At 37.7% G+C, this 72,089-nt stretch overlaps 4 protein-coding genes across 4 annotated transcripts; 1 reads left to right on the top strand and 3 right to left on the bottom strand.

The window, feature by feature from the left end:
- Positions 1-14,079: 14,079 nt before the first annotated feature.
- LOC106921616 (protein phosphatase 1 regulatory subunit 3B-like) lies at positions 14,080-17,148 on the top strand. Its single transcript, XM_014993406.2, has 3 exons — positions 14,080-14,343; positions 14,451-14,540; positions 15,431-17,148. Exons 2-3 carry the CDS (start codon positions 14,527-14,529, stop codon positions 16,416-16,418), a joined length of 1,002 nt encoding a protein of 333 aa, XP_014848892.2. The 5' UTR covers positions 14,080-14,343; positions 14,451-14,526; the 3' UTR covers positions 16,419-17,148.
- Positions 17,149-21,266: 4,118 nt separating this feature from the next.
- On the bottom strand, positions 21,267-23,349 carry LOC106921618 (phospholipase A2-like). Its single transcript, XM_014993409.2, has 4 exons — positions 23,079-23,349; positions 22,355-22,502; positions 22,125-22,258; positions 21,267-21,803 (listed from the first exon to the last, which is right to left on the bottom strand). Exons 1-4 carry the CDS (start codon positions 23,125-23,127, stop codon positions 21,685-21,687), a joined length of 450 nt encoding a protein of 149 aa, XP_014848895.2. The 5' UTR covers positions 23,128-23,349; the 3' UTR covers positions 21,267-21,684.
- An 894-nt stretch (positions 23,350-24,243) lies between these two features.
- On the bottom strand, positions 24,244-31,739 carry prkab1a (protein kinase, AMP-activated, beta 1 non-catalytic subunit, a). Its single transcript, XM_014993407.2, has 8 exons — positions 31,624-31,739; positions 29,656-29,838; positions 29,402-29,571; positions 29,181-29,274; positions 28,374-28,488; positions 27,610-27,743; positions 27,320-27,388; positions 24,244-26,174 (listed from the first exon to the last, which is right to left on the bottom strand). The coding sequence occupies exons 2-8, from the start codon at positions 29,803-29,805 to the stop codon at positions 26,097-26,099; spliced, it is 810 nt and encodes a 269-aa protein (XP_014848893.2). The 5' UTR covers positions 29,806-29,838; positions 31,624-31,739; the 3' UTR covers positions 24,244-26,096.
- Positions 31,740-38,206: 6,467 nt separating this feature from the next.
- phf24 (PHD finger protein 24) lies at positions 38,207-71,668 on the bottom strand. Its single transcript, XM_014993411.2, has 8 exons — positions 71,340-71,668; positions 54,528-54,949; positions 51,383-51,568; positions 47,347-47,425; positions 46,392-46,594; positions 45,564-45,727; positions 40,746-40,823; positions 38,207-39,514 (listed from the first exon to the last, which is right to left on the bottom strand). Exons 2-8 carry the CDS (start codon positions 54,945-54,947, stop codon positions 39,418-39,420), a joined length of 1,227 nt encoding a protein of 408 aa, XP_014848897.2. The 5' UTR covers positions 54,948-54,949; positions 71,340-71,668; the 3' UTR covers positions 38,207-39,417.
- Positions 71,669-72,089: the final 421 nt, after the last annotated feature.

Genomic DNA, 72,089 nt, shown 5'->3' with positions numbered 1-72,089 from the left:
TTTGATTATTAAATCTTTTCATGTCTTAACTGTCAAACTGTCACCAATTTGCTACCGTCTTATTACGAAACTGCAAAACTCTGTAAAATGCTCACTTCACTTTTGTGCAAATTTTACAAATGAAAATTAATTGGGAGAACAAAGACAAGAACAATAAACAGGTGAGATCAAAAAGCTTTGCCTGGGATGAGGAAGTAAGGAATGATTTAGCTCTGTGCAGCTGAAACTCGATTGGCTGCGTCCCTTTTGAGCCGAAAGATGACTTACTCAATGTGATATGCAGAGCGGTAACATCAAACACATTAGCTCAACAGATTGCATTATCTCTCAAAACATTCCTGTGCACAGCTGCTTCCATCATTCTGGAGCATGTTTAGAGGCGTTACAGTTCATGATTCACATCCTGGAGAGAAATGGCTGAGTTTTTACTTTAAGGATAAAAAACAGTGCAGAGAAAATTGGGTTAATGATTATCTGATGGGCCATCTGCAATTTTCTGGTTCTTCCGGGCTTAAATCATTCATCAGTTGCCGTATGTACAGTGTAATAAATGATTTAATAATAGTGCAAAACGGAGCAGAAAGACGCGAGGAAGATCAACACTGGAACCAGGACAAGTGCAACAGTGGAATCCAGCAGCCAAAGAAAGAAACAAAAGGAGCTCGCAAACTGCAGAGATGTGATTGTGACACGCAAACCAGGTGAGTGCCGTTAACAGAATCCAGATCAGCTGCAGAAAATACCTGAGGGAAGGTAGAATGAGAGGCACAGAAGAAACGGCATAAAAACACAGAAGATCCAGCGAACCAAAAGCTAAGGACTAGTGCCAACACGAGAGTCTGAGATTCACAGAACAAGACAGGTGATGGGAAAATCAACACAAAGGACTGTACTGATGTGAAGAAACCCTAAAGACACTCCAATGATCTAAATACAAACACAAGTTAGAACCAAAACATAGACAGCTGTGGATTATCTCACTGTCTGGTTGCAAAAACAATATCAATTTATTTAATTGGGATGGCAAGACAAATAAAAAAGGCATGGATGTGGAGGGGAAAGTTTATATTTTTATTTATTTATTTCTTGGATGAAAACCATCTGTAAGCAGTAATTTTTCACAGATTTGCCATAAATTATTAATATGATTTCAGTCTAGACTTGGAGTGAGCCTTTCCAACACATGAATATATTAAATCTAAACCTTTCCATTGTAGCTCAGGCTGCAGGTTTAAGGTCTTTTCGTCTCAGTTTTCGTCTTTTGCCGCTTCTGAACTGATTTCTTCCCAGAAATCTGTATATATCTCCAGTCATCCATCTCCATATCAACTTGACCAACTTTTCTGAACTTGCTGAAGATAAGCTCCACCAGAGCATGATGCAGCCACCACCTTGTTTCACCTTAATTATCTTATTTTTAAGGAGCTCTGCAATGTTAGATTTCACAATATACTGTGTTATGCATGAATGGGTAAAGATGTGAAGGAAGGTGACCAAGAGCACCTTCTTCTTCTTCTTCTTCTTCTTTGTCTTCATCCTTACATAATTGTTGCAAATGTCAAATTTGACGTCTTATAGCTTTCTCTGAATGATAATTATCTTCTTTCCACTCTTTAGTAATGGCCAGAATTGGGAAGTGAGCAGCTGATAGCTGTTATGTCAACTGTTTTTCCCTCAAGCTGTGCATCTCTGTAGCTGGTATTGTTGAGTTTGAATTACTAATTAGATGACTTCTGAAGGCAACAGATTGTTCTGGATTTTGTCTAAGGGCATTTGGGTAAAAAGGGCTAAATTCAAATGCATAACACACCTATTTGTTAGTCATTTATTCGTGAAAAATAATATTACTTTCTCTTCACAATTATGCAGTGCTTTGTGTTGCTGTATCACATAGAATCCCTATAAAATGTGAAAAAGTTCTAGTTTATAAATAGTGGGCACAGTCAATGCTGTAAGAACAGCAAGATTTCCTCCGTGCAATCAGGCCTCGGGTTTAGTGCAAATAGCTCTGATGGACAGATTACCTAAGATATACTTTTGTTCCAATTTAACAGATGCAGAGACTCCTAGAACTCACACAACTGTAAGCCCATAAACACACCAGAGAAGTGATTTGAGAGCTGTTTTTTACTTTATTAATAAAAATCAGATAAATGTTCAGAACATGTGTTGGTGTAATTTTAAAATTTCAAACTGCTGCACCTGTCAATGAAAATCCAATACATTTGTACTTGTCTATGATTAGTAAATCTTCAGCAAAAAAATAAATAAATAAAAAATAAAATGGAATCACTAGAACAGACCTCAAAGAAAACTGGAAATTGTTAACCACCATCTGTCATAAAGAAATAACAAATGAATAACATTTGACAAATATATTAAAATCTGCAGTAGGCTGTATAATGAAGGCCTTCATAATCCCAAAAACGTATATGAACAGCATATGAAAAACTGGAAAAAAGAAAAAAAAGAGCTGAACAGAAAAAAAAAAATCTAACATGCAAAAGTTGTACCCAGAATTTGACCCAAAACTTTGCATTAGGTGTAACTAAAGTTATTTTTTGCATGCAGACAAACACACACACAGACAAACACACCTACACACACACACACACACGCACACAAAAATTGAGATTATTAAGGTTAATACCACTGGAGCTGTGGTGGACTTATTGGATAGCTTGAGGCTTCAATCAGACAATGCCTATGGGATTATAACATGCATTGTAGGAAATAAGCCATCCCAATTCGTCCTCTGAAGGTCAGTGTATGTGCGGAGAGGTTCTAAAATGGGTCAGAATGAGAAATAACGCCTGTGAATTTTCATTCGTCCTGCTGCTCCACTGAACATTGCAGCCATTATTTACCTGCAGTTGTTTGAACCACATGGGACCTTCCTTTCCGACAATAAACACTGTAAACAGCAGTTGCTTACTGAGTATACTTTGTGGCGTGTGACTACAGATTTCACTTAAGCACCTTTTGATATCCACATATTTTGTTTTACTGCTCTGAAGCCTCATAATATGTCTATATGGCATGTTATCCTTTTAGTTCTAAATCAATAAGCTACAATAAAGATTATTTTCAAATACGGACAATTCCACTGCCTGTTAATACATATACATAAGTCTCCTGTCCAAGCATATAGTCCAGATGTTTTATTTCTCACCGGCATGCACTGCCTTCCTATATCTGGCCAAGGTTATAGGCAGCACTTGCATTTATGGAAATTATTTCAGAGACTCTATCCGGCTGCCCAAACTGATGCCAAACCCATAAACACACCTGTGGGCTCCTGGCCAGGCTGGTTGTGCTGCGCAGGATTAACAGGCTGCTGCACAGTTTTTTTTTATTTTTTTTTATTGTGCTGTATTTTGTGTGGGAACTAAACCTCGCTGAATTACCGGGACTGGCAGCGGCTAATTTGCACTGAGGCTCTATCGCCATCCAGTGGAGCTGCAAAAGACTGCACCTGCATGTGAAAGAGGAAAATAGTTTTACATGAAAGGTCAAAATGTAGTTGCAGATTCAACAACCTTCATTTACTGGTATACTTGGTGAAGATGTGTGGAAATCATTCAAATAAACATCTTTATTATTATTATTATTATTATTATTATTATTATTATTATTATTATTATTATTATTATTATTATTATTATTATTATTTGTTTACTTTGAAAATTCTGACAATTAACCCAAGGACATTTATTTAGTGTGGGGGCTAAAAATCAAGTCAACTAGAAATTAGGGGGAAAAAAAACAACAAAACAAACATATCACATAAGTTAATCTTAAAAATTACTCAGTTAATGGCACCCTTATGCTTTTATTAGTCATGAAATGGTTGCATGATTATACTTTACTGGCCTAAACTTGCCCATATATCCAGTCAGACAAATTATTAAAATATGTCAAAATGAGAGAAACAAGACAGAACAAGTTCATTTTGCCACCATAGTGCATCTGATGCCATTGAAGGTAAAAATATATCTCCATGGCTCACTTTTAAAAATCCACTTGATCATTTTGTGTGAGACTATTGTTACACAAGAGGTTAATTTGTTTTAAAGGCCAATGTGACAATAATCATAAATGGCTCTATACACTCATACTGACTATGTCATTCTTAAAAATGCACCTTTTAATTGACTGGAACATATTTGTATTGATTCACCTGACTGCTGTTCCCACCTCCAATCTTCTCTGGGAATTACGCATGGAAACCACTAAAGGTAAGTCACCTTGAACATTATACGCCTTCTAAAAGTGGGACTCAAATGCATCATAGCTGGAAAAGCTGTTGTTTTATTTCTCACTGTTACATGAGAAGAAAAACAAATTCATCTCAGCACCTCTCATAAATCCTTGAATTGGGAGGCCGGAAATAGGAGATCAGGCTGGATATCAGTGCAATCATATAACAACAAGGCAATTCAAGTATAGCAAGAAAACACGTCAATGAAAAAAAAACGGTACATCCGTAAAACTGTAAGAAAAATTATATGTATAGTGAATAATACTAATGGCAGTTGTCTTGGAATGTGGACAGTTGTGACATTCAAATAAACTGACAGTTTGAGTGAGGCTAGTATCAAAGCTCAACACTAATCTTTAATTTTCCTTTTCATCGTATAGACATGTGGAAACCAGATGTGTTTGGATGTTCCAGTCACAGTGTACAATGTGTGTTTCAGGAAATGAAAAGTCATATTTTGTTCTTAAACAGTGGGACCTTAATACTGGAAATTCTAGAGTTAATTGAAAATATTATTTGTAAACACAATCTACATCCAGACGAATTCTCTTTTGACCTGGAGGTTTTTTACAAAAGGCCTGTTATTCCAAATATTCCAAAGGTTTACGGTATAATCTCTAGCGTTTCGAAATAATTTGTGGATTATTTCTTACATACTACAAGTCCTGATTTGTGCTTAACCACTTGGTTCAAATTATTATGAGGGTAATAGGGAAAACACACCCACATACTTCACCTCAGTGTAGTTCTTTACCTTTGTAAGGGATCTTGTTAAAGTGTCTACGCTGCTTGATCTTCACATATTAGTGCGTAATTGTAAACTAGAAGGACAATAGCACATAGATTTTATTTCTTTTTTACAACTAAGTATCTGAATAGGTTGTCATGCACTGGTAATCAGCCCCCATAAATTACTTTGTGAAGCACCATTCAGTGTGTGTGTGTGTGTGTGTGTGTGTGTTTTTTTAGTTTTGCATATCTAAAGATTGACTTTGTTTTTTTAGGGTTTTTTTTTCAATTTTTCTTTAAAAATAGCCCAAATTATGTCAGATTGGATAGAAAGGGATTGTGAAATATTTCTCTAACAAACATCCAACATGTTTACAGAATAATGAGTAGTTTATACTGATATTTAATTATACACAGCTGGTGTATAATTAAATTCAATTGGTACTGGAAGTTTATTATTGTTATTTTTTATTATTATTAATTCATTTTTAGAAATTACAAAAAAAAAAGAACTGACAAAGAAATCCCTCCAGACTTTTTCACAATATTTTTTTCTTCCATTTTAGAATTATGTGCTTCTTTGTGTCATAATTTGAGGTTTACGGTCTGTAATCTAACAAGATTCCAAAGAGCTTGAGGAGTGTTGGTACTTTTGCAAGGCATACTAGACAGCCAACAGGAGTGGCACAAACAGCAGCGTGCCCAAATTCTCGGTTTTATTACCCTAATAAACTAAACTGTCAAAAAGATTTATGTCTTCTTGAACTTTTACTAGCAGTAAAAAGCAAACAGAAACACTAGCAAGGTTATTATGTAAAGCTTTTACACACAAACATGCAAAAAGACGAAGATAAGCGTAATTCTCCATTTACCCCAAAAATCAGTCATTGAGGACTAATCCTGTTGGTACTTACTCTTTCAAATGTGCAATTTATCATTCTGATGATTACGACGTGAGCATCAAACAGAGAGATTATAGCGAGCATTTGTAGATATTTCAGAATTAAAGTCGTAAACCGAGGGAGGAAATAAAATATGTCCCTTTTCGCTCTCGGTTAATAAAAATAAAAGCATCACAAGAAAAGTTGTAAAAGGTTTTCAGGCATTCTTAAAGATATTTCAGACAATTATAACACAGTTGTAATTACTCCTCTTGAACCTTTGCACATTCTGTCATGAAACCACACATTTTAATATATTTTAATACTCCTTTATCGCCACCTGTGTGTAATCCAACCTCAGTATGAGTACTAGTGTTTCTATCAGGACTTCGGAGGATTGCAAGAGAATGTAAGTGAAGCGACAACATCGTGAATACCAAGGAACAAACCAGACAGCCCAAGGAGAATGTTATGAAACAGAAAACAAAATTTAAAACTTAGTTAAATTTAGTTAGAGAGAAGAAACTAAGAGGCCCATGATAACTATGGAGGAGCTGTGGAGGTTCGAAGCCCAGGAAGGAGAATCTGTTGACAGGATAAACCAATGTCGAAAGAAATCCTGTTTCCAGTTTACCATAAACCATGCAAAAAAAAAAAAAAAAAAAGATTACTTGGTCAAATTGGAGGAAAAAAGATCACTTTTCAAGTAAGCAAATAAAGTTAGCAAAATATATTGTGACTTATAAAGTTAATCCTGCGTATAAAAATGAGCACAACATCCCGTAGCATCATGCTGTGGGGATGATTTTCTACAGCACGGACAGAGTTCATGGGAAGAGGGATGGAACTAAATACAAGGTGATCCAGGAGGAAATGTGTTAATGCAGAGAGGAAAATCCAGACTTCGATCAAAATAAAAATTTGCAGTAGGGGTTTTCATAGAAGTTGTCTGTACAATCTGACTGAGCATGAGCTACTTTGGAAAAAAAGAACGGGCAAATATAAGACTCTCTAGGTGTAGAAAGTCTGCAAAGATATTGATTCACTTCTGCAATTCATTTGATTTTTTTTTCAGCACAATGAATGAAACGGAGTAAACAGAAGTCAGCTAAACGCTTTCCTAATTTTTAGTCATTAAAAAAAGTGGAAACCTTGTATTCTTATCTTTCCACTTCATAACTAAGCTTCATGTTGTTTTGGTCCATCACATGAAATGCCAACAACGAACGAAGAACAATGTTGTTATTACAACATTAGCTGCAGCAGATGGCCACTCACACTGAGCCAGCTTCTGCTACGGGATACTTTTTTTTTTTTTTTTTTGCAGTCGCTCCATCTCAATCAGTACAAGGGATTGCTACAAAGTTAACAAATCAATGCAATCGACTTTGCAATGTCACTATTTGCTTGTTCAGGAGGAGCGATTGCTGTAAGTCAAGTGAACTGATGCATTTGGCTGGATTTTCTTGATAAAAAAAAAAAAAAAAAGCTTTTTAACAAATTTAAATAATAAACTGAACTTGAGTACATTGTTCAGTAAGTCTGATCAAATTCAAATGTATTTAATTAATGCTGAATCTGTCTATCTGAAATAAACTATGTATTTCTGTGGATACATTTTATAGTTTCGTGTAAAGTGCCTCGAGATGCCATTTGCTACAAAGTAAACTGAATTAATTGAATTAATAACGTGAAAGACTCAGTGGATGCAAATGCAAGGTGCTGTTCAAAAAGGCTGCCTATTCACAGCAACTGAATAAACCTTAACACAAACACCGTATGGGGCTGAACGCTACCATCAGGTCTCTCTACAGCAAACACCAACTGCCGTATATTTGCAAAGTAATTTCAGTATGGTGAGTCACTTCCTATTGATCCAACTGCTGAAGCTAGGCCAACTTTAATTTCCATAATGCTGAAAGCCATTGTCTTTTTGAGAAAAAACATGATACATGAAAAAGGGTTTGAGCTGAGCATTAGCAAAGGTTAAATGGTTCAAACAATCTGCTGACAACTGGATGACTCACACTGAGTTTGGGGTGGGGGGGGATAGCTCATGAACCATCTACCTACGCAGAACACCTCCTGCTAAAATGAAATGATACCATAATGTGCCAACAAGCCGGTTAAGGTTAGCTTTTCATAAAGAAAAAACAAAAATTTCAACACTGGTTCTCCTCTCTCATCAATAAGGCACTTTGATGATGTGTGCAGTATTTGAATTGAAATATTATGAAGCCAAATTTCTAGTCACATTTGTTATGTACAGCATTTTTACAACAACTGAAAGTTTTGATACAAAATAAGTCTACTTTATTTAAAAGTTAAAAACCTTTAAATTAACTTTCATAATGTTCGTGAGAAATATACGGGTTGTTTTGCTTATGTCCAGTCCAATTGTGTGTGTGTGTGTGTGTGTGTGTGTGTGTGTGTGTGTATCATAAGGACCATTCTCAGTTTTTACAGTTCCTCTGAAATTTCTTAACCATTGTTTCTGTAACCTTTAACTGTTGTGGAAGGAGCAGCCTAAGCATAAAACCTGGCCTCTTCCCAGCCACTCGGGCCAGTTCCTCTGAGACAAACCCAACGAGCAAAGAATAGTTCCTCCAGCGTGATCTGGGTTTCCCTTTGGGAATGCTGGAAAGTGGTGGGAAATTGTGATGATAGAAAATGAAGGAAATAGAGGAAGAAATGTGGGTTAATTACACTTCTGACATCAAAATTTAAACACCTATATTGCTCAGAGAAAAAAGTCTTTAAGTGTTAGATGTATTAATTTAAGAGTCAAAACTTAATGGAAGTATGAGTTTCCCTGTTTGTACCAAAATATGAAGAAGCTGACATCCTAGTTGGAAAACCTGGAGGAATTGCCTCAAATTTTTAATGAAAATATTCATGAGAGCAAATAATGGAAAAGAAATTATAAATTAGGCAAAATTTGATGGTTTTTCACAGACGTCAGTTAATAGAAAACTGTAATTTTGCTCCAGCGCTATCCAAGACTAGTTAATTAGACGAAGCACCTCAAGCCTTGCTGCTTAAATTCCACCAAGCCCGTTGTCAGAGTAGAGAGACATGCTCCCTTCTCCACCCGCAGGAGGGTGCTCATCGCTCACTCCTCCCCTGCTGTACTGGAGGACTGATAGAAAGAAGCCTTGAGTTGGGGTTACAGTTTACAACGTACAGCAGCTGCTCTCTTTATTTCTATTTAAAAGAGAATCCTAATTGTTCTGCAAGCGGGAAAAACTTGGCTTTGAAGTGTTTTTTCGAAATACATTTCGCGTTCTGAAGTAGTAATTGGTGTTGATTTTTTTTTAGCTCAAAGTAAAAATATCAGAGCTTTTTTAAGCAGCCTGATTTGGAACAGGCAGCCTATGATTTCAGATCAATAGGTGTGAATACACTTTTTTCAAGGTATGTTTTGATGCTTACCTCTGTCAGACTCAGTCTTGTACTGTCATAGCATCTTTATTTCAAATGTTGATTTTCTTCTGTTTTTTTGTTGTTTTTTTTAATCCAAACGTAGAGATTGAACCTAATTTTTCAGTCTCAATCTTCAGTCTTCCTCCAGGTTATTAAATTTACATATATATCCCCCATAGGGTCACAAAATACCACCAAGATCTCTGTGATGACAGGTACCAAAATATTATTAAAAATTAAAACTTGTGTAATTTTTGTGCAATAATTTTACAGATTTCAACATGATTTTATATTATAGTCATTAATTTTTTTTTATAAGACTTTACAAAAACCAAGAAAATCTCTGGAGTACTTATACAAAACTATATAGAAGGGTTAAATGTTTTTTCATGTTTTTCTATATCGCAGGGTTAGAAAAAAGAAAAAAAAACATCGTGCTATTATAAACAATTCCAATTTATATTTGAATGCAATGTGAAAATATTCTGCAATAATTCCAATAAATAAACAATAAAAGTGCAATTAATCCACACATTCTACAGCTTACTGAATTTATTTACTGCTGCAACAACAGAAATAATAAAAAAACACACATTTTTGGCAGATAATGCCACATTCTCCTCAGAGTACTCTCATTGGTGCCTGTACGACATGTTGAAAACCGTGAAGCTACAGGAAATGTAATTCTTTCCAACAATCTGGAGAGATGGCAGTTTTAGACCCACTGCCGACGGCAGGGGAGATATGAAGAAGTGATAGCAAGCAAACTGGGTTGATGGAAAAAACCCTGAGGTCACACAGCCACAAAACTTCAACGACTCATCAGCAAGTGTGAACAGCACCTGTTCAAACACCTTTTACTTTCATAGTTTCCTGGATTAGAATAATTACATCACCAGTTATATAATAAAAGCATTTTTTTTAAAAAACCACAAATCTGGAAATTGTAATGTTATCATGTATAAATCTTGAAGGATAAAAAGTGCCTGTTTGATATGACAATGCAATCATTGACCAACAGACGAAAGAACAACAAATGACCATAAACGAACATGTTTGTCAAAATACTGCTACTTGCATAACAGTTTAGTCAGAGTTCACATGAGGACACGTATTAATGTGGATCATTTGAAACTAATCCATTAATTGCTGTTGTTGCATAGACAAACTTTTGCATTCATGTCAAAGCTTGAAAGGCACATCAAACCTGATCTATTGTCCAAGCATTGGCCTAGTTAGTCATTCTCTGTTTAAGAGGGAAAGAGCAAGAGAGAACAAGTGAGAATGGGAAAAGGACACTTATGAGTAAAAGTCAAAGTACCAAACAAAAGAAATATCAAATGTTAAAGATCGATTATCAGTGTAAAAGAAGAAAAAAAAGTCTGAAAGACAGATTGGAAGCTGAGAAAGCTTTTTTTCTTTTACAGCATCTTGTTAAATTTGGAAATTTTTCATGCCCAAATTTTTAAATGAAAAAATAGCAATGCTTCTTAGTTGAAGGTTCCTGATGACTGCTTTATTTTTTTTTAATGTACATGTCCTGAAAAAAAAAACCCAGACATCCCTCTCATCAGCAACACCCATTAGTTCATTGTTGGCGATTCCAAGACTTCCTCATGATTCCTCTAACATGTTCTGTGTTTGCCTTAGGGTCTCCTCCAAATGGGGAGACACTCCATGTGTTACAGAGATTTCAGTAGCGAACAGCAATTACATCACCAAAGAAGAACTAGACAGACAGAGAGGGGATGTGCGCTGACAAATGCAGTAAAAGCCGGCGCATGTGGTTTGCTGTCTGACTGAACTGATTCAGCATGCGGCAGACACCACTCTATTGGTATGTGCATTATGTTTCCCCGTATCAGTGAGTGATGGGCGCTGTCGATGACTTAAGAAGCAAAACATTTGAACAGTATTTTAAAAAGAAGTGTGATGTGTTATGACAAACTTTGTATCTCTTACATCATTTCAGACATCATCTCAAATGTCTGAAATTGGGGTTGTGTCCACTGTTCAGTTGATCTTGTCAAAACTGAAAGAGTCAGTTATAGACATGATGCCAGCTGCACAATCCAAAAATCATGCTTTCGTGGAAAGGGCGCCAGAAATAACTTATTACTGCAGAAAAATGATAGGTTCAGTTCATAGTTTGTCACCAGTACTGCTAAGAATATGTGCTTGAAAATGTCCATAAGGGGACATTTCACAGCTACCATTAAGACAAACTTGAATTTTCACTTGGTAATTTTTTGGAAGCTTCCTCACCTTTTAACCGTAAGGAAGTATACATTTTAATGTGTAAAAACTTGTTAAGACCTGTGTAGTCGTACAAACCGCAGCTTCAGGTATAACTATGAACATGAGAGACAAGGAAACTGCTGCATCAGTCACGTTTTACACGTAACTTGGTTTCCCGCCAAGAGGAAAGAGGATATTACTGGGAAAAGTGAGCGCCACAGATGTAAGCCTCCAAAGCGCCTCCTGCAAACTGACCCCGGGTGAGTTACACTTAATGGATAAATTGGCCGAACGCAAAGTGACAAAAAAAAAAAAAAAAAAAAAAAAATCAAAATCAAAATGCTGGTTGACACAGGTTGGTTGACTGCACCTTCACACAAATCTAGTTCTTTCAGCTAAAGGTTTGGCAGTGTTAGTGAGTGTACACCCTGTTCTTGGTTCACCTGAAAATATGCAGCAGTAATTGTCACCGCATAATATCTGTTTGAATAGCAACAGATCAGGAAGAGCACGCAATTATCGTTTGCAGTTAAAATGCTGCAGGCAGGCGATGTTCAGAGTACACTTGATCAAAGCATTATTATAACACATTGCACCCAATCAAGCATCACTAAAGGAGAAGTACCGTCATGGAACAAGAATACTTTCACTAACTTTGATCACCTGTTGGATCAGTAGCTTCACTGAGCTTTTTAAGTGTCATTGAGTCACTTTTAATCCATTCCATAATTGGACTGGATTAAAATGTGAGAAAACTTTAGGTGGGGTCATTGGCTTGATAAGTCAAAACTGGTTTCCTCAACAAGAACCTGTTCAGGACAAGTTTGTCTTGATGTCCACAAAATGACAACAGCAAACCTTGCAGAAGGACTATGGTTGGTGTGTCCAAGGTAACCAACTCTGGCTCTGTTATTATCCTGCTGAAAGGTAAACTCAGGGTGGCTAAAGATTTAGGTCTTGTTTCGGTCGAAGGGAACTCTGATGTGAATACATATGTAGATGGAAGCGGATTGGAGGCCGCTCCAAATCTCAATCAGACAGCAGAAGCTGATCCAAAACTGCTGCTTGTGTTCTCATTAAAACCAGGAAGATGGAGCACATCAATCACCCCAGACCTAAAATTAACTGGCTCCCTGAAGCTAAGAGAATAGACCAAAAAAACTTTTGTTAATCACTAAACAGCTTAGCACCAGAATATATGAAACAGCTAGTCATCGTATCAACTCAAGTCTTCTGGTTTTAGTTTACTCTGCATTCTCAGAACCAGAATCAAACATGCAGAAGCAGTGTTCAGTTTTTATGCTGGACAAATCTGGAACAAACTTCCTGAAGACTGCAAAACAGTGAAAAAAAACAAAACACACAGAGTTCCTTTAAATCAAGCCTTAAAACCAATGTTTATACAGTTGTCTTTGATTAATTATAACTGGAACATTGAGATGACATATATTTGATAAGTATTTGACAAAACGTAATGTTTGTTGCTTGTATCATAATTAGTTATTGTGACATACTTTTATCTCCCAGTTTTTTTTTGTTTTTTTTTTGCCACATATGGTCTGTCTTTGTGTTTAGCTGTGATACTTTCCTGGATGGGGGGGTGAGGTTGCCTAACATACTGTTGCCAACAGCATAACAGTAAGGATCACATGAAACTAAATGTCTGGAGTTTAAACAGGGCTAACTTCTTTTAAAATGCTGTGCAATGATTTTCTTTTCATGTGTAATCATCAGATGTGTAGCTATTTCAAGCAACCTGGAGGTGTCACAATTATTCCTCAACAGAAATTACATTTTAGACATTTTTTAAAAAATGTATTTTCTTCAGATTTGTAATGTTCATCAACATTATCGGTTTTCTGGTATGTACTCCTACATCAGCTCTGCTTCTTTTCAAGTATCTGCTTTGTCTTCTGAAATTCCTATTCAACTGTGGCAGATGTTCACTTGAACGGCACCAGGTTCTTCTGGAGCCCTATTTCTATTTTCCTCTCTACTGTTGCTACATAAATGCTCAGTGTAAGGAATTTGTCTAAAGCACAAAACCCAGACAACGCTCGCAATTGTTCGTTGACGTTACATGCTTGTCCAGAAGCGGTGCGGCAAGTCAATGACTTGATGCAATCTTCTGGGTTTTCTTTAGAAACATTTTTGACCTATTTGTCTTTGTTTTTTTGTTTTGTTTTTTTTAAGTTACAACATAGTTGTAGATTTACAAGTGGAGTTCTACTGCAGACAGCGAAACAAGTTGGAATGAAGCAAGATAAAAAAAATAATAATAATAATTCCAAAGTCATGACTAACAAGTTCAAGACCACGCTGTGTTTTGCTTTGAACACATTCTTGCATGTGTACCTTTAGACCTACACTAATTCAAACTTGACATCTGATTCAATTTATTTCAAATCAGGTTAACACATGCTCTCTCTGGGTTATTTACACAAAAAGAACCCCCATTTGTCTTGAAAACTGAGTTGAAAATATTTTGAGCTTGGTTTTAGTTTTTTTTTTTTTTTCTCTTTTATTCCCAAAACTATGTTGTCATCGGAGAAGGATTCCATAAAAGGAAAGCTCTCAGTATGTGCAGCCCATTAGACGGCCTTGTGAAGGCGGGACACAAAAAACAAAAGTAGCTGCAGTCGATTGGTTGATCTATAGCTTCAGGCGGGTGTGATGTCACAGAGCACGCTCCTTTTTAATCCCAAAACCCAAAACACAGACCTCAGACACAACACAGACAGCCTGACTGCGCACTCACCTTTATTTTCACTGTTTCACTCACCTGAGAAACTACATGTTATCGTATGATATGTGAGTATATCATTATACGCTTAAAATTGCAATCACATTGTTGGTTAGACGCTTGTCTTTCCTTGCATGGACGGCTTATGTTCTTACTTTGCTATTTGCTTTTTCAGTTGCAGATCAAGCCGACTCAGCTCAAAGCCCTTCTTCCTAAAGAACAGAAAAACAGTGTAAATCTGCAGCGGGACAATGAGTAGCTTAAGGTAAGTTACTATTTTCACTTTCAGATATCAGGCATAATATTAAGACCACGAGAAGTGAGAATAATTTTGTCATAGTGGTATACAGATGCACATAAAAACAAGTGACTATTTTGACTGACAGTTAATGAAGACAAATGTAGGAATTTGAGCTAGGTTAACTAAAAACTAATAGCGATTGCGAGGTAAATAGGTCAGGGCGTTTGCAAACTGTAGCTGTTGTGTTGCAGTGTCTGTCAGAAGGGGCCCAGGGAAGGAACTGCAGTGAACCTGCGACAGGGTCACAGCCAAGACACGTTGATGGATGTGAAGTGAAAAATGTGATGAATCACATTTTCGCCTACATTATGTAGATTATCTGGGTGTGTATGTGTGTGCTTGTGTCTTGCCTGGGGATAAATGGCACAAGAATTCACTTTGGCAAGAAGACGAGTGTGCAGAGGTTGTAAGGTTGCGTTGAGTAAAGTTTTGCTGGGAAAATGCAGCTCCTGATATAACTGGATGCTACTTTGTTGCCTACCTAAATACCTATATGTTAATACCTGTGTTTTCTTAAAGCAAAATATTGCACCTTGCAACACAGCTAAATAGCTTAAACAGCATAATAATTAGCTTGAGGTCTTAATTTGGGCCCCAAATTTTAATCCACTTACAAGTTCACTCCATTAATGCCCCACATTGCAAATTTGTGTTAGCGTGATGGTGCAACAGCACAACATTGGGGCTCTAGTGCTGCCCATGCCTTCTTGGGCAGGGCGATCAGCACATTATTAGACATGTGGTCGTTTTCTTATGCCTGATCATGATTCTCTTTGCTGGCATTCACACAAATATGATTATGCTGAAAATCATGCTGCCATATTTATAATCATGGTTGTTTTGAACCTTCTCAGAGTTCTTCACCCCCATCCCGTCGCCAAACCAGACAAACTGTCAGTGAACCCTGGTCAGCACCAGCCTCTTCATCAGCCACCGATCATGGCACCTCTGAAAGTAACGCAGCGATTTTATCCACCAAAAGACTACCAACGAAGAGCCAGCCTTCGCTTTGCACATCTGTCCTCCTCTCCACCCTCGTCATACGTGCCTACATCGCCCCGGAGCTGCTTCCGCAAGTACAGCTTCAGCGCGCACAAGAAACGTGTCATATTTGCAGATGAGGTGGGACGGGCGCTGACCGTTGAGCATGTATTCACCACCGAGCCCCCGTCCCCGCCCCCTGCTCCAGCAACAAACCCCTGTCCACGCCCCTTGGAAGGCCCACAAAATCCTACAAACAGAAATGGATCGCTTACGCCCAAGTTTCGCCTGGGCTTCCCTCAGCCTGCAAAGGACTCTGACGCACTTATTGCTTGCCTGCAAGAGAAATGTGTACAAATGAAGAGCTGCAGCATTTCAGACAACACCTTGATTGGTGAAGTGTGCGTTTTCCATAGCTGCCCAAAAAGCACTGTCAATATGAAAATGACTTTTGATTCATGGATCACCCTCAAAGACATTCCCTGTAAATTCCTGGAGCAGAGGCGAGTCAATGGCCTTGACGTAGACGTGTTTTTCTTTGAAGCATGCTTGCCCCAAATTACAGACAAAATAGAGCGGATTGAGTTCTGCTTCACATCCAGCCCAGGGCTCAGCTCTGTGGTGCACCGGGATGACAACATGGGGCAGAATTACAAAGTCCTGAGGGAAAAAGCCGGGTCAAGTCCAAGCAAAGACTATACAAAGCAGTTTTACCCCACGCTTTCAAAGTACCAGCCACCTGTTTATCCACAGTTTTCTTCTTATCTCCGAAACTGTGAGAATCTGACATACCTCCACAGTCATCTGCTAAGCAGTGGATTTAGGTCTGCAATCCGTGCACCACTGTGTTGGATGGCGTAAAACATCCAATATGGTGGCATGTCAGCACAAATATGATTCTGGATAAAGAATACCCTGTTGTAATGTGAATGATGTATTATTAAATTATTAAATTATTTTTATTTTTTCAACTTCTGCTGAAGTGAGTTTTTTTTTTTCAACTAAAAATAAATGTGTTTGTGTAAAATCTTATTAGCAAATACATTCAAGAAAGCAGTGTGTCTTATCTACATTGGATCAGATTCCTGCTGTGTATCCATTTGTTGAGTCAGGCATACCAGACAGAGATGGGTCAACAAAGCAAAAAGGATCTTCTGGGAAACACTTTGGATTGAAGAGTATGTCCCAGACACTCCCTTGGCTTCAACATTCTTGGAATCGTTACATATTGTACCATAGACAACTGGTTTGACAAATTTGAGACAGTACGTACTTTGCTTTTGCACGGACTTGTTTTATGGGGAAGGGTGGAGTCAGTACAAAACATCTTAACAACTACAGTGAGAAAGTTCTCGCTACTCTAGTTTCATTTCCACCCAGGTCACACTTTTTTTTTCTTGACTCTTAGTTCCTTGTGGCTGCTGCTGTCCTATTTCAACCTAAGTGAAAGTTTACAGGCTTGTGGTATCAGTTGAAATGTTGTATTAGATCTGTTTACAGTTACCTGATCCTTTTCGCATTTTGTCATTTGTTTTAAGAGAAATGATGCATGGTATTCATTTTTTTTTCCTAATAAAAATCTGAAAAGTGAGGCATATATTTTTGTTCAGCACAACGGAGATAATACTTCAAATGCAGCTGCAAGGCTGTTGGTATGTTTCTCTCAGCTTTGCACATCTAAATAAATTGCCTATTCTTATGCAAAATCCTATCCAAACTAGCTTCAGCTCAGATGTGACAAAGAGAGCGTGAACATCTTTTCCATAATCTTTTGTAACATCTCACAGTTTTTCTTCTGTAATTGCTCTATGTTTAAGCTTACTCCATCTTCCCATCATCTCTGACCAGCTTCACTGTTACTGCAGAAAAAAAAAAAAAAAAAAAAAAACCTGCATTCCCACTGCATCATTCCATCACCTCCAGATGCAGTGTCACTTTTCTACCGTAGACCGGTATTCCTTTCCATCCATCTATTCTCAAACACACTTATCCTTTCAGGGTCAATGGTGTCACAGGACAACACAGAGACAAACAGGACAAACATGCACAAAGACATTCACACCTAAGGAGAATTTAGAGAGACCAATTAACCTGACAGTCCCGTTTTTGGACTGTGGGAGGAAGCCGGAGTAGTCAGTTCTAAATTCCCTCCACTGGCTCCCCGTAGCAAGTGGAAAGGGAGCCAGTGGAAAATAGACTTTTAGTATTTTATTTACTGAACTGCTTAGCACCACAATACATAAAAAATCTGCTGTTGTTGCATCAACCTTCCAGACCTCTCAGAACATAAAAGCAAGTAAAGAATTTAAAAAATCACATTATTTTCATTAACATTCCACAATGAGGTACTTTTTTGAGTTATTTTTAACATATGACTCTAATAAAACACAGAATTTTGTGGATGCAAATGTGACAAAAGGAGAAAAAGATCAAGGTTTATTGTAAGGCATTCCACCTGCACCCTACTTAACCCAACCCTAATACCTTATTGCTAAAGGAGAATGTGTGAAATGCATTCATGTAGCCATTCCCATGCAGTTGGTTTCATTCAACATTAGGGTTTCATGAAATGTTTTCCAAAACAGATACAAATAGGACAGGCTGGATTTAGGTTGCTGGGTGTTATGAAAGGGAGGGTTCTCAAAAGTTATATAATTTTTCTTTTTAAAACAAATTAATTCAAGCAGAAAGTTAAAGCCCATTTAAGAATCAGAAAGCATTGCTATTACATACACCTACATGCAAACTGAAAACAAAACAGATAAGGAAGAGAAACCTTGTGGACTGTCCCAGGGGAACCCCAGAGCAACAAATCCAGGAACATTAGACAGCATCAGTAAACACAAGCACTCTGGAGTGTTCACTGTATTGCTGTCAAGCAATTTAAACTGGTGATTAATCACCACAATTTTTTGTAGTTAACCATGATTAATTGGAGATTTTGGTGCAAGCTGATTTATTTGGTAGACTCATTACATTTTACTCACATCAGTGATTTTTTCAATTATGCTCCCTACAACTGCATATCCAAAATAATTCAAAAATATCAGAAAACAGTGCTCTGAATTCTTGAATTCTCGTATTTGAGAGTAAAACATTAGTTAGCATCCAGCTCAGGCGTCTGGCTACGAAAACACATTTCCTACAACCAGTTGTGAAGCGTCGGAAGATACATTCACTCTCACGTTTTATTTGTATCTGCCAAATTATATATGAGCTAAATTAGCACCGTTTATTAGCATGTGGTATTGCTAATCGAATTGATGTGCTCAAACGTCACAGTAGGGTAAAATTAAAATACCTAATCTGACATTGGCACGTCCGTAAGCTCAGAGGTGTGTGTTGTGCATGATCTGAGAATTTATATGGAAGCTTGTTTAGGTATAAGCAAAAGGTGTCAGCATACCTGTGGAGGAGCGCTGACAGGTTCTAACCAAGTCCTCTGGGTCTTATATAACAATAATTAAGAGTGATGTGGAACAAAGATAAAGATCAATTACCAACCTAACCAAAATGAAACCTACACCAGTCATAACACCTGTGTCTAAATGAAGCCTATTGATTCTTTTTTTTTTTTTTTTTTGTGGTTGTGTGGTGTTGTGCAAACACTGATCTGCTGAAACTCTAACCTCTAGGGAGTGTGGATCACTAAATCCTTTCATAACAGAAACCCAACTACATATCTCATGGACTGAGGAAATGTAGAGTCAGAGGAAAGGCTAATTAGAGGAAAGTAAGGAGTGATTCGATGTGAATTGTAAGGGAGTAGTCAAATATGACAAGCATGTGCTTCTCATTCAGCATGACATAATTTAAATATGTGCTCTAAACTGCAGTTTGGGGAATATTGTTATCCGCCAATAACATCCTGGAAATAAAAGGTAGAATTTGACTTTTAAGACTTGAACCTGAAATAGTAATACACAAGTAGATTGGATGAAATAATAGTGGAAAGCAAGATGCTACCTTGATCAAACCACCTACTCAGAGAATCATTCCTTAGCAGGCCTCTGGAGAGTTAGATAACATGCTGAGGAATCAACTATATTGGAGCAAGAAAATGATCTTACTGCCTCTTCAATACCTGTGCTGGATATTCTTGTTAAAAAATCTACCAAAAGGACATCGTCTGAAGTTAAAGATGCTGAGGAATTTAACTCAAAATCTGAGTTACTAAATTTGTTAGAATTGTTGTCCTGTGATATTGATTTCAACTGCAGTCTCAAGTGCTTTACTGCCTCTGATTGCTTTTCTTACTGGATTGCAGTTTTCCTCTCCCTGCTGAAGAAGTCCATAGCATAACACTGCTACTAGGACCCACTATGAGGATGGTGTGTAAAGGAGCTTTTCTTTTATTTTTCTGCCACACTATGATACTTTGCATGCAGTCCAGAATTATGTACACAAAAGTAGACTCTAGTTTATACTTGACTGTGTAGGGAAACATGTCAATGTATTTTATTTAGGGTATCAGAGTAAATGGAGCTAAACAAATGCATCAAAATCTACTTGGATTTTTATTTGTAAATTGTCTAAAACCTCTGTATCCTTTCCCTTCCGCTTCACCGTTGGGTAAAACCCTGTGTCGGTCTGCCGCTCGAACATTTGTGGTTTAAATGTGGAAAATAAAAAAAAATAAAAAAAAACAAATACATAAAATCAATAAATTGCAAGAATTATGAAGACAGCTTGGTTACGAAGATATCCCAGCAGCATATTTGTATGCAGTATCATCCATCTTTGCCAGCATACACCCATACAATGAATTGGGATACAATCTGCAGAAAATTTTGTAAACACATGGAGTCTTTATAACTTAAAATATGTACATGCAATACGGTTCATATTTGTTAAAGAAGAAAATTTGTTTGAATTTTTCATAAATCAGTTTGGGTGTTGTACAGGAAAACTGATACCTATCAGCACTACTGGCACTTTTAGTTACCATAACAGCAAAATATGTACAAAGGGCGTAACTTGAGGAACTTTCAATAGTCTAGTATCACTTTTTTGTCAGTGTGTGTCACTCCTCTCATTTTATCTTTCTGCCAGCAGCAGCCTCAGCTGGACCACTGCCTGAAGTCGGCTACCAGCTGCCGAGCTTACGCATTGTCTGAAAAATGGGCTAAAGAGTGATTCAGTGGGCTGCAGGCTCAGCAACGAATCACAACGACCGAGCGGTGGGTTGCTAAAGTAGGTGACGCACTGCCAGGCTGAGAACATAACCAGGAATGAGGTCATCTTTGCCTGTTTGCCAAACAGGTTGGATGGTGACCAAAGTCTATGTGAATCTTCATTTCAGTTGCAGTTGCATAACCATCTTGTTTATGATTCAGATACTGGCACCATAATTAAAATTAATGAAACTTCTAAAGTTTGATGTCATTTTCACAGATAAAGGCTAAGCTGTTTTCAGTTATGCAGTAGGAATTTAATATCATTGCAAACGTTTTGTAACCAAGTCATGCTGCCAGGATGATGCAATCAATTGAAAAGCACCAGGACAGTTACATAAAGATTGGTTTAACATTTTGTCACTTTCCTAAAATAATGGCTAAAGCCATTTTTTGCCAAAAGTGTTTTTTTTTGTTGTTGTTGTTGCCAAAATCAGTTTTGGCAAAAAAAATAAAAAATACTAAGGTCATTGTAACAATTTATAGACCACTTTAAAGCAGAAAATGGAGGATTTGGGTAATGAAAAAGAAAACATTTATTTCCCTCTGGGAAAAAAAGTCATTTATTATTTCTGATTATGTTACATAAAGTGAAAAGAACTGTTGTGGAGCAAGTCGATGCTTTTCTCTGTCTTCCGACACACTAATGGGATAAATGAGGAACAGCGCCCTCTGCTGACTGCAAACTGCACTAAAAATTGCAATTACCATCACACTCAAGTGGATGGTAAACATGATGATGACATTTAGGGTGAGATATAGCAGCAAGTCCAACCAGAAACATCCAGATGGAGAAAGGATGGACGCTTAAGAGACCACGCATGAATCACATCATTAGTAAATGGTCCTGTAAGGTCACTGTGACTCAGAATGACGCCAGATGAAGTAATATAGCAGTTTGTAAATGCAGGTGGCACAGATTCCTTGCTTGACGCAGCTGTTTGTGCAGGACTCTACTGACACCGGTCACTTGGCAGGTGCTCATGCTCGGGGTTCCACTCTGACCTGCTGAAACACTCTGCGGCTTTGCGGTCGCACTCACAGATGAACATCTCACATTCATCGTTCTGGTCTAGAAAAGAGAAAGCAAGAGTTTCAGTCAGTTTTCAATCTCTGACAGCCAGGTAGTACTGGTGAGAATAGTGCAATGACAGGGTTGTCAACTTCTGAGCAGAGCTCAGAAGTCAGAAGTGAGGAGTGTGTATGGATGGAGTCAGTAAAAAGTAGAATGAGTAAATCCACTATGTACAAGTCAATGACAGATTTGTAGCACTGCCTTCTCTGTTTCGAGTGAGAGTTATCACTTTGAAATGACGGAAAAAAGCTTCAATCTCACTATCGAGGAGTGACAGTTAGCAACTCTAGAAAAATAATTTTTAAAAAGTCAACTCACTTGTACAAGAGAGCTTTCTGTTAGCCTCATCACAGGTGTAGGAGTAAACCTCAGTATAAGGGTTATCCAAGATGGGCCAGCACTCCGGATGCTGCATGGCATCACTGTAACACTGGTCATGAATCTGGCAGCACCTGTATGGAAAAAAAACAATGTCAAGCACTGCAATCTTTAAAACAAACCTATAATATTTTTAAGTAGTGTTAGTGTGAGGCGGCTTAAATAATGACCTATCCAGATCATCAACGGGTGTGCCAGAGCCTCCGTATCCACAGTAACATCCATAGTCTGCATAGTCAAGAGCAGGCCAGCTATCAGGTAACATACACAGGATCATGGCCCTGAACTGATGGAGAGCCTTGTAGTCCAGTGAGTGGGCTGTAGAAAAATAAGATCACATGATAGTGACTTAAGTGTGAATATGTATGGTAAAAAGCATTTAGAATTTTTAAATTGTTTTATATTTTGCCATATCATCACTGGACATTTGGTGACACAGGTCACAGGTGACAGATCAACACAAAATTACTCATAACTGTCATGTGGAAGGAAAATTATTGATGTTTCTACACGTTTTTGAATCAAGCATTCAGTTTCTATGCACTACTAATCTGGACATACTTCCAGAAAACTGTAAAGGAGCCGAAACAGAGAGTTCAAAATTGATGACAGTATGTTTTTGTGATGTAAAACACTCTAAACTGCCTTGTTGCTGAAATAAACTTGATTTGAAAAACAAAAAACAAACTTGCAGATGTAATTGAAGAAAAAGGAACAGCAACAATGAAATGCAGCATTTACACTTTAACTAAATCCAAGTGCATTATGTTTAGCTATCGCATAGCAAGACAGTAAAATACATTGGAGTTTAATTTTGTATTTTGAGAAAACTGAATATTTTAGGGGGTATAAATACTTTTTACAGTCTAACAATTTCTGTGAAGTTGTACTCACCTACAGAGAGACCAACAGCCAAGAGGAAGACCGTCTGAAAGGCATTCATTCTGTGAGTGAGAGGCTTCAGTCACAAAGTGACTTTCACTCAAAGTCCCTTTATATACATCATGTGTGGCTCCTTGCTTGTCAGCTGTCCATACAGCACCAGTTCACACGCATTCACACTCACAAAGCAAGCTAGCATCTGCAAAGGTTAAATATTTCTCACACCTTGTAAGCTCCAATCTCCTATGGACAAGCTCCCTGCCATGAAGTCATAGAATCTCATTGCTGATTCATCAGTATGGCAAAATGACACTTGCTTACACATTCTGAACGAAATTAAACAAGAAAAATCTTCATGTTTTTCTGTAGTAATTAAAAGGTTCAGACTGATTTTGTGTGTACATGCACTCCCTTCTTATCCTATCCATGCGTTTAGCTGTCCAGTTATTCAACATTTAAGGGGAAACACATTTAGAGGACGTTTTTTTCTTTTTCCCCCCACAAGATGTCAAACTCTTGTTGAAGCATGTTGTTGCAATGACTCATAAAATCTACCAACGTACCAAGAGTACCACAACTGAAACTGATGCACACATTTTCACAATCGTTTTTCAACAAAATCTTCAATGGTACACAGATGAGACAGAAATTATTCAAGCATCTGGCAAATTTAAAGTTATTTTTAATTAACCAACAACGGAGCTATAGAGGAATCAATTCTTACTTCAATTTAAAAAGTGGACTTTCCACTTAAAAAGTGGAAAGTCGAAACTTACCTGCAACTTCCAGCCAGAAGAAATGGGATGAACTTAAAGCAGCATTTTCTGAGTCAATAAAAGTTTAATTTAAAAAATATAATTAATTATTTCATTTTTATTTTTGAAGCTCAGATTCACAAAAGGTGCAGGCAGCAGAAACTGGTACTTTCCAGTTTGCAGATCCTCCACCAGAGGGCAGATTTCATGCATGATTTCTCTTGTAATCATGTCCTGGTCCACTTGGTTTGTGAGGCTTACAGCTACATAGTTTACCTGTTTTTGCCCACATTAGTCAAGTAATTAATCAATTGCCTAGCACAGTTTAGAAAGAAATATAGAACTCATCACAATACTATTTTTAAATTGAACTTTGAATATTCAACATTCCACACTCTGATGAACAAAACAGAGGTCAACAGTTGGATGTGATCTCAATTTAATCTTCATCATGCAGACAAATAAAGAAAATATGACAGCGGTATCAGTTCTACTCTCCCGATACATTGTCATGTTAGTGCACGAATTCAACATCAAATCAAGAGTTAAACTTTTGATTGAGTGAAATGGATTTTACCATACAAGGCAATCAACACAATAAAAACAATATGGATCAACAGAATGAACAACAGCATCTAAAATATAAATAATATAATCTCTAAATGCTCTAAAAAATGTATTATCTCTGTCCTGTGTGCTCGGCACTCCGTACATTATGTCCCCATCAACACAAACAGCAGAAGACAACACACAGACAAGTGCCTCAGTGCATATGTTCAGTCTGTAACCTGAAGGTTCACATTCTTGATTGGTGACGTTTTGTTTTGTCTTCTCGACCGTGGGAAAGTAAACAGGAACCTTATTTACACATATTTCTATCAGCGTGATTAATGAGTGTAACTACTTATATGTTTCGATTTAAAACGTTTCAGTGTCCCACCAAATCATTATTTGCTTTCATATTCTACAAAGCAAAAAAATATCCCTGCAAATTAATGTACAAGGAAAGGCATGTTAAATAGGAATGTAATAATTGACACATTTACAACCTTAGGTGGATGTTTACAATAACTACATATGCAGAGTATAAATCACTATAAGAGTGCTCATCTGTTTTTAGTAGTGCTTGAAAATCTAACAACTTTTCACTGTTTTTATTTTAATTTATGAAGTAATTATTCTGAAGATCTACAATCTTTTCTTTGTTGCCTCAAAGTAAATGTTATTCTTACTCTACATCATCTCTTTTTTGTTGTATTTTTTTTCTTTCTGTCAGTCTGCCGACTTTTTAATGCAAATTCTAACAAACTAAAAAAAAAAAAAAAAACAAAGTAAAAAATATTCTCTTTTCACGACACTGACTTTTCTTCTTGCAGACTTCTCCGTATTGCTCACTGTGTTGCTTCGGGCGTTCGACCCACACACTGCATCGTCTCCGAAGGCACTGGATTGTAACTTTTGAGGGGGCTGTGGATGCAAGTCTGTTAGCAACGGCTGATTACCCACAATTCTTCACTCGGCGGAGGATGAAACTGATGCAGACAGCGACCATGTCTGAGGCTTCAGCCTGATAAGATTCAACAACTCTCAGTTTGAGGTTCTAAGTAATCTCCTTTGGCGACCAGATAAGACTCTGATATTCCCTCACTCTGCCAATCTGGACCCGTCTGTCTTCCCATAGTCACATTTTGATTAAATCCAAGCCTGACGTTTTCTCTTTAAAAAGTTATTTAAAAAAAACAACAAAAAAAACAGGTCATTCTGGTCATTAATGTTAAAAAAAATATTACAACTAAATTTTCAAGCGTTACTGGTAACAGTTTTGCCTGTAACAAAAAAAAGGGTAAAACATTTAACTGTAATGCATTTCAGTGCCGATGTCAAAAGTTTATAAAGCTAAATGTCACGTCATCAATATTTTTATGAATATCCTCTCAGAGGACATTAATAAGAATATTTGAAATGTTTTGTATGTTTGAAGATGTCTCTGAAATGCCTTTCAACTTGTATAATTCAATACAACCAACCATCTCTAACGAACTGTAAAGAATTGCAATTTTGTGATTATGTTTATATTTCATAAAAATCATATCATTAAGTCCTTCATTCATCCCACTTCATTCGCTGTTCAACTTGGATTGACATGAACAGGTGAGGGATTTTTTAACAGGTTTGGTCTAATTTTTCTATTTCATGGAAGAAACTCAGAAACGATCGGAGGAAATATTCTGCACACTTGGTGGATAGTTCATGTGGCTGGAATGAGACGTGGCCATTAGATGGGCTTATACAATAAAGTGGTGACGTACTTCTTCTTATACCGATGTGTTGCGCTGAGCACCATCACGCCATCCTGTGACGAAATAAACACAAGACAGAGGAAAGATTAATCTAAAAGCATTTCACTTCCGTAACTTGAGGTCATCGGGTGTAAAAAAGGATTTATATCCTTTAACTTTTTAACATTTTCTCATGTTACACCCACTAATTACAATGCATTTTGTATGACTTTTATGTGGGAAATGCTCAACTAGTACTGCATCATTGAAAAGTAGAGAATAAAACGATTCCAATAGTTTTTACCAATAAAAATCTAAAAACTGTGATGTCCATTTGTGTTTGGCCGCCCTGATTGGACTCCTGAGTGAAATCCTTATGATTCCAGTAAATGTAGACGACAACACCGGACCTGTCACAGTAAAAGAATTTGCTGTACAATAAATTGCATCCCTAATTACTGCAATAAACGTCAATATTGCTGTTTCGAGACCAATTTCAAATCATATACTTACAACGATATAACAATGTACGTCAGCCCTCTCATAGACCAATAAACTTAATGTTTTTAAAGAAGTTGAAGGTATTTTAAATATCCAAATAAAACACAACCAAAAACAATTAACTGGATGGATGGTGTCTCTGTAAACAAAATGTCCATTCAAGAAAAGTCATCAGAATGGAAATTGTCTAGCTCATTTTAATTTATGGTGCCTTTAATTCCCTTAAATCAAGTAAAAAAAGTAAAAAGGTACAAAACAAATACCTTAACTCAACATTTTGTTGGAAAGAGTCGAAAGCACCCTACCTTAAAAGGAAAATCACATTTAGCTTCTCCCATGTGAACTCGGCTCGTTTGTTTTCTTCCCCCATTAAGTCTCAAACTATCGTCTCTATTTATACGTTGGCATGCACTTTCTGGTTGTTTTTCCACTTAAGAGCGGTGCAGCAAGGGAAATGATCTGCCCTTCAGTCTGTCCTGCAATCCTTGTGCCAGCATCTTATCACTGCTGGCATTCCACAGATACGATCCGCTCTGCAGGCTCAGTATGTTCACTGCTATCTGTGGTAGCAGTGAACATTTTCTGGGAAAATACCCATAAAAGCTGGTCATTTCTCACAATGATTTCCCACACCAGCGGTCACACAGTGAGCATACATTGACAACAGAGGATATATATTTGTTTGTAGTTCGGTAGTTCAGACAGGTATGAACCGTACCTTAATTGAAAGCGCGTAAAGGTGATTGAGCATGACGTGGTTCGGCTCTGGAAGTAATGCAGGGTCACACTGAAGATAAGAAAGTGGGAAAAAAAGACAGTAAGTAACAAATGAAAGAAAAATACCAGAGCAGATTTATGTTGTACATTAGATGCACTGCGTCTAAATAGGCCATGTAGTTTAAAACTTATAGAGAGATAAAGAAAAGCAATCACACCTTGTTTCTTTGGTAAAATCTGTAAAAGAAATGACAACCAGAGCAATCCTGAATTAAAATCTGATCTACTCACAGATATTCCAGTGTCTTTGTTGAGGATGACTTGGAGAAGGTGTGGAGGGAGGATAGGTGGGGACTTAAACCTTTCGTCCTGTTTGGGGACATAAGCGTCCTGGTGATATGGGCCGGGAGGAGAGCTGGACAGGTCTAAGAAAAGAAAAAAAAAAAAAAGAATGGCTGGACTAATACAATAAATCTGAATAATATTAGGCAATCAAAAGAGTTTTGCAAAAGTATTCACATCCGTTAAACTTTTAACATTATGTCATGGTGCAACAAATGCAACAGCTTGGCCTGTAGAATCCAGTAATCACACTGTCTGATATAATGAAGAAAAAAATATATTAAAAAAATCAAACTTTTCAAGTGGTCTAGTCAAAGTTCAGGGTTAAATGTATAGACATTGAGTGGCGTGACGTTAAAAAAGCCATTTGTGCTCGAAAACACTTCAATTTAGCTTAATTAAAACACTTCTGCTCCAATCAGCACAGTACTCTGAAAAGATCATACCAGCAATAAAACCTGCTGGATTATGTGAGGATATTTGGATTCTCCCATGCCATTCATGTGACATTGTGCTGCTGCAAAAACATAAGTTTACGGCATTTAAAAAAAAAAAAAAAATTCTTATAGTGCATGATCAATCAATTTATGTAGCAAACATACAAAAATAAAGACTTGTCTGCATGGTATTAAATTTATGCTTTTAGAAACTAGAATCTGCTTCAGTAATTTTCTTTTTTTTTTGTGTGTGTGTGATCAGTTGTTAGCTCTCACCTGACACGTCAGAGGATTTTTGCGAGTCCACCATGAGAGCATCAAACACCTCGAAGTCAGTTTTCTTCACCTGGATGATATTATTAACGGTGCCCAGCTGGCTGGTCACAACAGGCTGTGAAAAGCCATGACATGGTCAAATAAACAAACTTCACAGAGGACACAAAAAGAAATCCTCTAGTTAAAGCAATGCCACATTCCTTGTAATCCGAAACCCAAGTTAATTATTTGATCCAATAATGACCTCTCCCATTGTACATCTAAAAGTGCTTTGAATTATAGGAGCTACCAGAAATAACTGGAGAATTTGCACTTTGTGCAAATGTAGAGTGAAAACTATAACCTGAGGGGGATCAGCACTAATTAGCCAAGAAGTGTGTTAGAAGTGAAGCAGAAATCCTTACAAGGTGTAAAAAATGTGGAAGCAGCAGAGAGTTAAAAGCAAAGATTCATTATAAACGTCTTTGAAAACCCGATTTGACTTTTTCATTAGGATCAGTTGAGAAGTGGGACACATTTTCTGAGACACACTCTGATATTTGTGGAAGTTATGGGCCACAAACGCCCAGATTGATTTTTTTTTTTAATGGTGTAAATGAAAGTAACTAGCCTTCAAGGAGCACACACTGTTTTAATGGATTAAAAGACTAAATATTTTTACCAGAAGAAATGACTAAATATTCAAGAAAGTTTAGAAATCATAAACAGCAGAAGTCAAAAACCATCATGTGCCAAAAGAGTTAAGTGCTCAAATTTAAATCCTTAAAATATGTAGTAGAAAAAGTCTGAACAGATGTAACAGCTTACCTCCGTTGGGTCGTGGGTCCACTGGCCATCCACATAAAACTTGTACTGATGCTCTCCCTCGGGTAGATCTACAATTGCCACAAATGTGTTCTGACTTGAAGGAAGATAATAAAAAAAGAAGACATTTAAAAACAACTGCAAGTATAGTTATTAATAATAATAATTAAACATTACTAAATTATGGAGGATGTAGCAGCAGAGTTCAGGACATTGCCCCCTACCTTCTTATTAGGGGAATCTTATTGGCCCAATTGTTGAAAGACCCAGAGAGGTAGACCTCTTTTCCATCCCCTGTCCAGCGAAAAACAGTTGGTCGGTCGACAGCCAGGCCTTTATCGTCTGCTTCCAGGTCCTGCTGCCAGGCAAGGAACTCCTCCTTCCCTAGAGGGGCCTGAAACACACGTCAGAGAGATACGATAGATCCTCTTTTTACCTTTAATAGGAAATGTGCCTCTGAGTAAACATCAGTGGATACCTTCATGTCTTCTCCGTGAAAAATGTCAGCATCCTCTGGGCTGTCCATGAGGATTTTGGGTCTCTCTCCCTCTTTGATCCCCCGGCTGTCTCGCCGCTGAGCCTTCTCGCCGTGGCCCATCGCAGCCCGCTCGCTGCTCGTGTTCCCCATGGTTTCGTTTTCTCGTAGGCCGTCACGAGGTCACTGCGAGTGGAGTCAAGAAGTTGTGTAAAGCCATCGGAAACTCTGATAAAGCTCTCTTTTAAACAATTTAATTAATCATTGACAGCTGCTGTGGGAATAAGGTCTACAGGAGTTATTTAATTCAGTTCCTAGGTGCAGTGGGCTTAATTTTCATGTTACCAGTATGATAACATACTGGTAACATCATCACACAGATTTATTGACTTTTAGACAATAAAAACCATGAAGGATGAAGGAACTGAACAGGTGAAGTATTTTATCAGAGCTGCTTGTGTTTGTTGTTTTAGATTCAACATGATCCTCACATTACATTTCTCCCAGCGTGGATTCTTATCTCTGTGAAGGGCCTCGGGGTTTGTGTGGAGAACCCGTTAGTTTCCTTGTAGCCAACCACAACCTCTTGTAAGTATTCGTTATCACCTAAAATAAGCATACAAATGAAATTCCCTGAGATCCAGCTGTCGGAGGATCTCACAATCGACTCACTGACTGAATGGTGATCAGGTTCTAAGGCTGCAAAAAAAAACAAAAAACTAAATCCTTAGGGCTCTATCTCAACAGTTGATATAGGTGTTTGTGCTGATATGCTGTGTTTAGTTTTCCAGAAACATGGGGCGATGCATTATAAGCGGTGCCTAGTATTGATCAATTCATCCATGTAACTACATAAGCAGCAAGGGGATGCTTTTTCTACTCTTAAATATGAATAAAATATTGGGTTAAATTAATTGACCAGGTTTGTGGGGTCAGTGAGGAGAACAGGAACCTCGCGATTCTTCACAGACCACCATTTTGAACTTTACTGAAACTCGTACACAACAGGATTATTTGGTAAATGTTAAGGTCATTTCTGTATAATACAGCTAATGTTCCAGTGTTGTGTTCAGCAATTTTGTTCACATAAAAGAACATGTGTGTGCAATAAAGATAATCCTTTTTTTAATCTACTACTTCTCTTCATATTTGACCAAAGAACTGGTTTTAAAGTAAGCGTAAACAGACTCTACAAGATATTTTTATAACGTGCACTTGAGTTTTAAGATTATATTTTTTTAAGCTTTGTTGTCTTAACATCTTATAAATAAATATAGAAGAATGGTTATGATTAGTCGTGCTTTCCATAAATATATATCAATTTGTTATCCTATTTTAGTGCAATAAAAACGTCTCATTAAGCCTTATAAGACTGCAGTATTTATTGTTTTCATCTATAAATTCATTATAATTCAAATATTATGCTACGTTGTATAGAAATCCAAGTTAGAAGTGTTTCCGTTCAACTCTAAGGCAGGTTTAGCACTAGACTTAATGATGAATGTCATTTTTTGAGGTTAAAGATGATAACTTACTAGTCCGTTTTACTGGATAAAAAGCAAACAAACAGTATTGTGTTAACTCAGAGCTACATCAGTTCATATTTGAGTTAAGAGTGGTTTAGCAAAAATAATCCAAACGTAGTTGTTTTCTAAGAGAATAAGCAATATTGCGCAGCTTCTGTGCATATTTTAGGAACGGCAGGGTCAAAGCTAAATATAAACCCCGACGTTAATAATCTCCATCACTGCTCCTTCCCAAGCTTGTTGTTTATTGGGAGAGAGCAAACCTGCAGAGGGTCCAAGCTAACATGTTGGACTGAAGCTAACAGGGCTCCATCAGTACGTCGACATTCGCTTGGTAAGAGGCTGTCTAAATACTACAGCTTATGAACACACAGGTATTGTTACAAAAACAGCTATTACAGATGCACATGGACGTGCAAAGTTTTTTTTTTCTTGTTTTCTTTACCTCAGAAACGTTTATCGTCGAAGATGCCGGTGTCTCATAAACCCCATTTCGATGGATTCTAATGCAAAACACTACAGGGTCCAGCAAAACAAATCCGCCCCCCATCTGCGCAAGCGCACACGATCTAAATGAAATACACAGCAACTGAGAAAAACCGGTGCACGTCCAATATTTAGTCAACTCTTGTTAAAATTATGATATAAAAAGTATTCCCTAACTCTGACCAAATGCGTTTATTTTTGGGTTGTTTGAAGGAATTCGCGTCTTTGAGGTAATAGATGTAATTCTGTTTAGCCAACACTAGATGGCAGCGTGGTTCAAGTGCAGTACATTTACAAACGTTTTCTCAACCTCTGGACTTGATATTTTATTACATTTTAACAACATAAGTGCATTTTATTTGGATTTTATTTGACAGGCCAACCAAAATTTGTACAGTTTTGTGAAGCAGAAAAAAAGTCAAATGGTTTTCTAATGTGTTTAACAACTAAATTCCTTAGGATGTTGTTGTCATTTGCATTGGTCAGCCTAAATCTATGCATTTGTAGGTTTAAATTTGATCTTATTCTGCTCTGCAAAACTTCTGAAGCTCAGTCAAATTCCTCAGACATCAGTTGAGAATGTCAATTTTTAAGTCTTGCCACTGATTTTCAGTTGAATTTTGCTGAATATCCTTTGATTAAAATCCTTCTATTGAAGAGTCATCGTCCAGCTGACTTTCCATCTGCTTCCATATTGGATTTTTGTTTCATTGTTTCCTAGTTATACTGACAATTTTTTGTTGAGTTCATTAATTACTTTTTTTTAAGCTTGTTTGTTTTCTAGAACATTTTTTATACAAATATTGATTGTTGAAAATGCAGAGTTTATCTTGGACGGTCTTAAGAGCCAAGAGCAAAGAGTATTAGCCCAGGATCTGAGGTCAGATACAGACTTTTTTTGTATTATTTTTGTCTTAATATTAGATAATGGTAGACTATATGGCCATAATAATTGAACACTCACATATTTGTTAAAGTTGATCAAAACACTTCTGAGTGAGGTTACTATAACCTGCAAATTGTTATTATTAAAAATCAATTTCTCATAAAACAGCTCAAAGGCAGGTGGAGCTCTTGTGTTAGAGCATCTATTTTCTCTCATAACAGGGTAAAAAAAAAAGTAGATGATTTAACTACTTTCAACAGGCAGTAAGAGCAGGATCTGCAAGTTAAGCTACACACCTATTGTCAACAATGTCAATACCTTTGAGAGTACACTCTTGCTTGTTTGGAGCTTTCGGTCTTTTAAATCCACTGGAATTGTTCTGTCAGTCCGTCCTTCTACTTTTAGCAGAGTTAAGCTTGCAGGCAACGCTGGAAAAAAAAAAATCCAACTCTGTTTTTTATCTCCTACACAATTTTATAACGGCATCACTTTTGTTTTCCACCAAATGTTCACCCATAAACAACACCCTAGCACAGCGAGATTCTGGACACAAGCGGCTGTAGATACTGGAGGATTTGGCACATAATGAGGAGCTGTTTTTTGTTTTTGTTTTTTTGTTAGAGGAAGCCTTCTAGCAGAAATGTTTGATAGAAGTTTCATTGGACTGGCTTTATTTTTAACTGGGAAAATAATGTCTCCCACCAAGACTTTCAGAGTGGACACAGGCCTAATTATTGGCATGGACATAGTTTACTGTGGTGCACAGATGTCTATTCACAGCGGGTGTTCATTTCTAGAAATCTAATTCTTTTCTGTGCTGCCTTTCTGTCTAATTTTACAAGCTGAGAGTGTTTGCTTTTTGTATACATGCATGTGTATCCCTCTGTCTATTTGCATATCGTGTAGACAGAGCAGCAGGAAGATGCATGACCCTTCTTAATGACATCTCCAGCTTTCATCAAACGTCATTAAATTAACTTGGTCTGAAAATACCCAGAATGGATCTGAGGAAGCATGCTGCTGTAATTGTCTTGTGTCAGCTGCAGAGGCCAAGGGGGTTCCAAAAAAAAACTCAGTAGAGAAGGGTTGTATGCTTTCTTTATTTGTGCTATAGTATTAGGGGGGTGGAGGGATTTGCTGCTTAAAACATGACTATAGAGGTGTGGTAGGTGGGTGTTGTTTGCTGCTAGTTTTGATGAGTGCAAAAACAGTTAGCAATGGTGAGACGCAAGCTAATTTGGAGAGTTATTATACAATGCCTTCCAAAAGTATTAACAACCGTTAAGGTTTTGCACATTTTCTCATGTTAAAAATACTCATATGTTTTTTGTATTTTATGTGTGTTTTTTGTGGTGTACATGAAGTAGTGTCACAATTCTAAAGGTAACTGGAAAATGAGGACATGTTTTCAAAATGTTAGACAAATAAAGATCTGAAATGTTGGTGTGCATTTGTATTCATTCCCCTTTACACTGATTCCCTTCAATAAAACACTTGCTTTCAGAAGACTAAATGTAACGTATGTATGTAAGTGGCTCACTATTAATAGGTTGCAGTTTTCTATCACACAATGCTTTTTTTCCAGCTCATCGTATAGCTCACAGAGCCCTGTTCAATCCATCATCTGTTGACAGCCTCTGATGTCCAAGCTGAGTGTTAACAGTAAAATTCCTCCACTCAGCAAATTTCCTACTTAAAGTGAGCTTCCGTGTTCCTTTAGGGATTTATTTTGGCCTCATCCATCTGTTCTGTCAACACTCACTGCTCTTTTGTTTGGTTTAAAAGGCAGACATTCATCCTCAGCTTGTGCCCAGACATATCTCAAGTCCTAAACTCTGGAGTCAAACAACGGTTGTTCAACTGATTATTTCCCTGAAGTCAACTTTTAGATTTATAACATTCATTGGTCAATATTTCTTTTGTCCTGTCTTATAAAATAATTAGAACTAATCCATGAAGAAAAGGTTATTTTGGTTCATCACCTGTCACTTCATTACATAAAGCTGTACTTCGCTCGAAAATATACAAATTCAGAACTGTCACGCAAATCTCCTGTGTACTTGTCTTCTTGAAATTGCAACAGGGATGACTAGTTTTTGCTTTTTTCTCACTCCTGTAACAAGCTAGAGGTGCCTCGGCTTTACGCCACGCTGCAGTGAATACACTGCCGCTATTTTGGAAAGAAAGAAAAAAATAAAAGAATAGAGCATATGATGGGTAATTGGTATGACGCTGCTAATTTGTTAGGGTCCAAAACTTTTACTGAGTATTGTAGAATGAATTCTTTTATAATAAGTTGGTTGCGGTAGACTACAGAGATGACTAAATCTGCAGGTTTCTCTACTTCTTCACCCAGAGTTGCTTGGCAGACATTTCGACAATAGAAGCATAGCTCAGGAAAAAAGAATATCAAGAAAAGTTCTGCAGTTTTTGTCACTCATTTCAGAAAGTGAATCACATAGAGTGAAATATTTTAAGCAAGATTTCAAAGCATAGCACGGGGGTGGCAGTGGCTCGGCAGAGCTCGAACCCTGCTCGCTTCGTTCCCACTGGTAATCCGAGGTGAGGAGATTCACAAGGAGTTAACTGGACTGAGACTGGAGTCAATACATCCAGAGTTACAACACACATGAATCCTTGGCATGAGGTATAAATGGAGTATTTATACCCACGACTGACTCAGAAAAAAAAAGCCAGTAGTATCTTATTCTGGCATTGTTGCTCAGTGCGCCAAAGTGCTCTACTCATTTTAGAGTAAAATTTGCATTTCATTTGGAATTTAAGCTCCCAAAGCTGTGATGAAGGCTGCAAAATATATAACCATCATGTAAGATGCTTAACTGGAACAATTAGTAAGCTGCTCTAATCTTTCAATTTCAGTGAATACTTATTTTGTGTAAAGACTTTGCAGGAAGAAAATGCACAATCAAAAGCTAAAATATACTTTTTACTTGTCAGTTACTTTTCTGGATGGGGTAAACTTTTTTTTTTTTTTAAATCATTTGGAAAGAAAAAAGACCAGAACCAAAACAAATATTCAAATACAAAATCATATACTGCTGGCTTTGCAGTCTTTTCAGGGAAATGTTTTCATCAGGAATATGTTTTCAGTTTATTTGGGTTAAATAACCAAACTCATTCACATTTGACCAAGTATTTTGTGCATCAATTAGCATGGTCAAGAGGATAGCAATTGAATCCGTTATGAAACAATTACATAATGTGCCCATCAAAACCATTTTTCTCCCACACGTTTTGCATGCTTAGTTCACTATTTCAACCGCCTGACTTTCAAGTTAATATTTGGAGTAATGTAACTGCAAGATTGAACTCCAGTCATTTTATACACACAATGAAAATGTAGCAAGTGTTTAAAACCTATCTTACTGCAAATTAAAGTTTTTATAATCCTTTTTGTGGGAAGTCCTCTTATCAAGAAGAAGGTGGCCTCATGGCAGACACGTTCTTCCCCAGGACGTTGGGCCAATTTAAGGCTGAGAGTTTTTAACACTCAAACCTCATTCTACAGTTTTAAGACTGAATCAGTTTAAGGAGAATTCAGACAGAAGCCAGTTCATGTTATGTTTTTGCAGTTTGATTATTCTGTGTTCCTTCGTTTCTTCATTTGATCAGTCTTGTTTCTGTTTTATTTTAGTTCAGTCCTTCTTAGTGTTTCTAGTCATGTTTATTTCTTGTCTTTACTTATTCCTTGTTACTCTGGTTTAATAATGTTTCTTGAGTGGAGTTATTATTTAGTGTTAGATTCATTTCCTAGTCCCTTAGGTAATCTCTCTTGCCCCTGTGCCATTTTTTCCTCTCTCTCCCCCCTCACACCTGCAGCCTGTTAGCTCATCAGCCCAGGTCTTTTGTTCCAGCGTTCACCCTCACAGTATTTAAACAGTATATAGACCCTCTTACTTCCCTTTCTACTCTGTGTTCTCCTTGCTGTTTTTTCCTTTGGGGTTATGGTTTCTGTTTCAGCTCTGGCTCTGTTATTGCTGTAAGTTTTTTTTTTTTTTTTTTTTTTGTAATTTCTTTCATTCAAACCTTCTTCACCTACAAGCTGTCTCTGCCTTTCTGCAATTGGATCCACATACAAACACCTCCGCATGACAGACAAAGGTTGAACATTTTTACAGTAACACTTTTTGTTTCTGCTTGGACTTGCAAGTTGTATATCATTGCTCAATGTCAAATATGTTTTTAAAAAAGAAGTGTGAGAATAAAGCAGCTAAGTGTGCAGCCAATAATGTAATTTCCTTATCTGAGGTATCATTGGCATACATTACAAAATACAGCAATAGTGAAGTCTTGAGCTTGAATGTGATGTCGTATGATGAAGAGGAGAAAGCCAGGTCATATGTGGCTAATAATGAGGTATAGGACTGGCAGCCTACCAGTTTGATTCTGCCTGAGGGTAGGGCTCTGCCATGGATGACAAGGTTAAAGCTGTAATCAAAGCTGGCGGAGGTGACAGACTGCTGAACCAATTGGGAAATATTGACTGATATTTTATCTTTTTGGATTCTTTGATTGGGGTTACAAGACAGTGGTATTTATTGTTAAAAAAAAAACAAAAAAAAACGCATTTGCTCACCTGGGGAAAAAAAATAAATAAATCTTTACGCACAACCCTGGTCATCTGGATGTTCTGTGGGGTTCGACTCTCTGCCTTGCATTGTTTCCTCACTTGAATCTGAAACTCTAATAAAACGTCAAATATTTTCAAGTTGGAGAAGCTGAGCTTTGTGAGCAAATGTAAATTCAAGTTTACGATCCAATTCTGTGAACTAAGAAAATGTATGTTTTGTTTACTAATTTCCAAACACTACATCATATGTCAGTATTACTGAAACAATGAATAGTTGCAACATTAACATGACATTGAGACTACGGTACACACAGAAAGCTTTGAGACAGAAACAGCCGTTTCGGTTTTTATGGTGGCACTTTGCATCGCTTGCAGTCCAGTTTGCTGTGAGGAGTGATGAGATGGAATTCCATAATTAAATTAAGGGAAGTTAATAAATCATGAAAACCTCATTTACCCCCACCACAAACTGACATGCTTGCATAACGTCCATGATCCTACAGATAGGTGAGGGCAGAGTGTTGATGAGCACAAGGCATCTGTCATTCTGATTGAATTAGAAGAGCAGAGTAGTTGCTACAAAAGGGATTGGTGTTTGATGGCATTCTTGTTTTGATCAGTCATGGTTGCCACACTCAGTGAAAAGACTTTCCCTCTCTCACAACCTGCATTACTGTCTAACAAGTATCAAATAAAGGCCACTAAAGCTGTCACAACCTTTAACTTAAAACAGTGAAGTATAACTTAAAGTAGGCTTCAGTTGCTGTTATTTTATTTGATTTTCCAGAAGTACAAATGAGTGTACCAGTGATTTTGTGATAATTCAAGTACTAGCACTCTTACCTTATAGCCATAAGTCCCACCCAGAGGTCTTTCTTGTTGGAGATTGCATGTTCTCCTCATACGGGCGTGGGTTCTCACCGGGTACCCTGGCGTCCTCCCACAGTCCAACATCACTGACTATTAGGTTAGTTGGTCCCTCTAACTTAGCACCAGACAACACTTCGCACCCCACAATGCATTGCTGCATTACAGCACATTATGAAAGCAACACAGGACACAAACTAAAGTGTAAATTCCAAGTGTTTATTACAACACTGTGACATATCTCTTCAACCGACAAGTTTTAATCTTATTTCTACACTTTATTCATTAAAAGAACAAGGCATACATCGTTCATATACACTACACAATGTCCAATGTCCCAGTGGTTTAAAGGGAAATCTCATTTACACTCTTTCAGTCCATCTTTTTCCTGGCAACCTTTTGTTTTTTGTTTTTTTTTTCCTCAATAGCTGCGCCTGTTTGGAAAGAAACGCCATTTCTCTGTCGTATCACTTTCTTTCAGTAATTCGTTACAGTGTTTATGTCAGACAATGATTCAATTTTATATCATTCTCACGGTGCAAATATTGTGATTAGAACGAAACAAGCGATTGTTTTTACGTTGTCGTAGTGCAGCTCGGCGAGCACAACAAAAGCAATAGGACTATATGGCAGTATATATACATATACGTACATGTCACTTTGAAGGTTAGCTTTCATTAATGTTCACATCCTTTTCACAGTTAGTATTTCAGAAGAACACAGATTCTTGGATGAAACTGGGATAAACAGAGGATACGTCTAAAGATACAGGAATAAATACAGCTTTAATGAATAATAATTTATATTGGTATGTGTAGCAGTTGGTTTTTACTGTATGTAGATAGCACTGATTCGCCAGGGGCTCTGATGGTGAACTGAAAACCCAATACAATGTCATGTGTTTATCATTAGCACATGGTGAAGCTTGAAGAAACAAATACTTGGAACAGAGCAACAGCTTGTCATACTAATGAACCCACTCGAAATGTGTGTTATTTACCTTAAATGGCATCATGTCACTTTTAGCATCCTGGCTTCCTGTGTGTTAATAGAGACACCCAAAGTTTCAGAAATTTCACACAAACCGGCTAATCATGAAGAGGGGTGGCTGTCCTTCCCATCGTATCTCTTACGCGTTTTGGAAACTGTTTGGAGCTGTGACAGCTGCTTCCACTTGGGGTGTCTGTGTATCAAACACATTCATGTTGCCTGTGTTGTTGTGCTGAAGTGACGCTGGAGAGGAGAGTTTCTGTTGATTGCTTCATTCGCTACTACCTCTTGGTGCTTCAATCGGTTTCCTCAGTCTCACTCGTCATGACATCATGTCGGCATGTTTATCTCTTCCCCCTGTTCATCTGTGGACTACGTCACTCTTCCTCTCTCTGCAGGCTGCACTGGAGGAACCTGGACTATAGAGGCATCCGGATGTGCATGGCAGAGCTATTAGGCCGAGCTGCCAAAATGTAGATGGCACTCTCCCTTAAAAAGTCTGCCCAGGTCAATGGCCTATTGCATGTAAGAAAACAAGTAGTTACTTAGACAGCTATTACTCATGCTATAAAATAAGATTATGGATTCATTTATTATTATGTCAGGAAACTTGTTTTTTTGTTGTTGTTTGTCTTTAACATAAAACATTGAATAGAGAGAGAACTAAACTCTTGTTAATACATGTTAGTAGTAAGGAAGGTAAAATACAGGAGGAAATAGTTTGCTAAGATAATACCAGAATAAAACAATAGTTTTCAATAAGCAAGGTATGTTCAAAGGAGAAAACCAAAATGCACAACCCCCAGAAATCACCAGATCAGCTTTATTGTAGGAGGATTTGGAGATGTGGAGGTGGGAGCATCATGTGGTGGAGGTGCATTTGCATCAGAGGCGATCACTTTAATGGCGATAAGATTTTTGCACACAGCAGCCATATAGGATTTTGAGGTCCGGGATTTGCTGACCACATTTTCTTTGTGTCTAAATTGTAAACTAGAGTAGTTTCTGTTGATTTTTCCAGGTGTAGACTCTGAAATTCCAGCTTCCGAACTCAACTGCAATGCAGTATGAGCAGTGACTTGTCTTGGGAAGTTTAAAAACACACAGCATTTTTTTTAATGTTTCTACATAAAAAAAACATACTATTAGTATTAATCATTTAAAAAATATATAATTTTCTAGTTCATGAATAGGATATAAAACATGTCAGTGTATAAAGAGGGATCTTCTTACAAAGCATTAAACTACCATCAACCCCAAGCAACATAGTTAAGAAGACCATCAGGTCTCTGTCTTATGGTAATATGCCGCTTGATGCTTTGAAAATTAGGTTATAAAAAAATGAAACACACTTTGTTAGTTAGTGCTCTGCCTAATACAACTCCCAATGTGCAATTAGGAATCCCCGGAGTAAGACGCAGCAGCAGATGTAATTATTGCTGAATCATGTATAGCATAGAAAAAATCCCAAACATCCTGTGATTCCAACGAGGCCGTGCCTTCATGCGCTGTTGACAAGTCAAAAGCAAGTTTGATGCCATTTATGAGGGCAGTTTAGCTTAAAGCGGGCCGTCGCTGTCCTGGCAAACACTTCTGGGATTGTTTTGCTACAAATAACGATGGTGCCCAGGAACAGCCTACAGTCAAGGTCACATCAGCCAATTAAGCATAGATTGAAGGAGAAGTTTCAGAGCATATTGTTTCCTGTCAAATATTTAGTTTTCACAAAAAAAAAAAAAGTACAAACCTGTTTTCATCGGTCTTGCTCCTTTCGCTTCCAGAGCTGGCTGGACTGCTCTCACAGATGGGCCCAACATGACTTATGCTAAATAATGAAACAGTGAAGGAAAGTGTGACAATGCGTTAGGAGATGGCAGCCTCATGAAAATAAAACTAAAATTCACTGGCATAAATGGAACATGAAACATACATATTCTCAAAACTGGCAATGTTTTCAAAATATTCTGATTTCTTTTCAATTACTTTTAATAGCAGTGCCTTGCAAAAACATTCTTTTCACAATTTGTTAGAAGTGTGTGTTTTTTGGGACTTTAAGTGACTGAGGAGAGACTGGAAGGATTTTCTAGGAAGAGTCACAACCTAAATGCAATGAGCAGTTTGCATTGGATGAAACTGGAGCTCAGAACAATGCATAAAAAAACATTCAGTCTGTAGATTTGTAAAGCTGGTAGAGAAATAACCCCACAGACCTGCAGACATCCTTGGAGCTAAATTGGGTTTCACAAAGATTTACATTTGCAATTGTTCTTAAACCAATGTATCGGCTCCTTCCTTATTTACGCATTACTTTGTGTTGGTCCCCTGAATCCCAATAAGAGAACAGTTTTGCAAGGTCTTGTACATTTCAAACAAGCAGAATGTCAGTCCACTTGTTAATTAGTAGGAAACATTTTGTCGTAGCTTGTTGTGTCATCACGGTCAACAAAATTTCAAAACTATTCAGAATTTTTTCCTGCACAACTATGGATCAGTCAAAGTTAGCTGAAGTAAAACTGTGTCTTGGTGTGGTCCAAGAACTAAAATGCAGCTCCTTAGTCTTAATATTTATTAAAAGCATTTTTATTGGAGGAATAGTGGATTAGCAGTCATTTGTGTCATCCTGGATTATACTGCGAAATGCCATCTCTGAGTAAAGCTGGACAATATAAAAGTTTAAGTCATGGTGCTATACTTGTGAATGTAATCAAACAACAAAAAGATATTTAACATGCATTGAGCAAGACTAAGACTGTGTTAGTGTTAGATTTAATTTTTCCTGTTGTCTGTTAAGCACTTTTTTTAAGAAGAGCTCAGCTGAAGAGAACAAAAGGCTTTTCTTTCCTAATCCTTGTAATTATTGTTGAGCCATGCCTTGTGTAGCATGACCCAAGGGCATAAAGAGCCTGCACTCTGCTCATCAAACTTCATTGACCCCTAAATACGCCTCAATGAATGATTTATGTTCAGAAAGAGTATCGGTCCAGAGCTAAGAGGAATCTCCCGCTCTCTCCTCTCTAAATCTAAATCAAGAGTTTGTCTGAGAATACTTGAAGGACTACAGAGAGCTGAGGGCTGTTAAAGTGAGAAAAAAAGAGACAGGCCATGCAGTGCTGAGTCACACTCACCCACAAGTCATAGGAGAGCAGAATCCCATGAGTCTGTGGGGAATAGGTGAGAGGAGGTATATGGAATGGTACAGCACAGGAGATGTGACAGCACCGGCACAAGAGGTTAAACAGAACACAAAGCACATGCACACACAGTTAGATGCTGGTGAAGGTGGAAGTTATTTGAGATTTTATCTACAAATGGAGAAAACAATGGACAGCGGTGAAGCTTGTCCAGGAGGGACTAGCCTCCTAAAAGTGTTTCAGTCTAACCGGGAGGTCACAAAAGAACCGTGAACAGGATGTAAAATACTGCATTTGCCTTAGTTAAGGTCAGCATTCAGAACTGAACAGTGTGATAGCGGCAGAGCAAAATTTCCTTCGTTGTTGTTTTGTTGTTGCCTCTGACTGTGTTGTAAAATGAATTTCACATTTTTGGCTCTCCTTTGATCCAGTTTGAACACAGAGCTCCACAGAGGTGGGATGTGTTGTGGGATTGTTGCATGCTGTTGCTCTTCAGAAGATGTACTGATTATTTATTGGATTAATTTCTATGTCTGTTTCAATGACAAAACACAGCAGGCACATACGCATACACACACACGCACAGAGGAACATATTTGTACTGGTTTCACAAGAGAAATTATTAAATTCACTGACAGTTTCATTTCTAACTTTTAAAGTGATTATTATTTTGTTTTGTATTTTAATTGAACTGAACTGACTTGATTAAATTCAAGATAGTTGATAGACTTACCCATATGTTTTGACAAAACCCCTTATTGACTGTTGCTAGTAAGATATCTGTTTTTAAATAACGTAAATGTGAAATGCTGCAAAGTCAAATATGAATGAAAATAATAATGTCCACGTGGTGATTATTGCTAGTGATTAACGTTTTTAGGATTGAGTTTTTTGTTGTGCCAATTTTACTAGAAAAACTATTAAAAAAATAAAAGAACTGCTTGTCGAAAGTAAATGACATCTTTAAAGTAATCCAGGCTGTTATAAAGATCCAAAAACCAATGAAGTAATTTTAAAAATCATAAATTGTGAAAAGACCAAACAATAAAAAAAAAATAAATAAAAAAAAAAATTGTTAACATAGTGAAAAAATTTTAAGAATGAAATGAAATAATGAAATGAAGTGTTAAGGATGAAGTGACAACTTAGTGCCAAACTTTACTGAAACACACTGCTGGCTAAACATTCTGTATGCCAATTTTATTTGTATGGCTAAACAAAATACTGTATTTTCCGCACTATAAAGCGGACCGGATTATAAGGCGCACCTTCAATGAATGGCCTATTTTAAAACTTTTTTTCATATATAAGGCGCATAGAATAGACACTACAGTTAGGAACACGATTTGTTACATACTCTACAAATGTGGACATGTAACAATAAACCAGTGGTCCCCGAGTACTTTATATCGTAGGCTGCCCCAGTCATTGTTTCGTTCACGGTGTTGGTGTTGTGATATTGTGCCAAACTGCTTTCTGGGTAACACAGACCAACCGACACGCTGCCGCCGCAGTCTCTGTCTCTCTTCCCCTGCCCCCGCCCGGCTTTAAATGTATAGGGGCTGGTCTCTTGGTAGTCCTAGTTGAAGCAACCCGGATGAATGTCTAAAGCCACGTTGTTGACATAAAGAATGTCAACAAAACAGTCCGACTCCGGTCGGCGAGGAGAGCTTTCCGCGACTGGGCCGGGGCGTGGCCGGACGATGGTCACCCTTCTCCGTTCGCGCACAGAATGTTGGTGGAGAATGTGGTGCTAAATGACCTGGAGACGACCTGATTCTAGACGGTCGGTAGGTAGATAGGTCAGTCCATAGACATCATATACGTAGACGCCTCATGGAGCGCTGAGTCGTACGTAACAGCGTCCGCCATCTTCTATGTGGCAGCAGAGCGATCGGAGCTCCTTATGTCCTGTGCTATGTGGACTTATTTCAACCGTTTTACGAAAAAAACTGGATTCATTGGCATTACCTTTCACAGGTAAGGATGAAAGATCACAATTACTTGACTTTGCAGCTAGAAATTCGCTTCTAAACAACCGAGAAATATTTCCTATGTAGCTTATTTGCGCCGAAGTAACCACTGGTTGTTAGCGTAGCAGCTAATGTTTTCATACTGTTTTCTAATAAGAAAGAGCTGATGAAAAACCGCTGTTAGAGGAGAAGTTCATTAAAAACCAGGGGACTTTGTGAGGAAAGATCAGTCAGGATCAGAGCTGGAGCTGCTGCTCTTCAGTCTGTTTCCAGCTCAGCTTCACCATGTCGGTATTTAGCTATAAAGATGCTAAAGTCAGAGCCCAACATGCTGAAAATGTCTTTTTTCTGAATGTGAAGGAAAAATATGTATTTTCTATTACACTTTTGGATAATTTATTTTATCCTTGGCTTTAGCCTGTGAACCAGGACGTCTCAGAAGTCATTGGGGTTCTCCCAGTGTGACCAGCAGACTGAAGCCCTGCCTGTGACCAGTGTTCCCAGTATAATAAATAAATGTTTTATTCTTTCACTTTTTGTGTATTTTTAAATATCTCAATCTGAAGGATTAGTGTATTAATACAACTTATGTAATGAAATAAAAATAATTTATTCTGTTAGAATTATTTTCACTCTTTGCTGTCAATAGCAGAGTTGACATACTGTAATAAATATTTTTCTCTGGAAAAAATAAAAAATATGTCGTTTAATGTTTGGCAATGACTGATTTATAAATCAAAAGTCATTTCTCAATAATGTATAAAAATAAATGCAAGAAAATTATTTGTTGTCTTGAAATGTTAAATGTACATTAAATTATGGAATTATGTAAATATGTTCTTTAAACACTGTAAAAGTGTGTCTGTTCATCAATGTCAATATAAAAATGATCAGAATCATTTCTATCAAATAAAAACATTGTGCTCTTTATTCAGAAATGCCCCAAAACGATTATATAATCACATCAAAAGTTAGAAACTCTGTCTTTAGTCATTTCTTTGATTGCCTAATATATTATTAATGTGTTTGAGAAAATGTGTCAATGACGGGTATTAACTTAAAATACTTTGTAGAACGGCACTTTGTGAAGTTCGGTCCATTTACTTGTATTAGCTTACTGGCACATATTCCACATTCAATATGGCGGACGCTGTTGCGTATCGCAGCAACGGGTCGACCCGCCCCGTGAGGCGGTAATTCTCAAATCGATAAGCTAAGTTTCATTTTGCATTTTAGGCAGCCCTCTGCTTTGTGCTGAGCAGAAAGATTGTGTCTGTGATTTATGACTGATTTATGACACAGGAATGAAGCAGATTTAACGACTGCTTCTTTCTCTCCATCTCTGTTCCAGTTTTTTTTTTTTTTTTTTTTTTTTCTGGCTGCACCAGCTGCTGTCTGCATGCAGATGAGAGCCTAACTCCCCAGACTGCTGCCTTTAGTAGCGAGGTGTTGAGCTCTCACCTCACATTGCAGGATTGAGGATCTTTGAGCTTGTGGAACCAGGACTGCTGGGCCTGGCGGCATTCTGCTCTGGTGATCACGCCGTCTTTATCCATGACCAGTCCTTGAAAAACCGCTCTTGCCTTGTCTCTCTCCTTAGCGCTCAACAGACGCACCAGTGAGTTCTAAAAGAAGAAATAAATGAAGAAAAGAAATTCACAATAGTGCAAGCAAACTGAACAGGGACTATATGTACTTGCTTATATTAATTAAAATTATTCCGACCACGCATACCGTATATACATATTTTTTCTGCAGTTGCCTGCCAAATGCATTATTTAGAGTTTTTGCCAAAATCATTTGCAATCACATTATGATGGACTGATATAATCTGCAAGCACCGTTTTACCTTCCAGTACCAAAGAAAAACAGCACATAAAACGCAACAGCAATTTGACTGGTGTTAAATCTGAACTTTGATTGCCAATGATGATAAAACTACCAAATAATGCAGATGCATTAAAGCCACAATTTGATTAAATAATATCAATTCCTTTTTAAATCACATAATTTCTAATAGATGTTATTTTGTGTATTTGGTCACATGATCAATGTTTTCTACCATTTCCTAGCAACAAGGCGTGGCTGATTTATACTTTGGCTCAACTTATCCCAACTTAGCTACTACACCGATATTCTAAATGTCTTCATTATTGTTGGTATGATATTGTGCACTCTGTTTTACATTGTGGCTTAATAGAAATCTCCCCATAATGGAATAATAGCGGATATTTATATTTTCTTCTATTCAATTCCAATATACGTTTTTCCACCATCCAAATACTGTACCTCAGTCCTGAACTTCCTTAGAACAGCCAGCGACTCAAAGTAGAGGAAGTCTGACCATTCGATGTGACCCTTCTTCTCAGGATCCAGAGAAGCAAACTGGGCTAAGACCTCCTCCTCTTGCTCATCACTCAGGTCCTTATCAAACTGCTGCTTGGATACAAAGTGGCGGTACTGCAGCAGCTCATCTGACACCAGGCATGACTCTACAACGGCAAGGAGCAATTCATCACATCACAGTAAATTAGTCACCCACTGGTCTTCCAGATATAATTAGTTTAGGATGACTCATGGGCAGAAAAGACGGGACCACCTATGCCCGTCATCCTGCCGAGGAAAAAAAAACTGAGATCTGAGAAAAATCGAAAAAGAATTTCAACTCACATCCTATAGATTAACTTGACACAGGCGGACGTTTCCATACTTATTTTTGTTAAATATGATGTCATCGTCAGAATTTAATACGGGAGATCAGTCTTGACAACTTATACGCATCACCAGAGTCTGACAGATATGGCTCCTTACACAATATGCATATCCTTTTCCACATTTTCCACATTTTGGGAACTTAAATATATCTTACTGGGATTTATGTGATGAAGCAACACAAATAAGAAAAAAATAAATAGAAGTGCAATGAAAAGGACACAAAGTATTTTGTATTTCCAATTACAAAGTTCTGCAACAAAACTCAACATTTTTTAAGAACCACTCTTTGTAATGTGCAGATTACAACAGTGCCAGATTCTTGGAGCGTATGCAGCTAACGGCAGAGTTACGATAGGCCAGTTGACTTCTAATCTGATTACTGTTTTCCATGACCAAAAGTCTGAATGAATTCATTGATAGGCTACAACAGTGCTGGCTATCCAGTAACCAACAAGAGACTTGAAATAAAACTTTCTACTGGAAGCAAAAGAAAAAAAAAATCAAACATACGGCATATTTCCTGACTCACCTGGGATGATCTTGCACTGCTTGAATGTCTCCATTAAACTGTACAACTCCTCCTCTGTTAGAAGAAGATTCACATTGTCCTGCAGGGGACAGGGCAATAAAAATAATTACAAAATTATTCTATCTTAGATTATATTTAGAATGTATTAATGGCATTCCCACAAATTTGCACACTGAAGCAAAACTTGTAACATGCAATTATAACAGTTACGCATAAATTGGTGAAAAGGAGTATGTGATTTTGAATATTTACAAGTAAATCTGAAAAGTGTGGGGTGTGCCTTTGCATTCAACTCCTTTTACCTGGATCTCCATCCGTTAAATTATGTGTACCCAAATGGCTTCAAAGGTTATCCAACTTGTGAATATAATCTGCCTGCATTGTTTCAAATCTGTATAAATGAAGCCATTTTGTGAAGGCTGCAGAGGTTTGTCAGCGAACATTAGTGAACACACTGTGTTAATAATAATAATAATAATAATAATAGTAATAATAAAATTGTGGAGAAATGAAAAGCATATACGATAGACATGCTGGTATTAGTAAAAAATTCAGTCTAATAAAGAAAGACAATCCTCACGAAGCTATTTGAGGAAGATTGTTGGGGATAAATAGTAGGTGAGAAAAATGCCTGAATTCCCCACTGCGCACACATTAAGTTGAGCCCAAAAGAGGAAGTCGTGATCTCATTATGTCAACCAGCAGTAGCTGAGCAACAGATTGCCTGATAATGCACCGCATTTTTATTTTTTCAGCTGTTATGTAGAGCACAGTAACTGCCAAACACCCCGTTATTACACGATAGCCAACATTCATATTTATTAACGATGCCTTAAGCTTTCACCAGTCCAACCGAGTGCAGAAAAATAAGTGTTTTCAATAAATATGGGAATATAATTCTCAGGAGGAAACTTACTAAAATCTTCCCCGTTTTATGTCCTTAGCTGTTTATTCATACCAGGCAACACAACAACAATGTGTCTGGCCTTTAAGGCCATTCCAAGGTTGATGAAATTTTAAAATGAAATACTGAATCACGGTAATTGCATCTGTTGCAGACAGGCGCAATTATTGTGATTCAACACGGAAGAACAATTCTCATCCAAGCAGGTATTTTCAGTATTAGTACACCCGAGCAATGTTCCTCATCCTTTGAACACACACATTCAAAAAGATACTCTCAGTAAATAAAGCACTATATCATCCTGAATTTTCTTTTTAACTGCGATCATATTGTAAATTTTATGATGTATTTTTTCTAAAACCTGATTTTAAGAAATTGTAAGCATTTTCAGTAGATCTTCAAAGTGTTTACCAAAAATGTTGTGTCCTCAAATGTAAATTCATGTTTCTCTTTTTTCAATATTTTGAGACATTTAACTCAATTTCACCTAAATGCTTAATTTACTTATTTAGAACTACAACATTTTGTCCAAAAAGCACTATTTCCAAGCAGCACTAAGTAGATGTAGTTATTTTCAAGAATTAGCATTACATACAAATGTTCCTCTGCCTAAAATACTACTTCCAATGAAGTACAGTACTATTGAGCTTTAGCAATGTTTGATAAAGTTCCTCAACCTCAGGAACTAATTTCAATTTTGTTTTACTTTTTTTTTTTTACGCACTTTTAAACATAACAGACCCCTACCTGCACAGTCTTTTCCATGTAGATGTTGTAGTATTCAATATTAAAAGTGTTTATAAAAGTTCCTTATTCCCATGTCAAGATTTAGACCTACTGAAGTATTTCCTACCAACTGAAACTATAATATCCTTTAATATTTACTGTAGTACAAATAGATCCCCATCCTTTAAGAAATAGCTCCAAATAACTTTTCTGCTTAGAAGGATGTCGAACTAGTTCTCGGCCATTCTTTAATATGTAGAAATATTTCCAACAATATCCCTTTTCTGGCTACCATATTGAAGTAGACGAAACAGAGAGTGAACCAATCAATATGCTCAACTATTAGGATATAATAGAAGAAGAGATATAAACTTTATTACCCCTCAGTGGGGAAACTCAGGTGTTCCTGCAGAAAAGTGACAGGAAGTCGAAACATATAGATTTGTATGAAAAATGTGAATACTAAGCAGAAACAAAATCATTGAATATTGACAAAAACATTAAAAAAAACATATGCCATTCTGAAAGCACCCGTGTTTTGCACCACATTCTTTTGCTCTCATCCGATTACTTGCCGCCACATTCGTCACAGAAGTCGTTTAAGAAACTAAATCTGAACGTATTTTGAGAAGGAAAGAAAGTCAAGAAAATGAATTCTGAGTTAAAACAGCAGCACCTATTGTGATTTGTTACTCCCACATTTGAAGCCAATTGTGTTGTTTATCAAGCTTAGAAGACATCAGCATCAGCCACAAAAGTAAACGTCATTAGCACCAAATAAGTTCATCCAACGGTGGCAGAGTAAAATCAAGAGTATTGAATTTTGAGAACCTCAGATGTTATAATAAAACATCTTTCAGAAGAGTAGCAGGTCTAGCGAGCAGCATTAAGTCTCATTACGAATATGGTGATGATTCCCTGATAAGACGTAAGATCTGCTAGTTGTGTGTTATGTTTAGTCTGTAACCATCTATCATTACAAATCATCAAACACAGCAAATGGCCACGCTGTTGTCAAGAAGCAGCATCTTCCATCACATGTTATACTTAGCAACATCTAACGACTCCAGCAGTCAAAGAGCTCAGTTAAATCAAGTGCTTTTATGAAATCGCTGCATCCGCACTAATCCATTTCAATTTGTTTTGTGTAAAAACAGAATAATACGTTCTCTGGCACACAAACGACTCCCGTGGGAATAGATGATATAAATAATATCATTGTCTAATCTTTGGCTTACAGATTGTATAAATAGATCTTTGATGCTGCCTGGATAATGTCAGTGATGTGTTCAGCAGCACATAGGTATTTATAACAAAAATGGCTTCCTCTAAGCTCAGCCTGTCAGTGTTTTTTTTAATCAATACAAATCAGCAGTTTCCTTTTTTAAGCAGAATAAGAAGGTAGTTTTTATTCAACCAAACTCACATGAACCAGATCGTTCCAAAGAACAGGAATCAAGACTTTAAATCATATCTCCAGGTGTCTTTTCAGATAAACAACACGTGTTAGACTTACTATGCGTCCATCTGCCAGGTCTATGAGTGGCTTCAAAGGTTTTCAATTTTTCCATGCATTTCTGCCATGTTTTTTTGGCAGCCAATCATTATATTTGTAAGCGATTTCAAATCTAAGAGACAGAATTCAAAATCAAAAGTTTACCCCCCCCCCCGCACTCATTCTAAGCACAGCGAGGAAATCGGCGACAGACAGATGAACTGCCTTTCCAACGAAGTGGAAAGCATTTCCCGACAGCGAAGCTTTGGCAAAGGGGAATTTGTTTCTCAGGGACAGCAGAAGAAAGTGAAGTCCCTACTTCACTTTGAAGAGTCTTCTAACAAAGGCCGTGCAGCTGTTTGCGCTCCACAACAACCGATTACATCATCTGTTTTGCTGGAGAGTTGTGCATTTTTCTTTGAATTTGCTCTGAATTCATGATGAGAGAATCTGTTGTGTTGGAACTCAGCGGAACCAGAAATTGTTCTGCGATAACAGCGTGTTCCAGCCTTTCATAATGAGTCACGTCGACCTATCACTTTGATGTCGATGTCGCATCAAAGGTCGCTGAAGATTGGAGTCGCAGAATTGGACAGTGAAGATTGAATAATGAAGTCTATGATTTGCTGTTTTGCCTGTAAATCCATAATCATCCTATACGTTTAATTACATGTTTCCCTCATTATACCATCAAAATATTCCAGAGTTCCTATTTCTTATGTGGGATTAATATGTGAAAATGCACACGTAGTCACATTTTCTGCATGTATGAGATCCGTATAAAGTTTATACTTGAATACATTTTACAGCTGGACCTTTGAGCGCCAATACAAACTTGCCTACTTACTATTACACTGCACTATGGAGCGAGTTCATGCTGGATGTCTATTATGACGACTTTGCTGACTCACACAATAGTAGCAGCTCCAGCCGGTCACAGTGTGGGCCGTGTCTCTCATCTCCTGCAAGGCCTCGGCACGAAGATAGCCCAGCTCCCTCAGACAGCCGTCATGGAACACCCGCGTGCAGATCCTGCAGGGGTAGAGGTCGTCCGCCGTCCAAACCTCACAGACATCACACATCTCGTCGCTCGGCGGCTAGCGGGGAAAGCAGACAGCGTAACTCGGAAATTTTGCTGAATGATTCAGCAGAACAGTCGTTTGAGTGAGAACAGTGGCATTAAGAGCTCACTAGCTTTAATTTCTATTATGTTAAACAACACCAGAATGCGTTTCAGGTAGCAGCAGCCTTTTTATGTCTCTTTGTCTCGCTGCTTCACGAATGATGATTTCTGAATAAGCTGGCTGGCGGGAGTGTTTAGAGCTCTCCCAAATGGCCTCGCTCAAAGGGGAAGTTAAAAGCTGGGTGTCACAAAGGGGGCAGAGATGGAATATATTTTGAATATGGCAGAAACCACTCTATTAGACAGACTGCCCTGGAGGGAAGTCTGAGTGATGGACTCTACACATGAAAAGAGAGTGATTTTTCATAAAGATGCCTTCACATTTTAATATTTTATCTATGTGCTTCAGTAGATAAATAGATAAAAAGGAACTACTTAGTGAAAAAAGAAAAAAAATACATCCATTATGTGTACTGAAAAATTGCCTAGGGAGACCATTACATTTATGGTATTCTGGCCACATCTTCTGAAATATGACAAAAATGAGACAGTTTGGATTTTTTTTAATGATTTAAAATAAAAGGTAATAATAATGTCCACAAAAAGTATTTTATATAACAGCAAAACATGCAAAACAATTCAAAACATGGAAGAGAACTGCAAGTCATGCATATCGAAAGTATTATTAATTTTTCATGATTGCTGAAATTGCGTCACATGACAATCAAATGATTACAGTGTTCCAGGAAAATCTTGAACTTTTTCACAGCTCTTCCTGTTAAAACCACACATTTTATTTAATTATATATTTTTTTCTTTCTTTTATAAAAGGAATCCATTGATTGGGAACAGATTAAAAATGCTTGCAAGAAAAAACAGGGGGAAATAAATCAGTTATGGTGACTGAGTATAATTTGTCTGTACTTTTTTGTTACCAAAAGAAAAATGAATTTGAAATTTTTATAGACTGAAAAAAGCATTTCACTCACAATATACTGTATCATAAATTAGGAAGTTATAGTGAGAGAGGACTGGTTCTATAAAAGCTGAGAAACATGGAGAGGTTTGTGAAAATGGGAGCCTATCAGTCACATTGTATGGATGTTTTCTGTCGGGTTCCTCGGCGGCGGCGAGTATTGAGTCAGATGCCATTTTACTTTTTTTTCAGTCTCCTTGTACGGTCATGTGAGTTTGCACTTGTTTGATTCCACAATCACATAGTGAATTAAACTGTGCAGTATCCAGAGGTTGTAATACTGATCCGCAATAACGCTTTTTATTTAACTTCTCCACAACTTTATGCTTTGGTGTATTCCTTGGTCTCCATTGTGCTGTTTGTTCATTAATGTTCTCCAACAAACATTCCAGCCCTCAAAGTAAAGAGGGCTAATTTGAAGGTTCGATGAACCAATTAAAGTCAGTGCGTGTAATGTGGCCAAATAGAAAATAAAAATCTACTTGCAACTTTAGACTGCTGCAGGAAGAAAGCAAAGCATCGTCTCATTTGAGTGCATGCATCAGTTCTTTAACCACAAGCATTTATGGTAAGATACAGAAATGTTTTGCTTTCTTTAGGGAAAATCCAACTTTGAGTTCTAGCTGCAAAAATGGGATATTTTATTCTCCTCAGTTTTCTTTAGTTCTTTGTCAGTTTTTTGTCACTGTTTGAAACGTATGGGGATTTTTTTTTATGTCAAACCTTTTTTCTGTTATAACAGTATGAATTGGCTCACTGGCGAAGCAAGTCAAGAATACCTTTTCCATTTAGTTTTCCATATGGATCCACACATTTTATAGCAATACACACTATGGGAATTATTTATCTCTATTAACCAAATCAAATTCAGTTCACCAGCAAATGAGATGAAAATATTTCTCTAGGTTGTATTGTTGTCACATAGAGGTTTAGCAAACCAAACAAGTTCAAATGATCACTGTATTTTACTTCACATTTATGTGCAGGTGACGGTAACCAAAATCAAAACACAGGCTCGTACTACTAGAGACGGATTCTTACTTTTACATTTTGTGCAACTTGTCAGAGTGTACCAAGTGTTTACTCCGTTTAAAATAGAAAAAAAAAACAAACAAAAAAACCACAGGTGTTGTTGCCCGTGTGAACTCCCTCTCCTGTTAGTCAGCGTCACCCTGAAAATAGTCACCTCTCAGAACCAGCCAAAGCAGGCCGCCCACAACATGCTCAACGTGAAGAGCACTCACACACATCGACAACATATCACAGCTAATGGGACACAAAAACCGGCCGCAGGAAACAACTTCAAGCTCATGCTTTATCACCTTTGTATCTTAGTAAGACTAATTATATGTGAAGATGGAAAAAGACATTGTAGACTTTAGACACAAAAAGACTTTGTGATATTTTTGCCGTGTTCAATGTCAGGACTCCACATTCCTCACTGTGGATTTGGTCTCTTATTGTGTTGAGATTAGCATGTATTCTGTTATTGACAAGATAGCAACGGATAAAGTGCCCTGCAAAAGTATTTCGAAACCTTATCCCACAAATTCCAATGCATTATATTGGGTTTTTTATGGAACTGGGATTGCATGTGACTAACAGGCAGTGCAAGGTTGTGAAGTCGAAGGAATGTTCAAATCCCTAGTTCTAAACTCACCTCGTTTTGTACTAGGGGAGTAAAACTAACTCATTTTTTGTGTGTTTATAAGAACACTGCAGAAAAGCTAAGAAGAACACAGTGACTTTTCAGCTCATGAGCCAGTATTCTGGGGAAAATACTAGGTTTGAACAGAGAAAGCTCAGCCCTGAAAGAACCAAATGCAAAATAAACGAAGAGCATACATTAAAAGAATCTTAGGGATGCATAAAGACACCAGGAGAGTAACCTATTGTTTGTAAGTCAATAACTTTTGGGGAAACCTTTATCATAGAGGCCCAGTATTATAATCAATACCTGCTCTTTGTTTTCCAGGTCCACCTCAACAGGCTGGTCATCATCAGGTTCCCTTTTTGGTCGGACAAAAGCAGGAGGTGTGAGTTGATGGCTCTTGTCGAGGTCTTCCGGCTCCACACCTTTCCCGTCCCTTAACCTCGACCACGCTTCCTGGTTAACTTTACATTCATCTCTAACTGGAGCGGAAGCCTGTTGGGAGGTTGATGGACCCGCATTATTGTCTGTTTCCTCTGGTTTGACTTCCTCTGTGTTTTTGTCATTGGGACCGGCTGAAGTTCTGACATCTTCTTCACCTTCCCCCACTTCCGCGTCTGTCTGCTTGACTGCACGATCCTTAATGCCGGCCTGGAAGGCCGAGACGACCGCACTGCATTTCTGCACCTTCTCCACCTGCTGCTTCTTTGACATAAGCACTCCCATGTCTGCAGGGAAATGAAAAGAAGCACATTTTTATGAATATATAGAACTTTATAACTTTTCACATCTCTGATTTCCATTGTGAAATTTGACTTTGTACAGGTGACATAGGGAGATAAGAATGTAGCTTATATCAGTTTTTAGCTCAAATGCAAATAAAGTTTGATAACCCAAAAATGTTTGTCCATTTGCTTGTATTCACTAAGGAAGCTTGACCCCTCCAAATCAACGTCCACTTTTACAGAACCATTTCTACAACACATAAATTTAACATACACTCAATTTTTGAACCCACATTTTTGAAAATGGATTTCAAACCGTTTCCCATCACAACCCAAACCTTCTCTTTCACATCCTTCCACTTTCACTCAGCCTTCTCTTTCCTCCACATCAGGCAACACTTCTGCCACGCAACACTTCCAAACCAGGTGTGAGATGTTATCCTCCTGCACTGCTACCAAGACGTGTGAATTGACCAAAGCCAAATAGGAAGTGGAGCTAATCCACAACCGTTGCACCTCCAAGTCAGTCATGCAACAAGTTACAGAGTTGAGTACACTTTAATATATTTGTAAAACTTTTAAAACCTCTATGATAGAACTCTGTCTTAACCAACCACATTTATTTTCAGAACTGCAGTGCAGGTTGCCTCTTGCACTCGGGTCAAAGCCAAAGCAGCAGAGTTTAAGCACAACTGCCTTAGAGATTCGGAAACTTGCTGACAAAGGGAGTAAAAGCTGTGCTCGCTTCTTATTCAGTTTAATACCCAGTACAAGGAAGGAACAGTACAGTCCAAATTCTTCAACTTTTTCACATTACAACTAAAAACTGCACACTATATTGGGATTGTAGTTTTTCCATTGGTGGAATTTATAGCTGCAATAACTTTGGCAAAGTTCAGCTTTGAAAAGGAATGACATGTATCTGGTGAAATTTATTTGTCTGTCTTGCTACAAACTCTGGACTTCGACAGTAGAAAGTCAAGGGGCTATAAAAAACATTTGCAAGGCACAGAACATCTAAGACATCCAGAATGTGTTTTTCATCCAAAGAAAAAGTGGTAAGCAGTAGATATGCATACAAAGTAGTGACACTGAACATAGTAAAACAAAGTGTTATGAAATTTCATCTGAGCACAAATATGCTGAATGTTATTGCTCCGATGGGATTTGGAGATGCACTCTAGATAATTGGGTTTTCAACTAGTCAGCATATGTTGCATAATTTTATAAGTCTGTGGAGAAGAGAGTTCTTTTCTCTGCAGCTATCTGCTTCGGCAGCAGCACGAGAACCAGGATCACAGAAAAAAGTATCTCTAATGATTAAAAGAAGGTTGCGTCTATGTTGGGGCAACCCAGGAGAAACTTTTCAGTAGAAAGGATAAAAGCAGCAATGATATTTGCATAGAATACTGATAAACTAATATAAAACGTCTTCAGCTCTTCTGCACACAGTACAGGAGTCATTCGTGGCTATAGTGTTCATCTTTCCATGCATAATACATAATAGATAATCTATCTGTTTTTATTTGTAGGTTAATTAAATGTAATAGAAATAAAACATTTTTAATACACAGTTGTTTTAATGGAAATTAACGAATTAAAGTAGAAATGTTCCGCCTCATCTCAACATGAGCAATAGCTGCCGTGCATATCAATGACAGCATCCGAACCTTGTGTTAATGAGTGTTTGGCTCTCTGCAGCTCATCATATCCCGGATTACGCCTGAACAGACATGAACAAATGCTTATCAGCAATGATTAACAGCGAGAATTTTCACCTCGTTAGAATTTCTGTTGCCTCTCTGGTTCTCGCATCCTCACCATTTTCATATCTCTACGAACAGAAGAGCCGAGACCGGAGCTTAGAATCCCAACTCGAGCACAGAAAAAAGCCTGTCAGTTTCATCCAACGACCAGCTGACTGTCAGAGCCACGACGAGTTCACGCAAATTCTCCCAGTCTCCTGGCGTCTAACAATCAATAGTACTGTTTTTTTTTTTTTGTTTTGTTTTTTTTATTGCCATGTTTTGTTTTCTCTTAACTCATTTCAATGCTGATGAGTCAAATTCTTTTTGTTATTCGAATGAATAACTGGAAGGAGAAAATATGAGTCATGTGCCTTTGCAAAACCAATGATCCAGTTATTGTTGGAAGCTCCATAGGCATAAGAATGTTTTCACTGGCTACAATGCCTTGGTAAATATTTGCAATTTTTTCTCATTAAAACCAAAAACATTGATCTACTGTGTAAGGATTTCATGTGACAGAGCAACACACAAAGTACATATTTGTAAAGTAGAAGGAAACATACAGCTGTTTTTAAAGAAAGAAAAATTGACCCTTTTTAATCCGATAGCTGTAAATAATAAAAGAAAAACAGTGAAACTAACTGCATTCAGAAATCGCCCACTTAGTCCACTTGTAAAGCAGCTAGGAGGTCTTTGATAATTACAGAGGAACTCTAGAGAGTCACAGTTCAGGTTAGAGAATCTGACAGATGACTATTAAGACTGTACGTTCAAAAACTTCAAATTAAACCCACAACCGAACTTTACATAGCATGCAACATGCTACAAATAAATGAAAACTGAGACAAAAGCTTCTAAAGACCAGTGTTGTTTGCAAAAGACAGCATCCTTTGGGTGTGTACCACTTATCCTTGTATGGCTTCCGCAGGGCTCCGGCGGTCATTGAGCAAGACGCATGCTTCGTCCTATATGGGTCAATCACAGTGCAGCACGCAGAACAAACAACCAGACATGCACCGACTCACAACTAATAGCTGTTTAGAGAAAGGAATTAAGATGGCAGTCAAGTTTTTGGACTGTGGGAGGAAGTTGGAGGACATGGAGAGGAACCCACATATAGGACGAGCCGCCCTGTCTTTGGATGCGATGTGACCATCTCATTTTTACACACAATATACAGGAACCCATAATAACTGTCAGCTTAGTTATTCAGTGAGTAGGTCGACGTGTATCAGTTAGAGCTTCACCGAGTTGACTTAGGAGTTGCATTGTTGTACATTTTTGTGGCATCTAAGAGTTGCAACAACCATGGCATGGAATTTATAAGTCAACCAAAAAGAAAAGAAATCTGTGGCAAGCTCTCTTAGCTGCTGATCAATTTCTGCATGCTACAGAGCTGCGTGTGTGGGAAGGTGATGCTGGAGCATTATTTACTTAAAGCTGTGTTTCTTCAAATGCAAAGTAAACAAGCAATGTTATAATAAAATTATCAAACAGGTCATCAGAGGTTTTTTTTTACATGAAGCATATCCCTTTTATGTTTAATTTGGGGGGGGGGGGGAGTCTAGACTCTAGAGTAAGGCCACTTGCAATAAAAGGTCTTTACCAGGTTTTACAATGAAATGTGCCAAAACCATTGTCTTAAATTAAATTTCATTGAAAATTCCTATACTTTCACCCATCTACATAACTTATTCATTTCATAGCATTTTATTTATTTTTCTCTATTTAAAAAACACACACACACACACATGTACACACACGGAGAAACGTTAATTTTTGTGTTATGTAAGATAGTGACCACTGACAGGTGCTCCGCAGACATTTTCTCCTCAAAGTTAGTCTACTTAAAGCAGGAAAAATGTAAGGATTTGAGCAAGTTTGAGAAAGGCTAACTTTTAAGGCCAACTTGACTGGATCAGAGCATTTCTAAACCTCTACGCCAAAGTAGTAATAGTATCAAAAAGTGTCCAGTGGAAGAATGTTAGTGAAATTGCAACAGTTCATGTACAATTTGGATGCTAAATAAGTTCATGTCGGTTGAGACAGAAAGATGTCAAAATGCACACTGCACTGAGGTCTAGGATTATATAAAGTTTAATCGAAGGTGGATCTTTATCCAATAACCTCAAGCTAATTTAATATATTGTCTGGGGTATACTTGTGTGATACTTCAAGGAAAGCTCATTTCTTTTATCTCATTACACACTGTCCAATTAAAATTCAAAATTATGTGAGGTGTTTTTTTTATGAAAAATCTATGGAGGTTTATCCTGTAATGACTTTACACATTCAGGATACTGGGAGTATTTGACATGATGAATCTAAAATTCAACCTCTATGAAAAAAGAAAATATACTATATTATATTATACATACTGCCTCACCTTGCAAAGCACCCGTGGTTTTTATAATTTTCAATTTGATTTGCGAGACCAATACAAAGCAGCAAATGATATGATTTTCAATTTTCTTTAAAAAGCTTCGAAATGTGGGGCTCATCTGTATTTCATGCCATTTTAAGTAAATACTTTGTAGAGCCACCTTTGATGATGCTACAGCTGTTATTCTTTTAAGATTTCTGTCCACCATATTTGCACATTGAGTAAAATAAATCTTTGGCCATTCTTCCTCCAAATAGCTCGAGCTCAGCCAGACGGATTGAAGCATGTGTGAATAACAATTTTCACGTCTTGCAAAAGAATCTCGAGAGGTTTACATTTGGACTGTGAATGGGTAATTCAAACAGATGAATATAATTTGATCCATATCTTTTTATCCTAGCTTTGGCTGTATGTTTTGGGGTTTTATCCTGCTAGAAGATGAAACTGACCCAGACCCATGTCATCTTGCAGCCTCGACCAGGGTTGCCTTAGATTTATGTCTTTCCTCCAGTCCACTCTGACGTAACTTTCCTTTCCTGCTCAACTAAGAAGCGGAGAATCCGACCACATTCTCATTTCCACCTAAGTGAGATGCAATTGCATTGTGGAGGAAAGCAGCGTCGTGTAGTCAGCCTGATTATGTTACTCATGGGATATGCGTCTTTGCTCTGAAATGCAATCCTATCCATCCATGCTCTACATGAGTGCTTGTTGGAAACCTAATCACATTTATCTGAAGTGAAATACGAGTCATTCCCTGTCTTTCTTCCAAGTCAAGAAGTCTAAAAGGCTCTTAGGCCACATCCCATCAGGCCCTGAGTAGCCTTCATAGACTATATGGAGCTCAAAAACGATTTGACTCACAGTCTTCGACAAAGTTAAATTTGGTGCTGGATGGTTAAGTTGGTTGAGAATGTGCACCATGTGCAGCAGCAGCAGTCTTCAACATGCTAGCCTGGTGTTTGACTCCTGGATTTGGACCATTTTCTCCATCCAAAAAATGATCCAACTATGTAAAAAAGAATTAAACAATGCTTAACCATTGTGCATGGAAAGACTGAGGCAAACGTGGAGGACTGTGGCAAATGATACAAGTTTTACGTGTGTGGGGTCGGTTGGATCCCATTTGTAAACACGAGGGTTAACTCTGGTTCTTGCAAATGATGATGATGATGATGATGATGATGATGATACAAAAATAAAATCTAATGAATCTTTTTTCATTACTGAAATCAGTAAAATCTGTTGATTTACCCTCATATATTGGGAATGTTAGGGTGGTTTCTCCTGCTGAAGAAACAATAATTGTTCATTTTCTGTGAATGGATCTTATAGTTTTGCATCTTAAAATCAGGTTCCTTTAAATGTCCCACGATTCCATGCAGAGTTTCTTGTCAGAAATCTAAATCTTAGTGTGATCAGAATAAAGAGAACCATTGAGAAAGTCCCAAGAGTGTGTGTGATGTGTAAACAGAAAAAGGATTTTACTAGTGTGTAGATAGTATCAAATAGTTGCTATGGCGATGTTAGATCCAAAGATGCTGCCCTTCAGAGTGAAAATCAACACAATTCTGCTTTACTACAATGGCATGTTCCACATTTTGAATTTCAGATGTCATTGATTTCAGCTGAGACCCATCAACTCATATACCTCTTTATAAACTCTGTGGCACTAATTGCCTTCAGAGCTCAACTAATTAGTAAATAGAGTACAGCTGTGTGTTATCTTAGCATTAACAGCCGTTCTGTGCAGGCATCAGTGGTTTGTTACAGGATGTAAGTGAACAAACCGCATTGTGAAGAGACCAGGGATAAGGTTTTAGAGAAGTCCTGGTCAACCACATACACTGATAACTCTTGCCAAAACTTTTGTTCTTCCTCTGAGAGCATGACTCCAAGATGAAGCCAAGAACCGAGGTCACAGCAACCAGAAAACTAACACAGATTCACGATTCCCTCAGGAGACTGACCCTAAACATTCAGCCTGTGCTGAACGGTTCACATTGATGTTCTAATAGACCAGCCAGTGTGCAGGAATGAGAATTTGTGGCAAGTGTTGAGTTATTTTCTAATAAAGAAATATACAGTGTTTAGATGAGCAAAGCTGGTAGAGACAATCGCCACAAGAACAAAAAAAAAAAAAAAAAGATATTAAATGCTGTGTTTTGTGGTTCTGCTGTGATGTAATGAAAAAGTTCAAGGAGTATCAGTACTTTTGTAAGAATGTGCATAAATAAACTCAAAGGTGTAACACTGAATATAAGAGATTGTAAAAATATACTATTTTAACACTTAAAATGTATTCCTGGGAAAGTTTCAATATATTTTGGGACCGTTCCCAAGCGGTTTGAACCAAAAGCCCTCAGCTATGAGTGGGTCGTATGTGTGATGAGAGTAAACAATGATGACTCATGAAGAGGTTTTAGTATAAATGATTATTTCAAGCCTCTTTAGAGTTTCATTTTCCTTTCTAAGCAATGTCTACCGTCTCTATCACAATCCTCAACAGGACGACCGATAGGTAAAGACACAAATTAACACATCGATACTTAAAGATTTTCCTGCAAAGGTTCATATCTGAACTTGAAAAGGAGATGTTGCGGCATTCGCAGCACATAATGGCGCAGGGGACTATTACAGGAACTTAATTATTCACTGACCTGGCCCTCGCACTTTAGTTCAGAGCAGTGCTCACTCAGGCATTGAACAGAGACAGTCATTAGACACCAGGGATAAAAAAAAAAAGGCAGGCTTTGAATTGCTGCTGTTACCGCCCAGCATCAAAACAACAAGCTTAAAAGCTGAGAGACGCTAGAGGGTGAGGCCTAAAACGAGCAAGCCGAGGCTGATATATCACTCTAAAGCTACTACCACAGCTGGATCCTCAGCTGGATCCTCTGTTATTGTTCAGTGCAGCTAATGGGCTGCTCCATTTTAAATGAGATAATAAACAGAAAACAAATTGTTCCTTAATAGCCGGCAAAGTCAATAGGGCTCACACGCAATGGGGGAGGAATAAGGAACAATAATAATAAATCCAGTGCATTACACCCCCTAAGGCACCCGGCATCAGAGCCAATAGAAAACAGAATCTGTTTGATCAGGTTCATACAGTGCCTTGAAAAAATACACACACATCGTGAACTTTCACACATTTTATCACCACACAATCACAGAAATCAACACGTTATTAAAATTATATGCAATTGACTAACACAGAACAGCAGATAACTATAAATTTTGACTATTTTTGCCAAAAACAAAAACCAAAAAACATTTGACTTTGCATAAATTGGATGGAGAATATCTTTGAATATCAAAGTCTGTCAAAGATTCCAATCAAAATTTATGACTGACCTTAGGCTGGGCTGTTCTAATACATGAATAACAAACATCAACACTGAGTTACCATAAAGTTAATTTATCACTCTATTTTGAGGAAAAGATAGAACAGAACACATTAAGTGTGGCACCTCACCTGCAGGTTTAACAGAAGAGGTTAAATCCACGACACCCACCAACTTTTGAACCAAGGAAAAGATTACTTGGACAAATGCCACTCCATGTACTACATGTGTAAAATTAAATACCATTTTGATTTCTGATTTATAATCATGTAAGATTGTGAAATTCTTAAGGTTTACTGTTTCAGATGGGTATTGTAGATGTATTTCAAATTCAATTTACAGGATGATTTTCATTTAGTATTTTCAGAATAAAGGGGCTGCAAATATACATCCCACAGTATTCATATTTGTATGGCAAAATGCCTTAAATCGTGTGTTATTCTCCTCCCATTTTAAAAGTATTAGCTACGTTGTCTGTGACATAAAACCCCAACGTGACACAGAACTGTGTGGTTTTAAACTAACCAGTTCAAAGTGCAAGAAGGCTGTCCCTAAATATTATCAAAAAATGAATTTTAATGTTCATATTATTATTTTTAACAACAAAAACATTGATGTGTTAAAATTAACAGCAGACAGATGAAAGAAGACAGGATGCTTTAAAAATCTGCTTCTGCCACATGAAAAGAAAATATCGACCTCTGCAGAGGACCTTGTCATTTTTTTAGTTTGACTTATGCATTTTAAATATTGTCCCTTTGTTTTCTGGTTTCCTTTCAACGCAGTGCACAAGCTGTATCTGACATAAGTGGGTCAGTACCTGACTTTGAAACCTAAGTGCATCAGATGGCCATGCACAACCTGCCATTTGCAACTTCAGATACCAAAGCTTCTGACCACCAGCCTGTCAAATTGATCACAACTGTTTTTTTTTTTGTTTTTTTTTTGTTTTTTTTGTTTTTGTTTTTTTGGTTTGTGCCTTACTGTCAACGTTTGTGCTGCTCAGTACCTGCTTGAAGCGTCACACTCTCCAGAGAGAAATGTGATTTTTTTTTTTCTCATCACTGACAGCTTGACATTGGGTTACTACTCTGAAAAGCTTTTGAAGAACGAATAAATATAGATCTGGCTTCTTTTCTTTTTTGTAAAAGTACTCTAAAAATACATCAGAGATAAAAATTAGAGTTGGGCATCAACGTAAAGTCAACTTGACTTGTTCAGAGGAAAGCATTGATTTAATTAATTTGGTTCTGAAAAAATAAACCTCTCTTCTCTCCTTGTAATTAGAAGAAGGCTTTAAAGGTGTTTTGGAGAAAACTACTGAACAGACATCATTGTAAACCAACAAACCAGAGGGGTTAAAGTTATGAGATGTTCAAGGAAGGATTAGGTTTGTAACAGCCCATTTTTTTAACAACTCAAGCGATTTCCATGGAAATATGAGTTAAACTTTCACAATAAAAAAAGGTACTCCTTTTCATCTCTTCAAGAGATACTGGTTCTTCATTTTGGAAAGATGATACCATCCTTTTTACGCAAATTACATCAAGTTTAAACAAAACAAAACAAAACCATGGCTGAAGCACAGTTTCTCTGGCAGAAATATTTAGATGTTGCTCATAGGGTAAAGGCTATAACTTGGTTTACATTGTCTGGGGGGATTCAGTCTGAACGTCTGATTAGGAGGCCGAGCGTTCTCAGTTACGGACAAGCTCTCAGACAGCTTGAGCTTGAGTAACAGACATGTTCCTGTAATTTCTGTTTGGGAGAACATTTCTCAGTACATCCACTTCCCCAGGGAGTATCGCTCATGTGCGTGACATTTCAAGTCAGACAATGAGAACAAGAGGTTACATGAACATGCTCATCAATGCCGCGCTGCCTGCATAAATTTCTTATAACTCTGAAAACCCCCCTCTCTCAAAGCATTTTGTGCTTATGAAGATGACATATTTCGGAATCATTCCATGCTTTTTTGCCTCTGGGGATAAAAAAAATAAAAAATGGATCCAGCAAAATGTCTAAGCTTGTGTCTATCGACGTTTCTGGACATATGGAGGTATAGAACTGCACGAGTATGTGGTGAAAGACTTCCAGCATCACTCTTGATGTAACAATGTCATGAATGTCATGTCTTCAGGTTCCCTCTCTCAGTGTCTAACACATTTTCTGCTCTCAAAACAGCATTGACTTACAAGGTTGGCATCTTTTGAGGGTTTTATGTGATGCAGTAACACAAAATATTGTATCGATATGGAGAAGAGAAACAAGTTTTATGTTTATTTATTGTCTGTGTGTGTTTGCATTTCGACTCCACCACTGCAGTTCTAGTTGCATATTTCGTCTTCCTGGAAGGTGGACCTCTGATTTTCCCAGCTTCATCCATCCTGTCTCCTTCAACTTCCCCTTCTCAGATTTCCTGTCTCATAATTATCCTTAGAGCAGATGCTTCCAGCACCTTTCAAGGTGTAAATTATGTCTATATGGTTAGGTGCATTATTAGTTTTCATCCACAAACAGCAGTTTGCTTATAGACCAAAGAAATAAACTTTAGTCTCCGCTTACCAGAGAGTTTTCTTCTACATGTTTACTAGTCCTTGTAGGAAACATATTAACACCTTTGTCTTTTTTTCATCTTGCCTTTTTCTGTCATTCTGTCAGATTTGAGAAGTGCACAACTAGTATCTGTTTTGTCAAAAGACATTTCCACCTCAGCCATGGGTTTCTGAAGTTCTTACAGAGTCACCATTGCTCTGTTGTCAAATTTTCTGATTCATCCTTTCTTGTTAGTAACCTTGTTCTTTGGTCTTCTTGAGGTGTTTCTTGGTTAATGTTCTATGTAAAAATGTTGCACTGGATTTTATTCAGGGATATTAGCATAAAAGGGGACACAATGTTCAAATAGATCAGTTTGTGATTGTCAAAATGTGGAAATATGTGAGAATACTTTTACCACATCCTAAATTATTAGAAAAGATCTGCTATCAGCTAAGAATAAAACCATCAAATCCTTTCCTCTAGCTTAGTTTCAAAGTGGGATTAGACTGAAAACAGACCATGTGCAAAGCCATGTGTAATTATTTACACAGCAGAATGAAGGAAAAAAAAAAAAAACTCAGAAAATCTTAGTAACATTCTGTTCCCTTGTGGAAACTGTTTCCTAATTAAGCAATTTTTAATGGTGGTCAGGATTCCATGTCACACTGCAGAACTGATCATTCTCCCGCCTCGAAGCAAATTTTACTGAAGTAATGAAACGACAAGCATCGAGTCCTGATTCGACCTGCTCCTCTGGAAGATTTCTGGTGAAGAAAGAGATGGGTTTAAAACCCTCAGTGGAGTTGAAAATATGAAACAGACTATAAGAAGAAAAGAGCAATATCAGACCAGAGCAGTGTGAGAAATTGGTGATGGCTGACGGGTTCAGATGCGCCGGAGTCGATCAAAGAAGTGAAAAAAGAAAAGCTCGTCCACAACCTGCAGCAGAACTTATGGTTCTTTCTAACGTTCTGATTGAATTGCTTCTGCTATTTTAAATGATGTGATCAATAACAATAATAATGTTCCCAGTGATGATATTCACTAAAGATTTAATTTCATAAAACCGTTACTGGATCAATGTGCAGAGTTTTTTTTTTGTTTTTTTTTCTCATGTAACTGTGTCTAATGCCTGAAACACACACACACACACAAAAAAAATCAGGAATAAGAAATAAACTTTTATTTGAAAGATTCCCAGCTTGCTATGACTCCACCTAAAATTACAGTTTTAGTAGCATTGCTTTTCCAGCTCCTTGTTTACAGCCAGTTTGTTTCTCCATCTGCCAAAACTTGCTCACCTATCACGACGGTTTTGCACAGATTCTTTTTCCCCGTTCCACTTTACGTAGTACCTGTTTCAGAAAGTATTCTAGCAGCTTCAGCAGTCTCTCTGATTTAGCTTCTGCATTATGTCTGATGGGTGACGCGAGCAGAGAAGGAAGGGATAAAGATCCCCGAGGCTCGCCGATCACCAGGCTCCTGCAGAAACAGCTGCCTCTGCCATCTTTGCTTTCCCTCCAAGACCAACGTGAATGATTTAAATGCCCCTGGATAAAAAAAAGATCTGGATAAAGAGAGGGAAAACTGGGCCGCAGCTTAGGGCACAACCTGACATACATGGCTGAAGAAATGTTTTTTTTTTTTTTTTTTACTGCTAACGTGCAATTCAGCTGAGTATTCTGAAAATGTTGAGGGAAATCTGCAGTTGACTTATTTTTTTTTCACAACCTACTCAGCATGCATTTTGAGAAAAATTATTTTTTTTTACCCTTTTCACTGAAACCCTGTCCTTTTCCACATAAGACACTGGAGGATTATTGAAGTTTTAGCTTCTATTCAGGCTCTTGATTAAAATCAGCAGACGTCGGAGGCCGTCTGCTGGGGCTTGAAAGCTGATGACTCTCAGGGGGGCATTCATATAAATAGGAACAATTTAAGAAGTTGGTTCCACAGCATTATTCTTCAAATCCCTGTAAGTGCTTTTTTTTGCATTTTTGAATGCTTCCTTTTATATTCTGGTGACTTCGTATTACAGTGTTTCATCAAAATTATCTCAGGCAAGCACACTTTCTCATGCTGTGACAGTTAACAGCATCAACAGTAAATTGAGGATTCAATGACATTGAGGGTCTAATAATTTTGAATTCTACCTCAGGCTATTTTGGCAGAATGATATTGCTCTTTTTTTCTAAGTTAAGGACAAAGAAGGGCACTCTAAAGTCAGCATTAGTATTCCCTCCTCTGCTGTCCTCTACACATGACCCTGGAACATATTATCCCCACAGTGAATTATGGCGGTGGCACAATCATGCTGGGGAGATGCTTTTCTCCATCACAGACAGAGAAGCTGGAAGCAGAATGGAGCTAAACAAAGTTTTACTGCAGTTTGTTGGAGTTGAGTTTGGAGATTTTCGTAGGTTTCTTTACTATCCCATACTTTACTGGTATGTTTTCAATGTTGAGGAATGACAGAGAGAAATGGATCTCTGTGTCAAGTTCTTTATAAAACCCAGGTAAGCAGAAAACTGCGCGTTACTAAGCAGAAGATCCAAGACAGTCACTGGAGAATTCTCCAGTTTTCTTCAGGAAACGGCACTAGGATTTCCGCAACAGGAAAAATGCAGACAGAACGTCAGAGTTAAACAGTCAAACTGAAATCCATTGGTAAATGAGGAAGATTGTAGAGTTTTGTACCAAACTGGGATTACTTCAACAATGTAGGTTTCTGTTTAATAACTAATATGATTTTAAAGTAAAAAAACAAACAAAAAAAACAAGAGTCTGTACTGGTCACTGCAGAGTCCCGTCTATCTAAAAGATGCAACACCATTATCCAGTGGTCAGCTCAGGCTCAGACCAAAGACCCTCAGCAGATTCAGATGTGTGTTAACTAAGGACATTTATAAAAACATGAAGTTAAAATATGAATTCCATTTTTTTTATTGAATTGTTGAAAATGATCATGATCAGATTTTTTTTTTTGCATAAAAAGACATGTTTACATTTTTTTTTTTTTTTTTATGATTTTCTTTGAATTTGATGTCTGACTCTTCACTTTTTTACAGTGACATTAAGCTACTGCAATAAAATACAGGTTTACTTTTAGCATTAATACAAATCTTTATTCGGGTCAAAGAGTGTTTCTAAAACACTTTGATAAATTTTACAAAAGTACCATAAAGGCTTATTAAACTGTTGGCATTTAGGAAATTGGTTTGTTTTGCTCATTCATAGTTCAGTTTTATATAAACTTTGCGTCTTTGTTTTTATTTCCAGATCATAAATGCATAAAAAGAATACTGTTTTTTCTATATTTTTTCTTAGTTTTATCACTCCTTCATCATAACAACTGTTCTATTGTTCACACATTACAGCTGGCTGCAATTAGAAAATATCTTGTTAGGAACTCGGCAAACTAAATATTTTTTTTTTTCTACTCTAATTGGCTCATGTGAGAATTTCTTAAAGCTTGGGATGCTAAATATAAATAGAGCTATGTGTCTTAAATTTAAATTCCAGTAAAAGCATCTCTGTGTTCAAGCTACATTAGGCTGACATGATTCTACGTGGTGGTTCCCTTTTCATCAATTTTTCACTGTACAGAGGATGCTAAGCTGTACCTGGCTCTCTCTAATACTGTGGGGGAGGGAGTTTGTATGCGTTTGTCTGACTGTACGATTCCGTTCCCAAAGCTGGTTTCTCCACTGGTATGTGCTGATTTGAATCCTAACCAGTCCTCCCTTTCATTCCGTGTCCTGGAGAAGGCGGGGAAGTTTTTAAATGAGCGGACCACTGTGCATGCTTTTTCGTGGGAATGAGTCCGCCTCTTGCTGAGGATCTCACTCAGAAACCAGGCAAGCAAAGAACTGGAACTAATTACGCTAACGAGTTCACCCAGATCTGAGCCCGCTGCAATCATCAAACACAAATACAGTTCCCAGCTAAGGTAACCGTACCTCTTGCACTTTTTTCACTTTTTGTTGCTTCAGCCCCCCCGAGTCAATACTTTGCAGAACCGCCTTTCGCTGTAGTTAGAGCTGTAAGTATCGAGAGATTATAATATTTATATAACCATCAAAATACCTCAAACTTCATCAGTTTGATGGAGAGGATCTGTTAACATCACTGTCCAAGTTTGGCTATGCATTTTACATTAGATTTAGTCTTGGTCTGTTCTAACAAATGACCGTTTCTTGATATACAGTGAATGTCCAGCATTTGCACGGTCTTAGGAGCACAAATAGCTAAAATCTATAAATACGTGGGAAACACATTTCTGCCTATTTTAATAATTCAAACACAAATAATATGCATTAATATGTACAGTGGAAATTACCTTGATGCTATCACAGAAGCTAGCATAAAAAGTCTTCCTTATTTCCACTCTTGGGGATACAGCCAATCAGCAGCAAGGAAAATAAATGGCAATGATTGGCTGTTTTGCAAATGGCAGCCAATCCAGGAGAAGGAGTAGCATTAGTTTTCTGTAGCCCATAAATCAAGTTAGTTTGTATAGCACAGTTCAGCCACAAGGCAGTTCAAAGTGCTTTAGATCATAAAAAACATCATAATCTCATCAATAATGAAACAAGCAATAAGCATTACATTTTGTCAAATGCCATCATTAACATCATCAAGCAGCATCACCACTTACTACTAATTAAATGAAACTCTAAGCAGGTTAGTTTTAAGCCTCAGTTTAAAGAAACTTCATCTGTTTTGCAGTTTTTTGGAAGTCGATTACAGATTTGTGTTGCGTAGTTGCATATCAGCAACATAAACTTTGACACTCGAGTCAAAATGTTCTGGTCAAGTCACTTTTTTTTCCCATTATGTTTGCTCTGTCCTTAAACAGGAGAGAGTTTAAACAAGATTTCTCGTGGCTTTCTTTCAGCCATGGATTTCTTCTTGAAACACTTTCCATTGTGGAAAACATAGTAAATATTTGTGTTAAGGTATCTGGCCACTTGTATTGATTCATAAGCTGACGCTGCAAATTTAAACGCAGCCCTGGTCTTCATGATGCCATTTCTTTACTAATGCCCTCTAACAAACCTCTTAGGCCTTCACACAAAACTTGTATTTATATTGTGATTGCATTACACAGGTGGATTCTGCTTGATTTTAAAGTGAATTTTACTGGATAAAGTTGATTGTACTGGATTTTACTTAATTAGTAAAATCAGGTGACTACAAATGCCTGCCATACTTTTATGTTTTCATTAAAAAAAAAATAACTGTGTATTGTGCTATGGTGTACCACATTACAGTTTTGCTCAAATTTCTAACACAAAATTCCAATAAAATATTGGATTGTAATAATAAATGACAAAAATTGCATTCACAAAGATATATTTAACATTAAGATCAAAATGGATGAGTATGGGTTTCCTGCTTTTCCCTAAATAAAACAACCTGACTAAATAAAACACACTGATTTGCGTGAGAACCTTCAGAACTCTTCCTTTCCTGCATCTCACTCTTATCCCACCATTCCACTGTGACACTCTAAGGAAATGCTCATAGCTCAGCAAATGCATATGGGGGCTTTAAACTCAGCTTTTGAACAGAGCAAAAAAAAAAAAAAGAGAGAGAGAGAGGGATAGAACGGGATGAATGGAGGAGGAATTTAAATCTCAATGCGTCGTTAAGCAGGAGACACCATGTTGGCATTCAGACACTGCGAGGCACAGAGCCTGTGCCAGCCCAAGGCGCTGAGAGAGTTTTCACAAAAAGCACGGAGCAGTGAGGCAGCTCAGGCTGCAGGGATCTGTCACAGGCTGAGAAGTAGGACTTGCTCCAAGGTTAACAACACATTCGGCTTGTTTGTGGACCTTTGAGGGGCCAGTGGACAAGACTGATGGAGAGCTTAATAGGGAGCAGCACTCTCCCGTGCAACAGTCATGGGAAAAGTAGACAAAGCAGCCTAAACTGGTGTCTGCAGCAGGGAAGATCATCCAAGCATGTCAGTAGTTGCAGAACCCCTGCATGGATTCCACACATTACACAGAGTAATAGGAAACCTTAGTTGTTTTAATATTTACTCCCTTTAATGGCAACTATATATTCTTCTACTTCTTTTTTTAAAAAATCAAGTTTGTGTCCATTGTTGTGCTACTACAGAGAAACACGAGCAGCTGCGATGGGGAATAGTAGTTTAACAGCAATCGCATCCATCCACACCCATAATGATGCTGACCTAAATATTCTTTGCCTGCACGCATATTTAATGAGGTTTCCCTGCAAATCCACCTATGCGAGAGTAGGTGACATAAACTGAGCGCGGACAACATTTCAGCTCTTTATTTGCATCATGCAAGATTAGAAATAACACGACGCCTGCGCCGCGGCTGGGTTTAGAGACGGCAACTCACCGTAAACGGGATGTATCGCTCTTCACCGCGACTTAGTGGAGACTTTAACCTTCCCTGTCTCAATCCCGGCCGCTCAGCATGGCAAAGACTTGACTCGAATGAAGTGTGTGCGCCTCTCCGTCGACCCGCCGCCGTTCGCCCCTCAGGGGGAGATGAACGAGCGCCGCGGTTTATTATCCCGAGTCGCCCAGAGAGAGAGAGAGAGAGAGAGAGAGAGAGAGAGAGAAACAGAGCACGGTGGGAAGCAGAAAGAACAGTCTTGTCCAAGCCAGCCGTGAACAGCTCCGGTGCTGAAATCTTCTCCCCTCCCACCACCACCACCTCCTCCTCTCCTCTCTTCTCTATTCTTCTCCGCCCTCCTTCCTGAGCTACTCCCTCAGCATCTGAGAGGAGACGTACAGCAGCTGCCGTTCAGGTCAGGATGAAGAGTGCTTAGTGCAGACTCGCAGTTAAATGCCAGATTTATGACCTTCATATTTACACTTCCTCCCGTTTCCACAGAGAGTTCCTGATGTGAATTAGTGGCTATCATTCAGGTTAATAACTTGTGTGGTGGGGGTTCGTCGGGTTTTGGGCCGGATCTTCTTGATTGGTCGGAACCTCTGGGGGGCATGACGTCGGGCCAGAGGCTTCCGGACCAGCCAATTATCACACACATACACGGGAAGCTTTGTACAGAGAGCCAGTTTAAGAATGAGTGTGCAGCTTAAAGGTTTGGATCTCATTTTAGTCCCGTTTTATGCATAGATG

Source organism: Poecilia mexicana, unplaced genomic scaffold (assembly GCF_051168715.1).
Source record: "Poecilia mexicana isolate PSO_F unplaced genomic scaffold, ASM5116871v1 scaffold_12, whole genome shotgun sequence".
Lineage (NCBI taxonomy): Eukaryota > Metazoa > Chordata > Actinopteri > Cyprinodontiformes > Poeciliidae > Poecilia > Poecilia mexicana.
This window is presented reverse-complemented; position numbering and strand designations above follow the sequence as displayed.

Coding starts and splice junctions, on each gene's coding strand:
- phf24 (XM_014993411.2), bottom strand. CDS start 54,947: ATGGGAGTGCTTATGTCAAAGAAGCAGCAGGTGGAGAAGGTGCAGAAA. Junction 51,569..54,527: donor ACCTGGAAAACAAAGAGCAG/GTATTGATTATA, acceptor TTTCCCCGCTAG/CCGCCGAGCGACGAGATGTG. Junction 39,515..40,745: donor AGCAAGACCGATGAAAACAG/GTTTGTACTTTT, acceptor TACATGCAATAG/GCCATTGACCTGGGCAGACT.
- prkab1a (XM_014993407.2), bottom strand. CDS start 29,805: ATGGGGAACACGAGCAGCGAGCGGGCTGCGATGGGCCACGGCGAGAAG. Junction 28,489..29,180: donor GGACCCACGACCCAACGGAG/GTAAGCTGTTAC, acceptor GGCTTTTCACAG/CCTGTTGTGACCAGCCAGCT. Junction 27,389..27,609: donor ACAAAGACACTGGAATATCT/GTGAGTAGATCA, acceptor TCTTATCTTCAG/TGTGACCCTGCATTACTTCC.
- LOC106921618 (XM_014993409.2), bottom strand. CDS start 23,127: ATGAATGCCTTTCAGACGGTCTTCCTCTTGGCTGTTGGTCTCTCTGTA. Junction 22,259..22,354: donor CCCGTTGATGATCTGGATAG/GTCATTATTTAA, acceptor TTTTCCATACAG/GTGCTGCCAGATTCATGACC. Junction 21,804..22,124: donor CAGAAAGCTCTCTTGTACAA/GTGAGTTGACTT, acceptor TCTCTTTTCTAG/ACCAGAACGATGAATGTGAG.